A 67,893-nucleotide genomic window follows, 5' to 3' on the forward strand; every position below is an offset into this window, starting at 1 on the left:
GCTAAAATTGAACTAGATATTATCCCAGATATTATTCACTCAGCATTTAACAAATATCTATGGGGCACAACCTGGCTCCAGGCTCTGCTCTGAATCAGTAAACAAAAGAGACAGAGTATCTAAGAACACCTGTCCTCATGGAGCTTGTGTTCCCATAAAAACATGCCAGAATTTTTTTTTAAGATTTTATTTATTTATTTGAAAGAGAGAGCACACCAGGAGGGGGGAGTGGCAGGGAGGGGTGAGGGATGGGAAGGGGGAGAGGAAGAAGCAGACTTCCCGCTGAGCGAAGAGCCTCGCAGGAGGCTCAATGCCAGGACCCCGGGATCATGACCTGAGCCTAACCAACTGAGCCACCCAGGCACCCCAAAACATGACAGAATTTAAGTTCCCATCCAGTTCAAAGGTCTTTACTGTAAAATGGAAAACCATGTTTACATATCTTAAGAGATAAAGAAATGCAAAATCCATCCCCAACCTGGGTGGGAGTGCAGCCTTCTTTGAAGAAAGAGAATTAGATAATCTGAGTACCTGAAATCCAAAGAGTAGTTCCCATGAAGGTTCCCATGTTTTAAGCTACAAAGAGGCAGTCTAGAGTAGAGATTAAGCACATGGATTTTCGGTTCAAATCCCAGCTCCACCACTTATTGGCCGAGTGACAACCTTTTTTTTTAAAGATTTTATTTATTTATTTGAGAGAGAGAGAATGAGAGAGAGCACATGAGAGGGGTTAGGGTCAGAGGGAGAAGCAGACTCCCTGCTCGGCAGGGAGCCCGCTTCTCCCTCTGACCCTCCCCCCTCTCATATGCTCTCCCCCTCTCTCATTCTCTCTATCTCAAATAAATAAATAAAATCTTTTAAAAAAAAAAGAAATCAAATACATTTAAATTTATCAGCACGGTTTTACAATGTGAAGGTGTTTGAGTTTGTAAATGGGACCAAACATTTAAAGTCTCCTTAAAAATTATTCTGAAGATGAATTAGGCTTATAAATAGAATAATAAGATTTGTGAGTTGAACATAAAAATCTGAGAAGAACTAAGGTTTTTGGATTTGTAATTTTAATAAATTGACTCCATTTTTTTTTTTTTACAATTTTAAAAAATATTTTATTTATTTATTTGACAGAGAGAGAGACAGTGAGAGAGAGAACACAAGCAGGGGGAGTGGGAGAGGGAGAAGCAGGCTTCCCGCGGAGCAGGGAGCCCGATGCGGGGCTCGATCCCAGGAGCCTGGGATCATGACCTGAGCCGAAGGCAGATGGTTAACGACTGAGCCACCCAGGCGCCCCAAAATTGACTCCATTTTTTTTTTAAGATTTTATTTATTTATTTGACAGAGAGAGACACAGCGAGAGAGGGAACACAAGCAGGGGGAGTGGGAGAGGGAGAAGCAGGCTCCCCGCAGAGCAGGGAGCCCGATGCGGGACTCGATCCCAGGACCCTGGGATCATGATCTGAGCTGAAGGCAGTCGCTTAACCAACTGAGCCACCCAGGCGCCCCAAATTGACTCCATTTTTAAAGCCAAAAATAAACCTTCTTAATAGTCTTCTCTATAGACAAAAATCATCCTCAAGGGCACCAAAGAACAGCATCAACAATTTCCAGAGACAGCTGCTTCTTATGGGAGAAACAATCAGAGCCCAAAACAAGCTACCTTGCTGGGGACCCTCATGTTGGGGAATGGCGGTAGGGGGTAGGAGGGACTGGACAGAGAGAGGATATGGTCACCCAGCTTGGGTGGGAATTGAGAGTGAAGGGCTGGATCTTCAAGGCAACCGGGAAGTGTGGTTGAGACACGTGAGAGGAAAAGAAGGCAGCTTCAGATGGGAGTGCTCTTCACTGAACTCCCTTTTACCTGCTCAGGACATGCCACGGAAACTGTGAATTGCTTTTCATTTTGGTCACTGAACAGTCTTCCTTCTGACACAATTCTAGGCCAGAGGGACCACGTGGGGCCCTGGTTTAGGAGAATCCAAGGTGTCCAGGCAACTAGCTGACTCTTGAGAAGGTCCCTGCAGCTCTGTCCTGGCAAGAGTGTGAAATCTGGAAGGCACGTGGGGTGGGGATGCTAGGAAGGGGGTGCTGCTCTAGGCAGAGATAATTTCTGAGGCTTTTCCTCAGCTTGGAAGGAGCCACCCTCAGGACCGTCCTTCTCCTTTGACCTGAATCCTGGTTCACCAAGTAGCCTTTGGGTTTTGTTTTGTTCTGTTCTGTTTTTCAACTCCTGTCTACTTAGTGTCTGCTGTGTGCCAGGCATCATTCTCTCTTCCATACACAATCATCTTGTTAAATAAGAACTCTCATAAGAACTCTGGGTGGGGGTGGGTGCCCAGGGTCACTTAGCTGGTTAGTCTAACCCTAGAGCCCAAACTCAACTACAATTCTACACTGCCTTTCATTGACAGAGTTTGCTTCCCACAGACCTTGATACCGGGTTTAACAAGGGCAGTCCTAGCAGATCTCAGTCTCCTCAGGTATAACATGGGAAAAATGCAGCCTACACATTGGGTGGTTACATCAAGCAACAGGGACAACTGTTGGATAAAGAAGGAAATATTTCTGGTTTTCTTTAGGAAGACCCTGTGCCCCAAACTCAAGGATAGTGCAGAAAAGGAAAAGAATAGACCAGCCTTGCTCATTCATATTGATGCAAAACTCCTGAATAAAATCCATGGCAGAATGAGAAACGTGATATTTCTTGTACAACTGGGTTTATAGCCTGAGTTCATACACTTTAAAAAAATATTAGCAGGGCGCCTGGGTGGCTCAGATGGTTAAGCGTCTGCCTTCGGCTCAGGTCATGATCTCAGGGTCCTGGGATCGAGTCCCGCATCGGGCTCCCTGCTCCTTGGGAGCCTGCTTCTCCCTCTGCCTCTCTCTCTCTCTCTCTGTCTCTCATGAATAAATAAATAAAATCTTTTAAAAAAAAATATTAGCAAAGAGAACCTAATAGTGTATTAGGAGAGAAATATGCCATGAATAAGTGGTATTTATTATAGGAATGTTAAAATAGTTCAATATTAATAAATCTATTAATATGATTTATTGTAGAAAATAGACAATAATAATCATTTAAAAGAAAAATATACCATGACCAAGTGGTAGTCTTTACAGAAATAAAAAGATAGATCAATATGAGAAAATCTATTAATATAATTTATCTTATTAATAAGTAGAAAAGGAAAGCCATACAATATTATTAAAAGATAACAAAATTGCATTTCATCAATTTAATATCTATAACTAAGTTTTACAAATCTTAGTAAAATAAAAGTAATATTTTCTTATGATTATTGTTTTCAAAGGTCTTTAACTTTAAGCATCATGCTTCACAAAGAAACCCTAGAAATAGTTTCATTAAGTAAAGAATAATCAAGGATCCTTACCACTATGCATAATTAACAGTTCTGAACGTTCTAGCTGATTTAATTAGGGAAACACATAAAAAGGTATAAATATTAGAAAGAATCATTAGTTAAAGCTAATATGATTATATATCTGGAAACCTCCCCAAAATCCATATTAAGTGAGTCCAAGAATGTGGCCAATTACAAAATCAATTCACAAAAATCAATAGCATTCCCATCAAACAATAAAAAGCAGAGGGATCTTGTTTGGATGTTGTGTTTGCATAGAAAATATGTGGGGTTTTTGGGTTTTTTTTTTTTAAGTAGGCTCCACACCCCGCATGGAGCCCTATGCAGGGCTTGAACTCATGACCCTGAGATCAAAACCTGAGCTGAGATCAAGAGTTGGACACTTAATGGACTGAGCCACCCAGGCGCCCTAAAAATATGTGTTTTTGCTTAACCGGCTTGGAGGAGCTGATGGATATTACAGAGAAGTGTTTCAGTTGGGAACTGGTTCCAGCAGCAGGTAAGAGAGTTAACCAAGGCTTAATTGAGTCAGGGTATTTTCTTTTGGCTCCAGTGCCCTTATGGTGGCTTCTCAGGTCTCCCACTCTGCCATTCTGCTACTCCCATACCACTGAGTCACAACAAGGAAGAAGAGAGAATGCATATAGAAAATGCACCACCACCACTCCACGTGGAGTCTTCCACATGGGGGATAAAGTCACCAAGCCACACTTTGGCACCACCACTATGGAGCCTTGATTAAAAAGGGGGGGAAAAGGCCTAAGAGCTTTGAAAGTCAGCTGATTAGAGGAGAAGCAGAGGGAAGTTTTGGAGAAGCCCTATATCTTCAAGGTTCCACTCCATGTCTTCATCTACTGGGTGGGCAGTCCTTAACTTCACCCTTGGCTCCCAGACAGTATATGATATTGCAGTCTTGCAGGGACATTGGCCTTCGCAGGATGGGCGGTGGCGGTGGGCAGCATTCTCCAAGAGCCCTCACAGTGGGGCCTCAGTGGGAGAGGAGTTAATGCCATCTGGAAGCAGTAGTTTACTTATTAGTTTGGGGACCCTTGTACTGGTAAGCTGGCCCTAATTTTTTTTTTTTTTTAATTTAAAAAACCATTCTGATCTGTAACATTCACTGATTTCCATGGTATAAATACTCCCAGTGTGGCCAATTTCCAGCTACCATGGTATAACAACCAGCTCACAGAATTCCTGAATATTTAACAATCAGCTCTTAGGAGCCTGCACATGCTACCTCTAGCCTGTCACTCCCAGGAGCCCTTCTTTGGGGACCCCCAGAAATAACTGGAGGGTCCCTTGGAGGAGAGACTGAGGATTTGCCATCATGTGGATGGGTGTTAAGTTGTTATAAGTTGAGAATGAAAAGGCAACCAGGCAATTAAACCCAACTTTGTAGTAACAAGCTGATGAGGTTAGATATCTGGGCTACATTTACATTAAAATCTTTTAATGCTCATCTCATTGTAAAATTGACAACGATGCAGATCCATCCATTCAGCAGGTATTTCTGGAGAACCTCCTCTGTGCCAGGGATGGTTTGAGACACTAGGGATGAATAAAGTGAATAAAATAAAGTTCTTGTCCTCATGGAGTTTATACTCCAGTACATATGAAATGTTGTCAGGTAGTTAACAGTTGCTATGAAGAACACTAAAGCAGAGAAGGGAGTAGAGTGATAGGACTTTATTTTAGAAAAGGCACTGGGGGAAGCCCTTGCTGATTAATTAACGTTTGAGCAGAGGTGGGAGTGAAGTGAGGGAGGGAGCCAGGCTCGGTCTAGGGGGAGCACTCCAGCAGAAGCAAGAGGAAGGGCCCTGAGATGGAGCAGCAGGATCCCAGTGCAGCTTCCGGGGCTCAGTGAACAGGGGCAGCATGGTGTGGAATGAAGTTAGAGACATAGGTAGAAGCCACAGCAAGTACACTATGTATGGAGTTTGCATTTTACTCTAAGTATAATGGGCAGACATTGGAATGTTCTGAGCAGGGAAATAACAATATCTCCTTTGCATTATAAAAGGATATTGTGTCAACGTCATGTGGGTGGTAAGAGAGGAAGCAGAGGGCCCAATTAGGAAGCTATTGCTACGCTTGGGGGTGGGGGAAGACGCTGGTGGTTTGAGCGTAGAAATTAGTAGAAGTGCAGGAAGTAAGAAGTGGTTAGATTGAAGTTCATAAGACTTAACAAAGAACAGGATATGAGGGGCGCCTGGGTGGCTCAGTCGTTAAGCGTTTGCCTCTGGCTCAGGTCATGATCCCAGGGTCCTGGGATCGAGCCCCATGTCGGACTCCCTGCTCTGCGGGGAGCCTGCTTCTCCCTCTGCCACTCCCCCTGCTTGTGTTCCCTCTCTCGCTGTGACTCTCTCTGTCAAATAAATAAATAAAATCTTAAAAAAAAAAAAAAGAACAGGATATGAAATGAAGGAAAAAGAAGATGAATCTCAGATAAGTCCAATATTTTGGTGCTCCCTGTCCAAATTTGGGGGTTGCTAGGGAACAGGAGGTCTGAGGTAGGAAGAACTAAGAGTTCAGTGGATGATGATAGGTCTTTATTTTGTCTTCATTCTTGAAGGATATTTTTGATGGATGAGTTCTGAATTGACAATTTTTTTCATCATATTAGACATGCAGAAGAAAAACAACCATAAAATGACATTTTCAGACAGAGAAAAACTAAAACAGTGTGCCACGAGCAGATCTAAACACTCTAAAGACACTCTAAGTATTTTATCTCAGCCAGGTAGAAAATGATCTTGAGCAGAAAGTTTAAATGAATATTGAATGTGCATAGTAATAACAGTAATAATGTTAATAATATTAATAGTACCTTGAAGTTTCAAAACTAAACATCTCAGTCAAAAGACAAAGATTGCCAGATTGGACAATAAAAGTCCAAGTATATATTTATTGTCTACAGGAGATACATTTAAACTATAAATATACAAAAAAAGATTGAAAGCGAGAAGGTAGAAAAAGCATGTTATGCAAATACTAAACAAAAGAAAGCTGACATAGCTAGGCTAGCTACAGAAAAAAAATACACTTTAAAGCCAAAAACATTTCACAATGGGGCATGGGAGTCATTTCATAATGATAAAAATTTCATTTAAGAATATATAACAATTCTGGGGGTGCCTGGGTGGCTCAGTCGGTTAAGTGGCTACCTTCAGCTCAGGTCATGATCCTGGGGTCCTGGGATCGAGCCCCACATCTGCTCCCTGCTCGGTGAAGAGCCTGCTTCTCCCTCTCCTTCTGCCTGCCACTCTGCCTACTGTGCTATCTGTCGAATAAATAAATAAATCTTTAAAAAAAAAGAATATATAACAATTCTGAATTCATATGTACCTAATAACATGCTTTTAAAAGGTATAAAGCCAAAAAATGGCAGAAGGAAAAACAGACACATCAACCATCATAGCAGGAGATTTCAACATATCCCTTTCAGTGATCGCTAGGACAAGCAGACAAAAAACAGTAAGAATGGCGAAGATTTAATGATTAACAAGCCTGACCTAGCAGACATCTGTAGAACCCAGTATCCAACAAACTGTAGAATTCATGTTCTTTTTCAGGACACGTGGAACATTTACAGAAATTAACTATATCCTGGGCCATTAAGCAAGTCTGAACAAGTGTCAAAGTATTGAAATGATATAGAATATGTTTTCAGGCCACAGTGAATTTATGTTAGAAATTAATAAAGAAAAGGTAACCAGAAAACCCCTATGTATTTGGAAATTAAGAATTATGCTTCTAAATAATTCATGTTATTCATCGACTTACATAAAACCATAATGAAAAGTCTTCTGGGGGTTAGAAAGAAAAATAAGATTGTGGAAAAAAATGCAAGAATGGCATACAAGTTGGAGGCTAGTTATTGGAGTTAAGGTGTTTTAAGTTCTTACAAAGTTCATGGGGAGAAAAGACATTGATTAATTTTAGACTTTGGTAAGTCAGATAGCAAGGTGAAATTATGAGGGTAACTACTAAAAGAAGAGGAACAGAAAGTATTTTTTTTTTAAGATCTTATTTATTTATTTGAGAGAGAGAGTGAGAGAGGGATGAGGGACAGAGGGAGAAGCAGAACCCCCCACTATTCAGCCCCATGCGGGGCTCGATCCCAGGACTCTGGGACCATGACCTGAGCTGAAGGCAACCGCTTAACTGACTGAGCCACCCAGGTGCCCCAGAAAAGAAAGTATTTCTTCCAAACTGATGGAAGGGAGAAAAAAAGAACAAGACAAAACAATAGACCTCTCCTAATTGATAGAAGAAGTGAACAAACTATTAATAATGATACATAAGATTTGAATACATGTGGACTTCCTCGTGGATGGTGAAAATGCTGTCTCCAGCTGTATCTGGGGACTGGGTGGGAAGGTGATATGGTGTGGGAAGATTTAGTTCCCAGCAGAAGCCTGGTCCTGGGAATATTGGTATCAGAATGTAGCAGACACTGCTGATTCTCCCACTCTCACCTCTCAGTCTGATCACCTCAGTCTGCTCCAGCGAACTTCTTTCTGCCTCTCATTACCTGAAGGCTTTTCCGAAAGCTGCAAAAGACCTCTCTGTCCTGAGAGTGACTGACAGGGGAGGTATATAAATACCCCAGCTCCCTCACCCTCTGGTGAGATCACCCTATGACATTCTCCAGAGTCCTCCCACGGACTTTAGCTCCGGTTGCCCAGAGTAGTAGCTGGTGATAACATACCCTTCATTGACAGCCTTCCCTTTCCTGGGTCATTTCCCCACCCACCCCGCTGGGGTTTCCTGCACTTCCTGAAAAACTGTGTGCACTTAAATCCATGTCTCAGGGTCTGCTTCTGGAGGAAGCAGGTCCTGCATTAGAGAGAGGCTACTGGACCGAAGTGGCTATTGGACACAAAAGCCGTCCCTTAGTGGATGCTGTTCCCAAGGAAGCCATGCACCTGGACCCATGGGAGGATCCTCTCCGTTTGACAGGGAAAGGCAAGACTTAGGGTTGGGCTGGACAGCCTGGAGGCCTCAGCTGGTGAGAAAACCTGGAGCGCCCAGGGTGCTTCTCTTGGGGCAGAGAGGACAACAGGCAAATCTTGCTTCTCAAGAGCACAAGGCTTTAGGCAGTCCTGGGCCTGCTCGCTGACAGGGGCGGCCCAGATCGAAGGCTTTCTGGACAGTACCCAGGGAAGACTGGGTGTCTTTGTTGGCAAGTACATACACCTTCTTAAGGGGAAATGGATCCAGGACTTTTGGAGCTCTGTTTCTGTTTCAGAAGAGCTAGATGAGGGACCTTCCAGGCTCCTTGCCCACAAACCCCTTCCATCCTGTGGCTGCAAGAAAGGGAATTTAAGGAACCCTATTTCAGTAGTCAGGACACAGCACGACTGAGAGGAAAGAGGGTGGGCTGTAGAAGGAGCAGAGCTCCATTCTAGTCCCAGTTTTGTCCCTTGCTGGATGATGTAGATAGATGGCTTAACATCTCTGAACTGCAGTTTGCTCACCTATGAGACAGGGATTATAACTGTATTACCTTATAGGATTCTTGTGAGGATTAGCCTAAATAATGCTTATAATGTGCATGGCAAGTATCTCTGGTACATAAAAAGTAATCAATAAATTGTACATAATTATTATATTTGCCACAAGCTTGTTTATTTTTTTTTAAGATTTTATTTATTTGACAGAGAGAGAGCACAAGCAGGGGGAGCAGGAGAGGGAGAAGCAGGCTCCCCATGGAGCATGGAGCCCAATGCAGGGCTTGATCCCAGATCCCAAGACCCCAGGATCATGACCTGAGCCAAAGGCAGATGTTTAACTGACTGAGCCACCCAGGTGTCCCGCCACAAGTTTATTTATAATAACAAAAGAGAATGGAAACAACCAAATGTCTATCGGAGGGATATTGGTTAAATAAAGATGTTACATCCAAATATACAGTGGGATTCTGTGCAGCCATTAAAAATTATGATGCAGATCTATACGTGTTAGTGTGGAAAACTATTCATGTATAGCTGCTTCCCGACTTTACGATAATGGGAAAGAGATATGCATTCAGCAGAGAGTATATTCCACAATTTTAAATTTTGATCTTTGCCTGGGCTAGCTGATATGCAGTACCGTACTTTCTTGTGATGCCGGGCAGCCACAGATCCCTGTCAGCCACCACAATCAGGAGGGTAAACGATCAGTACCTTTACAACCATTCTGCACCCATACAACCATTCTGCTTTTTCACTTTCAGCACACTGTTCAATAAATGACATTTGGGTCAGATGATTTTGCCAGATTGTAGGCTAAGTATGTGTTCTGAGCACGTGTAAGGTGTAAGACTAAGCTAAGCTATGATGTTCTGTAGGTTAGGTGTATTCAATGTGTTTTCAAATTAACAGTATTTTCAACTTACAACGGGATTTGACGGATGTAACCCCATCTTTTTTTAAAAAAAGATTTTATTTGTATGTAATCTCTACACCCAACGTGGGGCTCAAACCCACAACCCTGAGATCAAGAGTCACATGCTCCACCGACTGAGCCAGCCAGGCACCCTGGGGATGTAACCCCATCTTAAGTCAAGAAAGATCTGTATTTATTATTTAGTAGAGCAAAAAAGCAGGTTACATCTCAGTATATATACACTGACCTGATTTTATGCTTAAACCCAACTTTGGATGACTGTATATACACGTATGTGGAATTCTATGTATAAGTGCTTAGAAAGATGGTTGGAATGAGATATACCAAACCTTTAACACTAGTTATCACTGTAGGGTGAGTACATGAGTAGAGTTTTTTTTCTTTCTGTTTATCTGTATTTTATTTTATTATTTATTTTTATTTTTTATTTTTTTAGAGAATGAGCAAGGTGGAAGGGGCAGAAGGAGAAGGAGAGGGAGAGAATCCTAAGCAGGCTTCACACCCCACACAGAGCCCAACACGGGGCTTGATCCCACAACCCTGAGATCATGACCTGAGCAGAAATCAGGAGTCAGATGCTTAACCGACTGAGCCACCCAGATAAGCCCCTGCTTATCTTATTTTAATCTTTTAAATAATTACTATGTGTGATATATGAAACAAAAATAATAACAAAGGAAAAGATAAAAATGTGTGGTCCAGAACAAGAGCTCCCAGTGAGGTGGACTCGACATAAAGCAGAGCAAAAAAGAAATGAGGTTTTTGGGTTTTCCAAATGAAAGGGAAGCTTGATAAAGCTTTTTTTTTTAATTGTGATAAAATATACATAACATAAAATTTGCCATTTTAGCCATTTTAAAATGTACAGTTCCGTGACATTAAGCATCTTTGCATTGTTGTACAATCAACACGGCCACCCGTGTCCAGAACTCTGTCATTTTCTCAAACTGAAACTGTCCCCACTAAATACTAACTCCCCTTTCCCCCCTCCCTTCAGCCCCTGCAGCCCCCAGTCTACTTTTTGTCTCCATGAATTTGACTGCTCTGGGTGCTCATATAAGTAGACACGTACATTCTTTGTCCTTTCGTGTCTGGCTTATTTCACGTAGCATAGGTCACAATTCCCTGCTTTTTAAAGGCTGGATAATATTCCACTGTATGTCTGTGCACTTTGTTTATCCATCTATCTGTTGGTGGACATAGGGGTTGTTTCCACATTTTGACGACTGTGAATACTGCTGTTATGGACAGCCGTGTTTTACAAGATTTTATTTTATTTATTTATTGTGGGGGGAGGCAGAGAGAGAGGGAGAGAGAATCTTAGGCAGGCTCCACGCCCAGTGCAGAGCCAACACGGGGCTCGATCCCACGACCCCCCCACGACCCTGAGATCATGACCTGAGCCGAGATCAAGAGTCGGACGCTTAACCACCTGAGCCACCCAGGCGCCCCTGTCTTACCAGATTTTAAATAAAAGTCACCATACATCAGTCTCTGTCTGGCTTCTCTCCAATTGCTGATTAGGTTGAGATTCGGCTAACATTTAACAAGCAGCCGCTGAGCTCCCGGAATTAGGTTAAGTGCTTGAAATCCATTGCATTATATAAATCCTTAAAACAGCCCTGTGAGTGAAGTAAGTCACAGTTATTCCCATTTTATAGAAAAGGATAGTCAGGCTCAGAGAGGTCAAAGTAGCATGTCCAAGGCTACCATATCAGGATGGGCTAGGTTATGCTATAAGTAACAAATGCCCCAAAATCTCAGAGACAATTTTTCTTCTTTGACAAATATTTATTTCTCACTCATGCTAGGTCAGCTTGTCCGTCCTCCAAATGACCTTCACGCCAGGGCTAACAGAACAGCCCCTCTCAGGGCCATTGCTGGATTCATGACAGAACGAAAAGAGAAAGATGGCAGCCCACAAGCTAACCCTTAGCGTGACTCAGCTTAGAAGTGGCATGGCCATTTACACCCGCATTTCACTCCCTGAATCTACTAATAATATATAATAATTATATATATATGTATTGTACATATATATAATTGCATATACACTATTTTTATATATTTAGTGCATGCATACATATAATGATCTTGCCTGCCTATATTATATATATATACATAATATATATGATATATATGTTATATTTTAAGCAGACTATATAATATTACATATTATGTATCTATAATATATGTGTGTATATAAAATGTAGGCAGACAAGATCAGAGCAAGGTCAAGAAGGTTGTTTTTCTGGTGATTTAATTATGGATATTTTGATTTTATGGATATGTAGATATTTAGAAAAAGAGATTTTCTCATCTGCATTGACAGGGCCATGTCCTCGCAGAGCTCCCGCAGTGGGAAAGAAAGACAAGGAACGAGTGGTTTCCATAAAGTGTCATGGACTCCCAAGAACCTGAGAGTGGTTAAGAGTTTTCCCAAAATTGCCCAGTGACTAAATGGTTAAGGGCACTTAAACAGAGTTTTAAGAGCAATAGCTTTAGCTTTGAATTCAAAATCCCAGTTCCCTCAACTTGGCCACGTGACCCCCCCCCACCTGCCAGCCTCCAGGCACATTACTAACCTCCCTCTCAGCCTCGGTTTTGCGCTCTGTAAAATGGGTTGGTGTAAGACTCACTGAGATAATGCTTAGAAAATCCTGAGCCCGGTGCCTGGCCCACAGAGAGTCGCTGACATTTAAGTAGACACTTGATCCAGGGCTTCCCAACCCAAGTTTGTGGCCCTTCCCCGGCCCTCGCACTGCCTCTAGCTAGGGACAAGGCCTACTTCCTCAGCCACAGTGGTGCTCCCTGCAGTGCGGTAGGGACCTCAGGTCTCTTCAAAGGTAATGACTGACAGGAAACCGTTGTCTCCAGAGAGAGAGGGAGCTGGGACGTAGGCAGGTGTGAGGAGACTACATAACCTTCTGAACTGTTTGAGAAGACCATTTACTTGTTCAGAAATTCCTTTCAGGTTTAAAAATATGGGAATGAAATTATTTTAATGATTTGAATTCATGAACTATTCAGTTACTCCTTCAGTGGAAAGCTCTATTCCCTTTGCACAGCATGGTTTTCCTCAAAGTTTAGTCTGAGGACCACTCGTGTTAGAATTCTGTGCTCCCCCTCACCGCTGGCTCCAATGAACCAGAATTTCTGGGGCGGTGGAGGAGGAGGGAGCCTGCTTAGCCTCACTTTTAATTAGCTCCCCTGGTAATTCTTAAAGACACCAAAGTTTAAGAACCACTATTTTATGAGTCCTTCAGCGTATCAAGTGCTTAGAAATGCTACCTTCCCTTCACTCTGCCTTCACTGAGATTATATTACAGTTCAGAGGGCCAAGAGACTCCACCTGCAATTCTGTTGTTACTTACTGTGCAAACTAAAATTATTCTCCATGTCATCCCATTGTCCTACCAAAACCAGTGGTCAAATGCTGCCTCAACTGGTTGAATAAGTGTAACGGAATTTTATGTAAATATTAAAAAAGAATAAGCAGGCTCTTTCCACTGTACTGTGGACTAAACCCTGAGATATGTAAAGAAGAAAAATCAAAGTGTACCAGAGTGTGTTTAGGCTGCTAGCACTTGTGTAAAAAGTGCTATGCACACACACAAAATATATACACATACGTGCTTGTATATGCAAATCTTCGTATGTGCAGATCTCTGGAAGAACATACAAGGGACTGGGGTGGAGAATTGTGGTAGCCTCTGGGGACAGGAACTCAGTGGCTAGGGACATGGGTAAGAGAAGGGCTTTTTTTTTTTAAAGATTTTATTTATTGGGGTGCCTGGGTGGCTCAGTCATTAAGTGTCTGCCTTTGGCTCAGGTCATGATCCCAGGGTCCTGGGATCGAGCCCCACATCAGGCTCTCTGCTCCACGGGAAGCCTGCTTCTCCCTCTCCCACTCCCCCTGCTTGTGTTCCTTCTCTCGCTGTGTCTCTCTCTGTCAAATAAATAAAATCTTTTTTAAAAAATTATTTATTCATTTATTTGACAGGGAAAGAGAGGGAGAAAGCACAAGCAGTGAGATACAAAGATATAAAGACTTGTCCAGGAATGTTCACAGCAGCTTTATTTGTAATAATACCAAATGAGACACAACCTGAATGCCCATCAATACATAGATAAACCAATCATGGCACATCCATCCAACAGAATACTACTTAGCAGTAAAAAAGAATGAACTATTGATACTTGCCACAACATGGATGAATCTAAAAATAATTACACTGAGAGAAAAAAAGCCAGATAGAAAAGAATGCACACTGCATAATTTCATTTATATAAATCTCTAGAAAATGCAGGCTAATCTACAGTGACAGAAAGCAGACGAGTGGTTGCTCAGGGATAGGAGCACAGAGGACTGGGAGGGAGGGATTACAAAGAGGAAACTTTTAGGGGTAAAAGGGGATTGTGGTGAGGGTTTCACGGAGGCACACATATTCAAAACTTACAAAATTACACACTTTAAATATGTGCCGTTCACCGTATATCAAATATTCCTCAACAAAGCTGTTTTTAAAAAAAGAATCTCAGGGTATCATGTGTAACTCCAGAAACAGGTTATTCTTTTTGGTTTGAAGGAAATGTTCTCTATCTTGATTGTGGTGGTAGTTACATGACTGTATATTTGCTTTTTTGTCTTGTTCTGTTTTGAATTTTATTTTTAGGTCATCTCCATACCCAACATGGGGATTGAACTTATAACCCCAAGATTAAGAGTCGCGTGCTCTACTGACTGAGCCAACCAGGAACCCCTGTTAAAGCTCATTGACTTGCATACTTAAAAATCAGGGTTTCGTTTCATATAAGTTTACCCCCATGAAATTGATTTTTAACCAACAGGACATACACGTGAGCACACACACACACACACACACACACATGAGAGGGACACAACAGGTCAGCAGCTAGACCCCAGGAACATCTGGTGGCCACCTACCACTGCTGCAAAGATGCTCATTCTCCATCTTTGTCTCTTGTCTCTGGTTCTCCATATGCCCACATTATTCCTCTCTCTCTTTCTCTAATCTTCTCACCCAGCGATTCCTTTCCAGTTCTCTGGCCTAAAAGGTAGAACCTTCAGCTGCCAATACTTTCTGAGCTTTATATGTTAAGGTCCAGGCATCCAAAAAAAGAAGGAACTTCTCTCTGAGTCAAGCTACAAAATTCATGGGGAAGGATTCAAGGTTGTGTGTGGGCTTTAATTCATTTATTCGAAAAATATGGAGCAGCTCTTGCAGGCATCGGGCCCAGTCCCAGGGTCCTGTGGAGAATGACGCTAATTGAAGTCTTTGCTTCCGTGTGGCTTATCGTCCAGGGAGGAGACAAGCAAACGACACTCCCACTGCAAATCGTGATAAGCACTTTGAAGAACAAAAATGAGAGCAACGGCATAGATTGTGATGGGGCACACGTAACTGCAGATAAGCTGGCCAAGGAAGGTCTCTAAGGAGGTGACATTTGAATAGACATGAAGGATAAGAAGTCAACTCTCCAAAGATCTGGCTGAAGAGAGGTTAGGTCCCGGCAGAAGGCAGAGCAGGTGTAAAGCCTGGAGACAAGGTGTGTGTCACTGTGGCTGGAGCTTAGTTAGGAGAATGGAAAGGGATGAGGGCAGGTCTCGGAGGGCCTTCCAGGGCTGGGAGAGGAATTCACAACTCATTCCCAGTGTCTTGGAAAGCCTCTGGAGCAGCTAAAGCAGAGGACTGGCTTGATGTGATTTTTCGGCTGCTATGAGAAGAACAGGTTGTCATGGGGCAGGGGAGGAAGCAGGGAACCAGTGGTCTCCCGTGCTGGAGGTGCAGCCCACAGGAGTGGTGACAGCTTGGGTGTTGGGGCAGAGGGAGGGAGAGCGAGAGGGGAGAAAGATGGTGTGTAGGCAAGGACAGGAATAAAGTGCCTAAATGTGGCCAGGGCGGAGTCCTGCTTACCGACAAGGCCCTTCCCACAGTGATCACGTGGCCGAAGATGGCGACGCGGTGAAGGAGCAAAGGAATATGTGCCTATTTTAAATTCCCTCTCTGAGTCCCAGTAAGGAGGTCTGGAAAAGGAGATGGTTGGAATAGCTTCAGTGGTTCTCAGTGGGGGCGGAAACACCCACTACAGAATACTGACATTTAGAGGAGGGGGCTGGGGGTTCTACACATCCAGAAATATGTAGGACCATCCCACACAGTGACGAATGGTCCCATGTCCCACTTTCAAATGCCCCACTGCACATTTATGAAGATGAAAAACCTGTAAAGTTATCTGAGCCTGGAATCTAACTCCATTTTACATACAAGTGTGGTTTTTAAAAAATATTTCCCAGGAATGCAACTCAAGTGAAAATCAAAAGATTTCATCCTTTTAACGATTTGCCTACGGGGCGCCTGGCTGGCTCAGTCAATAGGGCTTGCGACTCCTGATCTCAGGGGTCATGAGTTCGAGACCCATGTTGGGTGTAGAGATTACTTTAAAAAAATGGGGACCCTGGGTGGCACCGTCAGTTAAGCACCCGACTCTTGGTTTCAGCCTAGGTTGTGATCTCGGGATCCTGAGATCGAGCCCCGCATTGGGCTCCATGCTCAGCACGGAGTCTGCTCAAGATTCTCTCTCCCTCTCCCTCTGCCCCTCCCGCTCATGCTCTCTCTCTCAAATAAATTAATTAATTAAAAAAAAAAAAAAGATCTGCCCAAGAATTGGTTTTGGAAGCGCATGTCCCAATGGCAAGGCTCAGAGTTTTTGAAGCACAACATGCCCCTATCAGTCCGCATTTATAGCTGCGGCATCCAGAGTAATTCTATGTATAGGTGCAAACACCTATCTCAGTCTCTCCTAGGGTAATCATGCCTAGGTATTTACAGATTTAAACTGCATTTTATAAATTACTTTCCTTTTATTTCTCCTTTTTTTTACAGTTGAGATTGCAATCCCGAACATATTACATATATAAACTCATTTAATCTTCAACACAATCCTCTGAGATAGCCGCTGTCATTGCCCCCATTTTATAGATGAAGAAACTGAGGCACAGAGTCAGATCCCAGTTCACACAACTAATAAGCAGCAGAGCAAGGATTCGAACTTAGGCAGTTTATTCCAAATTTTATATCATCTAAAGCACAAGCACTACATCATATAGACTTTAGGTAGGTTTTCTGTGAATTTTACTTCAGGACAGCAAGGTCATTACTAAGTATTGGTCGGCTAAGAATGCAGCCCAGGGGCCTAGGTGCCCTCTGGGCCTCTGCCAGCTCTAAACTCTGTTAACTCTGGCTGTGTGCTTCTACAGATGTTCTCATTCCATTTGAGCTTATGCTTGGAAGCAGGAGGAACTTCCCGAAGAAGAACAATGTTACATCAAATCGGTGAAGCGGGCTGGTGGCAGGGCAATGAGCGACCCCTTCTCAAGAGAAGTTTGGTGATACACCACGTCCTTTGACTCTGGCTTCACTTCGGAGAATCTTTCCTTAGGAAATATTTTTTATCGTGATAAAATACACATTACATAAAACTTGCCATTTTAACCATTTTAAAGTGTGCGACGCGGTAGCGTTGAGTACATTCACGATGCTGTGCAACCAGCACCACTATCTTGTTCCAGAACATTTCACCACCCCAAAGGGAAACCTCATATCCATTACACAGCCACTTCCCCAGTCCCTTCTGTCCCAGCCTCTGGCAGCCCCGAATCTGCTTTCTGCCTCTATGAACTTGTCTATTCTGGGTATTTCATATAAATGGAATCATACAAGACATGACCTTCTGTGTCTGGATTTTCCACTCAGGATAATGTTTTCAGGGTTCATCTGTATTGAAGCAGGCATCAGCACTGCATTCTTTAAAAAAAAAAATTGGGGGGCGCCTGGGTGGTTCAGTCATTAGGCGTCTGCCTTCGGCTCAGGTCGTGGTCCCAGGGTCCTGGGTTCGAGCCCGTATCAGGCTCCCTGCTCGGTGGGAAGCCTGCTTCTCCCTCTCCCCACTCCCCCTGCTTGTGTTCCCTCTTTCGCTGTGTCTCTGTCAAATAAATAAAATCTTAAATAAAATAAAATAAAATAAATTTTTATTGAGGTAAAACTCACATAACATAAAATTAAACATTTTAAAGTGTACAATTCCATGTCGTTTAGTACATTCACAATGTTGTGCAACTATTACTCTACCTAGTTCCAAAACATTTCATCACCCCCAAATAAAACCTGTACCCTTAAAGTTAATTCCCATTCTCCCCTTCCCCCTAGTCCCTGGGAACCATCAATCCACATTCTGCATCTAAGGATTTATCTATTCTGGATAGTTCACATGAGTGGAATCATACATTATGTGACCGTTTGTGTCTGGCTTCTTTCACTTAACATTATGTTTTTGAGGTGCGTCCACGCTGCGGTATTAGATCAGTACTTTATACCTTTCTGTGGTTGAGCACTATTTCATTGTCTGCATAGACCCCATTTTGTTTATCTGTTCATCCACTGATGGACGTCTGGGGCATTTTCACCTTTCGGTTCCTGTGAATAGTGTTGCTACAGACACTCGTGTACACGTTTTTGTTTGAATACCTGCTTTCAACTCCTTGGGGCATATACCTAAGAGTGGGATTTCTGTGTCATGCACCAAGTCTATGTACACAGTGCTGAGGGACCGCCACCCTGGTCCACCATTTTACATGCCCAACAGCAATGTTCCAATTTCTCCATCTCTGCATCCCTCCAGCAATTAAAAAAAAAATTATTATGGTTATCCTGGTGGGTATGAGGTGGTGTCTCATTGTGGTTTTGATCTGCGTTTTCCTAATGACTTGTAACATTGAGCATCTTTTCATGTGCTTATGGGCCATTTGTTTATTTTCGTCAGAGAAATGTCTATTCAAGTCTTTTGTCCGTTTTTTAAAATTGGGTTGTTTGTCTTTTTGTTGTTGAGTTGTGCCTAAGGAAATCATTTTAAATTTGAAAAAGATATCTAAACGTAAAAATACTCACCACAGTATTATTTGCAATAGGGAAAAGATTGAAAGTGACATTAATGTCTAATAATAGGGGATACAAAAACAATCCCTATTCTCAAGGGGCACTCTGTCCTGCCAGCAAGACACAAGAAAAACAATAAATTCAGTGATTTCTATATTCAGGGTGTGCGCAGGGTGCCAAAGGAACTCGGAAGAGGGGTGGGGAGGGTGTCAGGGAAGGCTTCCCCAGGCAGGTGAAGAAATGTGAGGGCGGGCGCGCAAGGCAGAAAGCCAGCACCCACCCAGAGCTATGAAAGAGAATGATACACCTGGAGAACCACAAACAGTTTTTTGGGTTGTGGTATAAGTTTCAGCGCCGCGGGGCAGGAAGGAGCTAGAGCAGGAAGAACCTTTGGTGCTAAACCTTCACCTGAAAACTCAAGGAGCTTCTAACGGAGGTGAATTCCAAACATCAACTTTATGTTTTGGAAAGATCACTCTGACAGCCGCGTGGAGGATGCGCGATGGTGGAGCCAGACCAGGGGCTAGTCAGGAGGTGTCATAAGACAGAATGAACTAAGACAGTGGCTATAGGGAGAGAGGAGGTAAGAAGGTTGGGGATCAGATGGAATTCCTAGAGCATAGTTCCTGCCTGATATGGGTTGGACTGTCTGCCCCCAAAACAGATACGTTGAAATCCTAGCTCCCAGTACCCCAGAATGTGACCTTATTTGGAAACAGGGTCATTGCAAATGTAATCATTAAGATGAGGTCATCCTGTAGTAGGGTGGACCCCTAATCCAATATGACTCGTGCCCTGATAAGAAGACAGAGACACACAGGGAGAAGGCCATGTGATGATGAAGGCCCAGACCGGGGATGTGCAGCTGTAAGCCACGGAATGCCAAAGATTGCCAGCAAACCACCAGAAGTAGGAAAAAGCAGAGAGATTCTCCTACAGGTTTTAGAGGGAACATGACCCTGCTGACATGGCAGGAGGGGCAGAGGGAGAGGGAGAGAATCTTAAGCAGACTCCCCACTGAGTGTGAGCCTGATGCTGGGCTCAGTCCCCCGACTCTGAGATCGTGACCTGAGCCAAAACCAAGAGTCAGATGCTTAACCGACTGCACCACCCAGGCTCCTCTCTGTCAGGCTGAGTTTTAAGTGTTTTGCTTAGAGCAGCCCATTCCATCCTTTCAGCTCTCTGTGAGGAAATTCTATTATTATCCTCACTTTATAATTAAGGAAACGGAAACACAGAATGGTCAAGCAAATTTCCCAAGGTGACAAAGCTAGGTAAATGGCAGAGCCAGGATTTGATGCCTGGCAGGCTGACTACAAGCTCTCATGCTCTCCCAATACGCTACACAGCCATTTTGGATAAATCTTTGCTGTAAGTTTCAACGGATGGATGGATGGATGGATGGATGGATGGATGGATGGATGAGTAAATCTGGATATGGTACCAGTGTGAAAAATGGGGGCGATGAAAAAAGAGAGGGATGGAGGATGAGCCTGGTATCTGGCTCAGTTGACTTAGCAAATAAAGGCATCTGCATCCACAGAGGCAGGAAAAAGAGGGGCAAAGTCAGCTTTGAGGGGTGGAGGTTGAAGGCTGAAGAGGGAATGAATATAATCTTGAAATGCTGAGTTTGAGTTGCTGTAAGTAAGCAACTCAAGTAAGATGTCCAGTAGACTGCTGGACAAATGGATCTGGAGCTCCGGAGAGAGAGGTGGTTAGGAATTACAGATTTGGGAGCCTTCTTGGTGCTTAATGTCGGGGAGTTGAGTGAGATCACCCAAGCAAGATGTGTGGGAAGAGACAAGCAGACCACCCACAGCACAGCCCTGGGGAAAACTGGAATTCGGGGGGGCCAGCACAGGAAGAGGAGATTTTACCTACTAGCACAGGGTCTGTCATAGAAAGGACAGAAGTCAGCTTGTGATGGGTTGGGGGTTGAATAAAAAGTGAACCAGAGGGTAAGCAGATGAGCTGCAGGTGACAGAGTGGGACACGTAGCTTTGTGGGCTGGCGTCCAAGAGTAGGTGCAGAGATGACTCTCTGCAGTGCTGTGCTGGGGTAGCTCATACCAACTGACTGGTACATTTGAGAAATTTGCAAGCTGGTTGTTAAATACAGCCATTATTTAAAATTAAGTTGTAAAAACTTACAATCAAATAAATGATATTTAAAGACAAAGGTCATAAATTTTCAAACTCATCTCTCCCTAATTATTTACTACATTTTACTATTATCTGTGCTATTATTTGTTGTTTCTGTATGGCAGAAGTACTACAACTGCACCTCTCTTCCCAGGTCCCTGTTCAGTGACGTCTACTGATAGTTTGCAATTGGCCATGGCGGGGAGGGTATTTATACCATGGAAACTGGCAAGTGCTACAGATCAGAACTTGATTTTTTGTTGATCGTCTACACTTAAGAAAGTAATAGAGAAAATGGTAGTAGTGCATATTAAACTTAAAAGTACATAGTGTCAATAGCCATTACATTGTAAATGACGCCAAAAATTGAGGAAAGAGTCTTCCAGTATTCAAAAACTATTATCCAGTTCTGCAAAGAAGTCACTCACATCATTGATGGATGAGTGAAGTTTTAACCTAAGTCTTCATTTTTTTACTTTTGAATCTTTAACATAAGAGAAAAATTTCAACCAACATTTATGTTGGGTTTGTCAAGTGCAACCATAGACCAGTTAGGATATAAGAGTTTGGCAAAAATCAACAAAAGCATTCCATGAGAATCAACTGGGGGTGCCTGTGTGGCTCGGTTGGTTAAGCATCCGATTCTTGGTTTCAGCTCAGGTCATCATCTCAGGGTCGTGAGATACAGTCCTGCATCGGGCTCTTAACTTAGGGGAGTCTGCTTCTCTACCTCTCCCACCACTCTTCCCTGAGTGCTCTTTCTCTCTCTCAAACAAATAAATAAATCTTTTTTAAAAATTGGGGGGGGGGGTGCCTCCATCGGTTAAGCGTCTGCCTTCAGCTCAGGTCATGATCCTGGGGTCCTGGAACCAAGTCCCATATCGGGATCCCTGCTCAGCCGGGAGTCTGCTTCTCCCTCTGCTCCTCCTCCCTCCCCCTGCCATGCTCTCTCTCTCTCTCAAATAAATAAATCTATAAAAAAGAATCAATTGGCTACATGGAATTTACAATAACGAGTAATACATATTTTATTATTTTTAAATTGTATGTTATACATCCTTTGTATCAGTAAAATTTATAGTAAATTATTATGTGTGTGGGTATACACACACATACACACACACACACACACACACACACCCCTTCAACCTCCTGACTCCAGCAGAGGCAGAACAGTCTCACTCCTGGGAACGGGTCATTGGAGTGAAGGTAGCAAAAGCCTTCAGTGCTGAGGGGCTAGAAGATGCACTGAATTTGCCCAGGATGAGAATGACTAGGGGTGGCCTCCAAGGCCCAAAGAACTCCATGCACTGAATGATGGGGAGGGTGAGCAGAAGACAGCAGAATTGAGGGGTAGTGGTTGTAGCAGCCTGATGGTCACTGTCTCAAGCTGGTGTTACTCAAGCATGGAAGAGCAATGGTCTGGACTTGGCCATGGATTGCTGAGCCCTCATTCCCACTAGCCTTTGTAGTACAGGGGTCATGGAAGAACAAGTAGCCTTCATTTTTGAGGTCCCAGAGAAAGCAGTGTCCTCAGGGGACAACTTGGTTTCAGTTAATAATAACAGCTTCCTCTTATTGGGTGCAAGGGGAGCCTAGTGATATGATCAGGGTTTCTAAGTGAGACATTTCAGGTTAGAATTCTGGCTCTGCCACTTCCTAGACATGTGATACTGGGCAAGCTATGTACCCTCTGAGCCCCACACCCCTGCCTCCTTATCCAACCTAACACTCAAGGGGTGCCTGGGTGGCTCAGTTGTTAAACGTCTGCCTTTAGCTCATGATCCCAGGGTCCTCGGATAGAGCCCTGCATCGGGGTCCCTGCTCCGCAGGAAGCCTGCTTCTCCCTCTCCCACTCCCCCTACTTGTGTTCCCTCTCTCGCTGTGTCTCTCTCTATCAAATAAATAAAATCTTAAAAAAAAAAATATGACCTAACACTCAAAAGATAATACACCTAAAACACTAAGCACAGTGCCTGGCACGTGGTGAAGTTTCAATAAATCGCAAATATTACCATGGCTATGTAAGTGAAAAAAGCAAAATACATAATTATAAAATTACAATTACACATGGGGGGCGGGGAGGGAGGTAAAAGGAATACATCATAACATTAACAACAGTTTTCCCTGGATTGCAGGACCATGCAGTTTTTCTTCACTTCCTCTGTACTTCCCAAAACTTCTACAACAACCCTATTTTTATGTTCATTCTGAAAAAATATTTTTTAAAGCAAGGGAGATTAGTATAGGAAGGGAAATCTTGGGGCGCCTGGGTGGCTCAGTTGGTTAAGCGACTGCCTTCGGCTCAGGTCATGATCCTGGAGTCCCGGGATCGAGTCCCATATCGGGCTCCCTGCTCAGCAGGGGGTCTGCTTCTCCCTCTGCCCTCTTCCCTCTCGTGCTCTCTGTCTCTCATTCTCTCTCTGTCAAATAAATAAATAAAATCTTTAAAAAAAAAAAAAAAGGAAGGGAAATCTTCATTTATTTTTTAAAATAGATTTTATTTATTTGACAGAGAGCACAAGCAGCGGGGAGAGGCAGAGAGAGGGGAGAAGCAGGCTCCCCAGTGAGCAGGGAGCCCGACGCAGGGCTCGATCCCAGGACCCTGAGCCGAAGGCAGACGCTTAACGAACTTGAGACACCTAGGCACCCCGGAAAATCTTCACTTAAAAATAAAAAAAGACCAGTGTTGTCTCAGGGCATGAGTAAATTTTTAAAGTCTTCTGTGGTAAGTACACAGGCCTATCACCGGAGCAAATGACTGCAAAGGGCAGAAAAGGCATTTGCAGAGTTTAGCATTTCCAAGTCATCCTTCTTCACCAGTAAAAAAATGGATTAAGTTCAAAGGCTGTCTCCTCTTCCCTATTTTCTGTCTCATCCTGTGATTTTTACATTTCAGGAGGACTTATAATGAATAAAAGTGCTATAAATTAATCTAAACATGATTCAAATCTTTAATTTATGTATTCATTAAAATTTTACCTGTTATCAGTCTCAAGGTTCCAGGTGTTAATGGCAATTCTAAATGAAAGTCAAATATAATCATTTGCATAAAAGCATTTAGAGGATGATTAATTGGTATCTTCATACAGCTGTGATCCATTCTGCACTTCTAGAGCTGAAAACAATGTTTCCCCTAAAAATATTTACCTATGCTAATCCTCATGAAGCTGCGGAACACCTTCCAGTTTTTCATGTACTCGGCTACATTTACAGCATGTTCGTTACTGGAGTCACATTTCATATTTCCTGATTTTATTTTATTTTATTTTTTTATTTTTTAATTTTTTTAAATTTTATTTATTTGCGAGAGAGAGAATGAGAGACAGAGAGCATGAGAGGGGGGAGGGTCAGAGGGAGAAGCAGACTCCCCGCCGAGCAGGGAGCCCGATGCGGGACTCGATCCCGGGACTCCAGGATCATGACCCGAGCCGAAGGCAGTCGTTTAACCAACTGAGCCACCCAGGCGCCCTCATATTTCCTGATTTTAAAAGACATTACAATTGTGCACCCATGAAAATTAGGCTGATTTCCACACCATTCCTTGAATATTTATGTGTTCCATTCCAACAGGAAGCTAAAGATTAAATCTACCCGTGTTAACAAATTCCCATTTGTGTGTTTTAGCATGATTTGGGGAATTTATTCTAATTTCAAGGGAATATATTCCAATTTCAAGGGGCCTAAACTTGAGGTACCCTAAAAAAATAAGTCACAGGGCTTAGGTAGAAAAGTGTTTTCGGAAAAGTGCTTTATCTATGCCGAATAAAAGCTGGGCACCGGCAGCTCAGATCCAGCTACGACTGCTAAAGCATGTCCAGGCTGGTTATCTAATGCCTCCGCAGGAATTTAGGCCACGCATTAATGCACTGAAGATAAAATCAATTTGAAAATTTCTTAAATCAAATACCAATCCTGGTGTAAACTCTATGTGCAGGAGAACCAGCCAACAGTAATAGGAAGCCAATTATAAACTATAAAGCACTCTGCTCAAACGTCCTGGTTTGTTCCTGGTAGGGCCCATTACACACAGTTTGCACAAGTTAAACCCGCTGACTAGACAGAACTAGACATATGCATACATGTGCTCCCCCCGCTCCCCGCCACATACACACACTCATAAAGATGCAGCTCAATTAACAGGAACTCGCTGAGTGCAAACACTCACAGCAACATCCTGAATACAAACATCTTCCCATTCTGCTAAGGCAGAAGGAGCCAGGCATTTTAGAAATCAGGACTGAATGCATATACTAGCCTGGCCAACTCCTTGCTATTACTTCCCTTCTCAGTTTCCTCATCTATAAAATGAGGTTAGCAATGAGTGGAAGCCTATGGAGATAACATGAGACAACATAGGTGAGATTCTGAGCACAGCTGTACTCGGCAGATCTTCCTCACTGCCCTGACCCCCAGACAGCAAAGGCATGGATGGCACTGAACTCTTCTAGCGTGGTTGGCAAAGTTGTGAGCAGTGAGGAATTCTATTTGCTTTCTTTATGGGGTGTTTTTTTTTAAGATTTTATTTATTTATTTGAGAGAGAGAGCACAAGTGGAGGGGAGGGACAGAGGGAGAGGGAGAAGCAGACTCCTGGCCGAGCACAGAGCCCGATGCAGGGCTCGATCCCAGGACCCTGGGATCATGACCCGAGCTGAAGGCAGATGCTTAACCGACTGAGCCACCCAGGCGCCCCTCTATTTAGTTTCATTTGCAAGTGTGCTCTGCAGAGAAAATCAGAGGTGGGGGCCATTTTACAAATCTTTCCCAGGCCAGATATCCCAGCTGATGTAAATTAATCCCTTGAAATGTGAATGCAGATATACTGGTCATCTTTTCATGTAATCCAGGCTTTAAGGGCTGTAAAAAAGGATAGTCTTCAACCCTACTCCTCTGCTGCTCCCTCAGATGAGGCTCCAACCTCTGTCCTGACCTACCACAGGCTATCATCAACCCACTATCCACAAATGGTTTTTCAACTTCTATTCTCTGCAATTCATTTTCATTCATTCAGCTGGTATTTATTGCATGCATAATACGAATCAGGCACAGGGTTTACAGGGACGGTCTCTAAAGAGCTTCTTGAATAACCACTCTGAGCACAGATCTGACAATGTAACTGCTGTGCTTACCAACCTTCAGAGGATCCCCATTGCCCAAAGCAGAGATTCCCAACTTCGAGACCCTCATTTGGAATGACCTCGGTCATGTCTGGGCGTGGGTATTTTGAATAAACCACACGGTTGAGTCTCATGTCTCCTCCTGATTGAGAAACAGTAGAAAAACTTGCAAATTTCTTGCTCCGACTACGTAATACCCTCTGCAACATGACCACAACCTTCCCAGGCTCACTAAACACAATTTGGCCTCTGCCTAAATTTTGCCTTCCCTCCTTACTATATATACTCCAGCCATACTACCCACACGGCTGTTTTGTGAGCATACCGAGCTCACTCTTTCCTGTTTACACATACTGCTACAGGCTCTACTTGGTGTTTCTAGCATCTTCACATGGCATTTCCACATAGTAGGCTCCTTCACCTTCCTCAGAGATCTTCCCTGACCATTCCATCTAACTCCATACATAACTCCAGTCACTAACCCCTTACCTGCTTTACTTTCTTCCAACCTTCATAGCACCCATCGTTATCTGCATATATATTCCTTATTGGTGTCCCTGTTTATTCTTTCATCTCAACCAGAATGTAAGCCCTGTAAGGGCAGAGAGTTTGTGTAGTATGTGGTGGGGGCTCAAGCGCTTAGCCACTAAATCATCACTCTTCCTATCGGTGCTTCAGTCACAGCACTCAACATGCTATTTGTATAATCAAAGTCTAGGTTCTATTCGTTATTAAGAAACTGACTCGGGCGCCTGGGTGGCTCAGATGGTTAAGCATCTGCCTTCGGCTCAGGTCATGATCTCAGGGTCCTGGGATTGAGTCCCGCATCAGGCTCCCTGCTCCTTGGGAGCCTGCTTCTCCCTCTGCCTCTCTCTCTCTCTCTCTGTCTCTCATGAATAAATAAATAAAATCTTAAAAAAAAAAAAAGAAAGAAAAGAAACTGACTCAAACTCTTTCACAGAAGGGACAGGGGAAGGGGCAGAAACTACTGAAAAGGCCTCAAGGCAAAGTGGAACTTGGCTGGGCCAAGGCATTTCTCCCCAACTCCCAGGCCAGAGTCTTTTAGTTTTGCTCTCTAAGCTGCTACTCCATCCTCCTCCTTGTCCTTTGTTTACTTAGCTCACATAGGACCCAACATATATACTAGCCCTAACTGGCTTCTCAACATCTAAGAGTGTCCCTCAGTAAAAAGTAAGAACCTGCTGGCCACTGGTTAGCTTTGGGCCAACAGTCTATCTCTGACCCAATTAGTTGTAGCCTTGGGGATGGAGAGGGAGGCACAAGGGAGGAGCGTCTAGCATGCTTCATAGAGTTTGAGGATGACTGAAGCAGCCTGGCACAAATCCATACCCTCCAGAGATATCAAATCATGCCACTTTTCCCAAACATACCTTGCTCTTTCATACCTCCACTCCCTTGTACTAGTTTTTCTGCCTGAAATGTACTTTCCCCATATCAACCTTTTTTCAGTAACATTTAGTACATTCACACTGTTGTGCAACCATCACCACAAATTCCAGAACATTTCATCACTACAAAAAGAAACCCCATACCCATGAGCAGTCACTCCACATCCTCACCCCCAAGCCAACCCCAGGCAACCACTCATGCTTTCAATTCTCTCGGGTATATATCTAGAAGTGGTTATTGGATATATTGGAATTGCTGGGTTATATGGCAATTCTAAGTTTAACTCTCTGAGAAGCTGCCAAACTGTTTTCAAAAGAGGTTGCACCATTCTACATCCCCATCAGCAATGTATGATGGTTCTAATTTTTCCACGCTCTTGCCGGGACTTGTCATCATCCATCCATCTTTTTTATTTTAGCCATCCTAGTGGATGTGAAGTGATACCTTGCACATCAGCTTTTTCTATGTCACACTTCAAAGCCCAGCTCAAATATGACCACTGACCACTGTGGAACTTCCTAACATGCTCCTGGACGGTTTTAGTTACTCGTGTCTCCATAGTACCATCATTTACCTATTAGTGCCAATTCATTCATTGAATGAATTCATTGCCAAGCACCATTCTAGGTGAAGATAATAGTGTATGAAACAGACACACAAAAATCCCTGTCTTATGGGGCTTATAGTCTGGTGGAGAGAGGCAAACAATAAAAAGTTTGTGAAATGGTGGTAAGTGGTATGGGGTCAAGCAAAGCACAGCAGGGCAACAGAACATGCCAATGGTATGGGGGTGGCAATTCTAAAGTGAAGGTCATGGAAGGTCCCATTGAAATTACAGTTGAGCAGGAATTGAAATTGTTTGAACTATGGGACATCCATCAGAGATGTCAAGTAGGCTTTGGATAATGGGTCTGGAGTCCAGAGAATAGAGTCCAGGCAGATAGAGCAGTAGTGGAGATAATGAAGAACCAGAACTTCAAATTGAGGTATTGCTGCTAAACTAGGTGAAAACTCGAGTAGAGGTCTGTCCCAGAAGGCAAAAGTCTGTGTTCGTTTTCTATTGCAACTGTAACAAATTAACACAAACTTGTGGCTTAAAACACAAATTTATCATCCTACAGTTCTACACAAGTCCCACATGGGACTAAAATCAAGGTGTTGGTAGGCTGAGTTCCTTTTTGGGAGACACTAGGAGAGAATGTTTCCTTGATCTTTCCAGGTTCTATAGGCCCCCTTCCTGATCTTCCAAGCCAGCAACATTCCATCTCTCTAACCATTCTTCCTTAGTCCCATCTCCTGATCTCAGCCAAGAAAGATCCTCTGCTTCTAAGGACTCATGCAATTAAACTAGACCCATCTAGATAATCTGAGATAATCTCCCCAACTCAAGATCCTTAATCACAGCCATGAAGTCTCTTTTACCAGGTAGCGGATTTACAGGTTCCAGGGATTTCGAGTATGGACATGGGGTGGGGGTTGGGGTACTATTCCTCCTACACAGTAAATGAGGAAAGCATTTTTTGAAAGATTTTATTTATTTGTCAGAGAGAGCGAGCATGAGCAGGGGGAGCGGCAGGCAGAGGGAGAAGCAGGCTCCCCGCTGAGCAGGGAGCCTGATGCGGGACTTGATCCCAGGACCCTGAGATCATGACCTGAGCTGAAGGCAGATGCTTAACCGACTGAGCCACCCAGGCGTCCCGAGGAAAGCATTTCAAAAAGGAGTGATCAACCATGTTATATGCTAACATGTGGGGAAAAAAAAAGTTAGGGATAAAGAATTGACCACTGGATTAAGTACCATAGAGGTTCTAGAAATCTTTACATGGGCAGTTTCAATGGAATTAAAATCCTCATTGGAGTGGGTTCAAGACAACAGTGTGCAGTTGGAGAACTCTTTTGAGTTTTGCTATAAAGAGCAAAGGGGATGAGTGTGGGCCAAACAGGATTTTTTTTTTTTTTAACATGGAAGTAATAGTATGTGGTAGGCTGATGGGAATGATCCAGCAGAGTGAAGTTAACGAACAGAACGTCTAAATCTGTGCCCTCGGAATGGGGATGGGATCTAGTACACGACTACAAGATCCTGCCTTATGAAGGGCATGGACAATCTGTGTGCCTGGAGGAAAGACAGAGCATACAAGCAGAGATGCAGGTAGTAAGTAGATGTGATGGCAGGAGCCTGTGGAAATTTCCTTGTTTCTATTTTCTAAGTTTGGGCGGGGGGAAGGCCGTAAACTGAGAGAATGGGAAAAGTATTAAAATCTAAGTATTTCAAGGAGAGTCGAAGAGTAAATGAAATAAAGAAATGTAGCAGGACTGTCAGATGGTACTAAGGCCTATGTGAGGTCATGACTTGAAACACAGAGTCGGCATGTTCAGTCGCACAGGTGCAGAGAAGGTGGAAGACTGAACTTAACCAAAAATGCAGTTTAGCCAGGCAAGCATAACGAAGCAAGAGATGGGGCAGGGCAATTTGCTGTGTAGCCAAGAGTGAATTTAACAACAGTCCACTGAATCTAAGGTAGGTAATGACCGGGAGGTGGGAAATTTAAACTAGAGAAGAGGATCAATGAACTCTAAGTCACACATGTATTGTATCCGCTTACTCTGTTCTTAACATCTACAGCTCTAACTCCTCTTCCAGACTAAGATCCTCCAAAGTGGGAAGTGTCTTCTCTTCTCATTCTTAGTACCTTAGCAGATAAGCTTGTTTTCTGAATGGATGGATGGACGCTTACCCTTGGTCTAAGGGAAATTCCCCACCCCCAGTCCTATGATATATAAAGTTCCTCCTTTCTCACTGTTCTCTAAGAGTTTGAGTAAAAAGTTGCAACGCTTCATCAAAATCTATGGTATAAACAAATCCCTTGGAAAGAGACGAGATGCCTAATTCCTACAGTGTTGTGTCCAAGAACTAAACCACAAAATGTACCAGCTGTATCCCAACTCCAGTTAAGTTTACCCTTATTGAACACCTGGGTGGCATGAAATCTTTGAACTTCCCAACCTCTAATTATTTCACCTCCTTGCAGTAATTAACAGAACAGGCCTTGAGAATACCAAGTTTTCTAAGGAGACATAAATGAAATTCAACCTGGGGTGGAGAACGATACACAGACAAAGAGCATGTAAAATAAGTTTTATTGTTCTTTAAAAGGGTTCAGGGTTTGGTTTTAAATCAGGCTGCACACCTTTCATCAGTCTGACATCTCTCTCACCATGTCAAACTGGCTTCAGCTAGCAATACTTCATTAAATCCAAAAGAAAAAAAACTTTTAATTTTGAGGAAGAAAATCCAGTTCTGAGAACAATTAACATTAGTATGTAATTTAAAACAAAACGAGGGATAACGTTTCGTGTCGCTTTATACACCCTTCTCCTCATACGGAACCAGGAATGTAATTTCCCTATCTCAGGCAGGCACTGATACTGCACACACATACACACACATACACACACACTTCCCACAAACAAAAATCAGAGCATGTCAAAGGGAAAAAGTTTGTTACTGTATTGATCAAAACCCTTGAAGTCAATAGACAGTCTGAGTTTAGAGGGTATGCTGTTTCGATCTTGAACCTATGTTAAAGGAATCTATTGTCATGTTCTGAAAGAATTTTGGAGAGTACCATCATTTTTCACTTTAAATTTCTAGAAACAGTTTCAAAAAGCATTATTTTGTTTTGTTTTCTGGGATGGGAGAGGAGAGAATCTAGATATTTATTTAGTTAAAAATCAAAACAACTCCGGCATAGGAAATAGGCAGTTCACATAGCCAGCCAACGTCTGAGGTATCATCAGTGTGAGACAAGGTCCCAGTCCATTCCTACTGGCCTAGCTGATCCTAAAAAAATGGGAAGTTTATGACTCTGCATAGCAAATCCCAGCAAGACAAGATGACCCTAAGCCTTTATTCAAATCCTTAGAAGCGGAGCACTATTAATATTTAGATGTAGAGTGCAAGAGCCCCTGATGGTCTCCTTCAACTTGCTTTGTCAATGCAGCCCGGTCACAACTGCCTTCTGCGAAGGAGCAGAACAGCTTCTCTAGATCAGCACATTGAACCTGGCAGAGAATCCGCAAAAGTAACAGTACACCATTTCATTAACAACAGTCTCTTTGCTACTCATTGGGTTGCTTTATGTCTCTCTTCTACCCTGTATGGCCTGTGGACACATACTCACTAGGCATTGTTGGTTTAGAACCAGCAAATTTTTTTTTTTTTAATCTCATAAAGAACCTAGTAAGAAAATAACAAGGCAATCAGTGGTTAAACTGAACTGTACATAATGGGGCAGTTTGGAAAATACAAATCACAGGCATTTCTCAAGTCCAAAATATCCTATCTTTGCTGTTATTCCTTTCACCGTTCCTGAAAATTCATAGTACAAGTCCTAAATAAAAATTTTAAACTACCAGCATTCTCTGACATCATCAGACAGAAAATCAGAGTAATGCTACAAACCCACAATTCTAGAAAGTGTGCTAACTCTCTGCCTGGACACTTCTTTAGTGATGGCCTGGAGTGCTCCCCTTCAGAAAACAGAAGTTTCTGGGATACCCACTTAGCTTCATTGGTTGGAAAAGAGAATTCGACTCTCAGCTAAGTTCTTTGAGAAGAAAGACTATTCTTAAAATGCCATTTCCCCACTAATTTACCGAAATAAAAACCAAAACAAAAGGCTCTTGGCTACTTTGCCTAATGCTGAATAGGGTTTTCAAGAAGAAACTAACATGAACACCCCATCATCAGTAAAGACTAAAAACCACCTGGATCATATAATATATATGCCACTGCTTTTTTTTTTTTTTTTTTTTTGGGTGTTTTTTGTTTTTTTTGTTTTGTTGTTTTTTCTAAAAGTGCCCAGGTGGGCTTAAGGCTGCCAGACTGCACACACACCTACAGCAACAAGAGCTTCTCCTATTCCATCTACAACATGTATTAGGGGAAAAAAGAGGGAAGGGGGAAAGAAGAGCAGAGGGGGAAAATATCACCCACCACCACTGAAAGAAAGAAAAGAAAAGAAAAGAAAAAGAAATGAAAAGAAAAAAGAAAACAAAGGAAAGGAAAAGACAAAAGAAAACAAAGGAAAGGAAAAGAAAAGAAAAGAAATCCCACAATAGGGAGATCTATGTGCCAAGCATAATGGAAAAGTGTGCTCCCCAAACAGATGGTTCTGCACAGGCTAATGTTCTGCTGGTTTTCCTCAGAGACCTATTTTGAAAAGTTAAAAAAGACAGGAGATTTTGATATAATTCAATCCTGGCAGAAATTCAAACTCCAACAATTAGGAGCAAAATCATCCTTCACTGAATTAATCCCTTTTTTCTTTCTCTTTTTCTTTTCTTAAACATTTTATTCATGTTATAGAGGGATTTCTTTTTTGTTTGCTTTTTTCCAATCATTAGGAAAGTGGTTGAGGAGTACTGAATCCATCACTACTTTGGTGACACAGTTAAAGATTCCAGATTCACATTTCCAGGTACCAAGAGTTCCCTCTAAATGTACAATCAAGTCAGCCTTCGTTTACACTTCTTTCTACTGAACACAGCAGTGCCCATTGGTGTCTCTGACGCGCAATCGCATCTTAGGTCGGTATTTCTCCAGGTAAAGCAGCTGTTTGGAATTGAATGCTCCCCTTCTTTTTCTGAAAATACAAGAATGACAAACTTGATCATGTAAAAAAAGAGCTGTCTCACTGAAATGCATTATTTATGGCCTAAGGCATTTCTAACTCTACACAGCTGAAAAAGAGCATTATTTCCTATACCGTATCACTTAAGAGAAAGGGCTGATGGGTGAGCAAGCAGTGTGTGAAGCAGTAGGCACAGATGGCATTCCTTGAACCATGTCACCTTCCTAGAGCTGCTACCATACATTTCATGCCCTCTTATCAGTCTTTTTTTTTTTCTTAAAGAAAAGGTTGAAAGGGAAAGGACAAGATAGTGACTACCAAAGAATTCTGGACAACAAAATAACATGGCCCATTATTCCAGACTGATGCCAAGGTTGTCTGAGCAATACCATCCTGATTTTGTGCCTGAACAGGTCACTTAAGAGGCACAGGTGATTAACTCCTCTATGGATTCTTCCTTGCCTCTTGGTCATAGCTGCATTTGGAAGGTATTTTAGATATCCATTAAAAGAGTCACTAGATCACTTAGACTACTACCTAGCTATTCATTTTAAAGATTCCTAGATATTCAAGTCATATACTGGATATATTCTACAGTGTCCAAATTTGCCAGCTAAATTAGCAAATCTTTAAATCTGGGAGCCAACAGTACTATTACAAGTCTCTCCACCACTCGTTCCTTTTGATTTCTTCAATCAATCTTTTAAGCCAACAAATTATTCCATACTACAAAGGGTACTTTCCATCATTCCTTCTTCTTGTATGGTCTTGCTTTATGTGTTTCTGAACATAAAACTTTATACTCACTGTCTTATAAACTGAACTGCATCTTCATACTTCATTCCACATTCAATCAAAGCAAGTGCAACCAGCACAGGTGCCCTACAGAGAGAAACTCATGTGTAAATACCCACAAGTCTTTGGAATTAAAGGATTTTTTTTTTTTAAAGATTTTGCTTATTTATTTGAGAGACAGAGTGAGGGAGAGAGGGGTGAGGGGGAAGCAGACTCCCCGCTCAGCAGGGAGGCCGATGCGGGGCTCAATCCCAGAACTCGGGGATTATGACCTGAGCCGAAGGCAGACGCCTAACCGACTGAGCCACCCAGGCGCCCTGAAAGACTTTTTTTTAAAGCCAGGATTACATATTACCAAAGCAATGCAAAGCTTGAGCTTTCCTTTCTTCCCTTATATTAAAATATCTGTTTTCCCTATACAGTAAAAATGTCTGTATCATGATAGTGTCTATGGTGTCATCCACTTTTAGTAAAGCACTAAATTCTACATCTTCATTAAGAGATCTTTATTCTTGGGGCACCTGGGTGGCTCAGACAGTCAAGTGTCCGACTCTTGATTTCGGCTCACATCATGATCTCAGCGTTGTGAGATCAAGCCCTGTGTGGGGCTCCATACTGCATGAAGCCTGCTTAAGATTCCCTCTCCCTATCCTTCTGCCCCTCCCTGCTCCCCTGCAGGCATGCACTCACTCTCTAAAAAAAAAAGATCTTTATTCTTTAAAACATCACATTATTATCTCAAATTTACACATTATATGTCATTAAAAATTCATCCGTCTTTAACCATCATCACAGTAAGGAAAAAAAAAATGACCGAATGTGTCATCTATATTGAGTATCTCAGAAATTTCATTACAAATCCATTTTAATATCTTTTCCTCATCAAATACTAAAAAGGGGCTAGATTTCTTCAACAAAATCCTTTCTGTGAGCTAGGAGAGTGTCAGAGAATTGGTCATTAGGAACAGTTCTCTATGTAAGTATGTGGGTTTTGTTTTGTTTTGTTTTTACATCTAACAAGGGACACTGAGGCCTGAGCAGGTCTCAACCTGTCTGTGGTTTGGGAATACTATATGCTTCATAAAGCAAAGTAGAGGGTTTGTCTTCTGGGAAGACAAAGCTGTCTTCTCCTCTGAAAAAGTCTCCAACATAGTTGGATTTGGCATCTTCTAGGAATAGGAAGGCAGGGATTGAGGCCTCATGAGTCTGGGTTTACAGCTGAGGTAGAGAGAGAAGACAGTGGTTATAACCAGAAAGTCCAGGTGAGCTGTAGTTACCTCCAGGACTCGTCACTATTAACACCCACTCTGGGTTTCAGGACAGTCACAGAAATAGATTCCTTAACAATAAAATAACAGTAATACACACACAGACAAAAATCTAGCAAGGGAAATGATGTTTTAAAACGTCCACTACATGGCACCAACTTTGGACTACCTGCTAGGATAGCTACCAGTTACCAAACTGTCCAAGTCAAGTTAGAACACTACCTTCACCCTTCAGAATCAGGACTGGAACTTCTGACCCTGAAGAAGAAACTGTACCATACTAAACTGCACAAAAAGGAAAAGAGCAAACAAAAGGGCTGAGCAGGGGTAATAACCTGAGTCACCACCACCTTGAGGCAACAGCAGCCTGCACTAATGTTCTGAGTCAAAGTGCACATCATAAACTGGCATTTAATCTGCTCTTGATGAGACTGTTGCAACACCATTCCATGCAATGCTCAAGGAAAAAGGTTTTAAAATCAAAGTTACTTTTCATTCTCCATACATCTCCTTTCAGAAGTTTAAAGTTCAGCCATCTGCTCTGCACCTATTAACTTCCCATTCATCTCAATCCAAAATTAACCACATATAGATTCTTCAGAATCTAAAATTATTTTAATTTTGTTGCCCATTTCAAAGACCTAAGCCTCTGAATATGTGAAATAATAAGGATAAAAATTCATACTGAATTAACCAATTTTTAGCTCAAATATAAGATAATTACATTAAATCAGTTTCAAAACAATTTCTGAGCCATCATCCACTAAATCTATTATGGGCATCAGAATCAGACAACCCACGAAACATAAAAAGCTGTCTTAAGAAACCATTACACCAGCTTCTGCTCTCATTTTCTTTTCCTTCAGGCAATTTAATATTTGGTGTAATAAATACAAACTTCTACCAAAGTTAAATTTTTGATAATGAATTCTGGGACAAAAAGGTAAGAGCTTACCTTCCCAATCCTGCAACACAATGCACTGCAACACAGCAACCTGGCTCTTCACGAAATTTGGTTTTTAACAGGTTTAGCCAATCGTCTACTATCTGATTAGGGGGTGGTGCTCCGTCATCAAATGGCCAATCCTGGAAAGAAAAGATCTTTTACATTAAATTGTTATTTTCTGCAGGATAGTATCTAATGCAGAAGAGCTGCATAGAACACAGGGTGGATCTAACTTAACTAACCGTATTCTTTTTTTTTTTTAGGGGGTGGGTACAGAGAGGGGGGGGGAGAGAGAGAGAGAATCTTAAGCAGACTCCACGCCCAGCACCTAGCCCAATGCAGGGCTCAATCTCACAACCCTGAGATCATGACCTGAGCCAAAATCAAGAGTTGGGACACTTAACCGACTGAGCCATCCAGGTGCCCCTACATATCTATTCTTTTTTTTTTTTTAAGATTTTATTTATTTATTTGAGAGAGAAAGAGCACACAAGCAGGGGGAGGGGCAGAGGGAGAGGGAGAAGCAGACTCCCTGCTGAACAGGGAGCCCGATGCAGGACTCGATCCCAGGACCCTGAGATCATGACCTAAGCTGAAGGCAGACGCTTAACCAACTGAGCCACCCAGGCCCCCCAATATATACGTATTCTTTTTTTTTTTTTTAAGATTTTATTTATTTATCTGAGAGAGAGAGAGAGAATGAGAGAGAGAACACGAGAGGAGAGAGGTTCAGAGGCAGAAGCAGACTCCCCGCTGAGCGGGGAGCCTGATGCGGGACTCGATCCTGGGACTCCAGGATCATGACCTGAGCCGAAGGCAGTTGCTTAACCAACTGAGCCACCCAGGTGCCCCTATACCTATTCTTAGTAACACAATTCTCATCACTGCTGAAAAGTTTTTTCTAAGATCAAAATTCATGTGTGCCAAGGAACTCAGCCTTCTCAATGACATGTTGTCAGCACTGTAAGCATCTAATTTTATCTTACAGAAATCTCTTATCAGAGTGATAAGACACTAGTGTTCTTCAAATATTTTATCTGACTAAAGCAATAATTAGACATAATAGAGAAAACTCTAATTAGGGCCTCGGCAAAGTAAGAGAGAATACAACACCTGTCAATATAATTTAAAGGTCCACTCTGGCAAAGAAGCATACCAACTAGTATCTCATTGATCTCTACGAATATTTTGAGGATTATCCCCCAAACAGTTCTAAGCTATGATGCCTTTTCTTTAGAGAAAGGCTCTCTCATAAGAAATCTCCAGTAGTTAGCATATCGTAACAGAAATATACTACCATCTTTGTGCTTATCTCTTTTAAAAAAGGGGTGGGGAGCACCTGGGTGGCTCAGTCAGTTAAGCATCTGCCTTCAGCTTGGGTCATGATCCCAGGGTCCTGGGATCAAGCCCCGTGTGTCTGGCTCCCGGCTTGGTGAGGAGTCTACTTCTCCCTCTCCCTCTGCCCCCCCCCCACTTGTGCACACACTCTAATAAATAAAATCTTTAAAAATAAATAAATAAATAACCAAGTAGTAAATATTTTTAAAGCTCTGCCTAAATTATACAGATTCCATCTAACAAGCACAAGTGCCACATGATAGCGTTCTGAGCAAATGGAGACCTTTTTCTCAAATATCCCTTTCTCTTTTTATATTCATCGATTTGTATATGTTTGTGTTTTTAAGTAATCTCTACCCCCAACGTGGGGCTGAAACTCACAACTCCAAGATCGAGAGTAGCATGTTCTACTGACTGAGCCAGCCAGGCGCCCCTTGGGTTGTTTTTTAATTAAGACCAACCCCATGTGCATATAGGCAGGGTTTCTCTTCCTTTCTACCTGGCAAAAGGGCCTAAGAAACCAACATAAATCAGCTTTAAAGAACGAGGGGAAGGGAATTCACATTTTGCATTCCCTCTCTCCCATCTAGCTTCAAGGACAGAAATGCAAAACCGCTGGGAATTTTTTTTAAAACATAAGATTATTCTAATGAGATTGGATGAGGACACTTTAAGATGCTAGAGAAAGAAAAGTGACAAAGCACTAAATTGATTCTCCACTCATTATTGGCACCACTAGAACACTTCATGTAGCCCATTAGCCGTGACAACACATTATGTTTGATTTGTCAACTACACCCCATAATTAAAGGGCTGTCGGTGTTATCATTACAAATGTCACTAAGTTTAACTGTAAATAGCAGTAAAACCAGTAAGCAAGTACCTTAGTTGAGAGCTTACTTCCTCTAATACTCCCTAAAATACACCCAGTTAAGTAACAATAATATGAAACATGCTTCACTTACTCATATAAAGCAGTTTCTATCAAAAAAAAATCATTAAAGGGGCGCCTGGGTGGCTCAGTCGTTAAGCGTCTGCCTTCGGCTCAGGTCATGATCCCAGGGTCCTGGGATCGAGTCCCACATTGGGCTCCCGGCTTGGCAGGAAGCCTGCTTCTCCCTCTCCCACTCCCCCTGCTTGTGTTCCTGCTCTCGCTATCTCTCTCTCTGTCAAATAAATAAATAAAATCTTTAAAAAAAAATCATTAAAATAATTATTTAGAACTGTCTGAACTTCAAAGTGACAACTGAAACCACCGTTAGTCTTTTCCAATATGCCTCTGAGTTGCAAGAACATTAGTCAAAAGATTTGAAAGGTCTAATTTTGGGGACAACCTCTTATAAAGTATTCCAGGGGCACCTGGGTGGCTCAGTCAGGTGAGCATCTGACTCTTGGTTTCGGCTCAGGTCATGACCTCAGGGTCATGAGATCAAGCCCCTCATAAGGTTCCCCACTCAGCACAGAGTCTGCCTGAGATTCTTTCGCTCTTCTCCCTCTGCCCCTCCCCCCACACTCGCACTCTCTCTTTCTCACTCTAAAATAAATAAATAAATAAAATCTATAAAGTATTCCAAACCTTCTTCACTTAGCAAAAGTAGATTAACAATCCACTTAAAATCTCTGGAAAAAGCAAAGAAATTCCAAGCTTAATTCTAAATGTCCTTCTTGTTTAAAAGTTTAAGTTAGACCTTTAGTTTTATCTGATCACAGCTATTTAAAACGAAAGCGTAGATTTAAAGGTGTAGAATAAAGTGTAGTGTAGATTTAAAGGTGTAGAATAAATCCCAGACCTACCATTATCAAGTTAAAGCTTTAGTTCATTTCTATCTCATAAAGGTGTTTACCAACATTATTAATTCAAACAAACTACAGTCAATCCACAGTTCATTTTCTCACCCATGCCATCTGTCAAAACAAACTGATTTCTCATCTGCCCACTGGAGAACATACTCACAATACAGGAAAAAGAACTCGCAGTCAGCCTAGTTTCAGAAGTTAAAATTTTGTTTTTATATTTTTAAACACAGGGTTACGTTTTATACATGTTTATATGTATCCCCAGTGATTTCCAGCCAGGGCACCTTAAAGTCCTTTAGAAATGGGAATGAAAGCAAATTATTACCATACCATTCTATTAAAATACATTTTTAAAAAACATAATGCTTGGCTATTTAGTTTTTGTGTTTTCACCAAAATGGAGGTGAGGAAACTTTGTGGATCAGATATGAGACAACTGCCTTACCAACAGGACATTTATTTTCTTTGCATGAACTGCCTTCCCAACTACTGACCAATGCATAAAGACTACAGAACTACCTCTCAATAAAAAATAGGAACATAACCTTGTACCAATATCTTATTACTTTCTTCCTAAACAACTACTTAAAAACTCTCCAGTTCTCTTCCTACAACACTGTCTTCCCACGATTAAATCGAAGAACTCTAAGACACCTAAGACTACAAGGTCATTTCATTACATGCTCTTGCGGTTTAAACAACTATTTAGGCAAGAAGGTACAAAATTTTACCTAACCTGAGGCTCCTGTTTCCAATAAATGAAACAGTGTATTTAGGGACTAACGAGGAATTTAAAATAATTCCAATCACTTCATGTTCAAACTGAAAACCTTCTTAGAACCTACCACAAAGTATCAGAAACTATGCCTTCTCCCTCTCCCTTAACCGCTTCTCCTATAGGTTTCTGTCCCCTATAGGTTATCCACGAAATAGTAACTAATTAGTACTTGCAAAATCAGACAGAATACAGCTGACCCTCAAACAACACAGGTTTGAACTGTGTGGGTCCACTTACATGCAGATTTTTTTCCAATAAACACAGTATAGTACTATAAATGTATTTTCTCTTATTTTTAAATAAAATTTTCTTTTCTCTAGCTAACTTTATTGTAAGAATATAGTATATAATACATGTAACATACAAAATATGTGTTAATGGCCTGTTTATGCTATTGGTAAGGTTTCTGGTTAACAGTAGGCTATTAGTAGTTAAGTTTTTGGAAAGTCAAAGTTATATGTGGATTTCTGACTATGTGGGGGTTGGTGTCCCTAACCCCACATTCAAGGGCCAACTGTATTTCCATGTGACTTAAGAATTTCTGATGGAAATTACTTTCAGTTAGATTCAAACCAGTAGCCTAGATACAAAAGCTAAATATTACAATAATTTCCTAGAGAAAATAAAATACAAATTTCCATTTTCTTGAAATAAGTGTACACTCAATTTTGCTTTTCATTTGTTGAAAATACTCTGCATATATAAACTTCAAGGGCACAAATGGACAAAACTGCCAATCCAAAAATTTTTAAGATTGTTATCAACACTTTATCTCCTATTAGCTTCAAAAGCATACTACTGAGTGCCCAGTTTTAAAAATAGTTAAGTTTAAAAGGTACTAGTTGTTTGTAGTGAAAAATTAAAACACTACACACTCACTAGAACGTGGATTCCTTCTTTTTCAACTGGAGCTTTATCATATGTAGCATCACAAACTCGAACCAAAGTTGTCACTCCATACTTCTTAAGTTCCTTTAAAGAAGAATATAAGGGAACATACTTTTAGAATCTGCAACCAAAACTTTGAAAATGTACTATTATAAACTGAAGCAATGAGACATCATTCTTAGACAAAGATAAAAGTCGTTCTCATGGGGTGCCTGGGTGGCTCAGTTGGTTAAGCAACTGCCTTCGGCTCAGGTCATGATCCTGGAGTCCCGGGATCTAGTCCCGCATCGGGCTCCCTGCTCAGCAGGGAGTCTGCTTCTCCCTCTCCTGCTCCCCGCTCTTGTGATCTCTCTCTCTCAAATAAATAAATAAAATCTTTAAAAAAAATCATTCTCATGGTGGCAACATATAGAATGGACACTCAAGCTCTTAGTGGAAGCATCAACACAATTACCTTTATAAAGGACAATTTGGTAATATACCACAAAAACTATAAAAGTACATATAAACTTTGACCTAGAAATTCTACTTCTGAGAATTTATACTAACAAAGTAATTAAAGATATACCCAAAGATTTAGGTACCAGTGTGTTCAGCATGGGCTGCTTGGAATGGTAAAAAGATGGAAACATGAATGGTCCAAAAGAGGGTAACAGTTACAGAGTATGGCATATCCATACAGGATACTATGACAGCTATAAAAATAATATTAAAAAGGTTGGGGGAAGATTTTTTTAAATATAGTGTGATCCTGGGGCGCCTGGATGGTTGTCATTAAGCATCTGCCTTCGGCTCAGGTCATGATCCCAGGATCTTGGGATCGAGCCCCGCATCAGGCTCCCTGCTCCGTGGGGAGCCTGCTTCTCCCTCTCCCACTCCCCCTGCATGTGTTCCCTCTCTTGCTGTGTCTCTGTCAAATAAATAAATAAAAATCTTTAAAAAATATAGAGAGAGTGTGATCCTATCTATATGAATATAAATAAATATACACATATATGCAGAGGAAAACATCCAGAAGCCAGGTATTAAGAGTTAAGAATTTTCAAATTGTCTTTTGTTTATGGGTATCTTCTGATTTTTACACAGTTAAGTACTTATTGCTTTTTTAATTTAAAGATACAAAAGTAGGGCGCCTGGCTGTCTCAGTCAGTGGAGCATGCAACTCTTGATCTTGAGGTTTTAAAGTTCAAGCCCCACAATGGGTAGAGAGGTTACTTAAAAATCTTTAAAAAAATAAGATAAAATGAAAGAAACAAAACTAATCTTGAAATTAAGATTAAAAAGTGGTATATTACAAAGCCAACAAACATACCATTACAACAGCCAGAAGCCTTGCTCCTTTAAAAATTTTCCTACCGTAATGCCTAATCCAGTGACCACCTATCTTCAGTGGGCCACCAACATCTTTTTATAGTTGCAGGACAGTGGCCTCTGCCACTTTTGGAGTCTATGACCAAGGAATCCACAGGCTGAAAATAGTATCACATAATTCAACCAGGCTTAAAGATGACTGAACAACCTAAGGGCACATAGGCCTGGAATCAACTTGTACACTGTGTACACAAAGTTAAGAAGCTCTGGGAATTAGAAGTATAAAAAGCAGGAATAGTGACATCCTACAAGAAGTGTCCATCCATCATTTGATTATCTAAAGAGTAAAGTTATTTTAATTGCTAAAGAACTTTATTTTTCACAGAAAGGCCTTCTTCTAAAACAGACTCAGGAAAGTTGTTAGTATTACATGCAGTCAGTAATTTTAAAACATTTCAAAATACAGATAAAATCCTATTAAAATGAACTCCATAGTTGCCATTCACGGAAAGGTTATAGAAATTTTTATAGCAGGGCGCCTGGGTGGCTCAGTTGGTTAAGCAACTGCCTTCGGCTCAGGTCATGATCCTGGAGTCCCAGGATCGAGTCCCACCTCAGGCTCCCTGCTCAGCAGGGAGTCTGCTTCTCCCTCTGACCCTCCTCCCTCTCATGCTCTCTGTCTCTCATTCTCTGTCTTGCAAATAAATAAAATCTTAAAAAAAAAAATTTAAAAAAGAAAAAAAAGAAATTTTTATAGTAAATATTTGTGTCCTTAAGCAATTCAAAACCTCTTCTGAACTCAGTTTTGCCATCTGTAAAATGCGAGGGGTAGATTAATAATCCCTAGGAGTTCATTCAGCTAAGTCTACTCCATAAATATAGCAGAGAAAATGAAGGATCTGACATAAAAATGTTACCTATAAAACAATGAATCATGGAACACTACATCAAAAACTAATGATGTAATGTATGGTGATTAACATAACAATAAAAAAGTTTTAAAAAATGTTACCTATAATACCTTTCCTCCCTGTAAGGTTCTGACCCTTGTATATGATGGTTACTATTGCTAAGTAGTTCTGGAGTAGGTTTTTATCAAAACTGGCTAGAATATTTGAGGCAGACACGGGTTTTTGAGTCAAGAGACAGTTCTACCAGATGCTGTGTACCTTTAGGCAAATTACTAAATTACCAAATTGCCCTGAAACTCAGTTTCCTCATCTGTAGGAGGGAGATAATACCAGTACCTATACCGCATAGGGCTATTTTCAGTAGTAAATGATACAATGCATAAAACTGCTTATTGTAATGTTGGATACATATACTAAGAGTTCAATAAATGTTAATTATTTTTATTATTAAAAATATGAACTGCTAACTATGTAGAAAGGATATAAAAAAAAAAAAAAAAACCTACTAGATAATCTCTAAGGTCTCCCCAAATTCCATAAATGTTCTTTTAAAAATCTGTTGTAACTAATTCAACCCAATTCAAAGATTGGTAGAATGACCATCCATATTCCAAACATGAAATAAATGGCCTTGTGTTAAGAGATTGCTTCATAATACTGTTCATTTGTAACTTTACCTATAAATCAATCCAAAAAGTAGACCATACTACAATCTTACCTCTGTGAACTTGTTGAGGGTAGCATTGGTAGGGTTGTGAGTTATCAGAAAACGCATATTCTCATAGGAGATCTCCACAGGGGCTGGACGGTTCATTATGGCAAATAAAAAGTGTGAGCGTGCGTGTGTGGGTGTGATGGGGAAAATGAAAAAAAAAATCAATAAATCTTGAAATGTTTCACAGCAGAAAACATTAAAAAGACCACTAAAATGCCTAATATTGATCAGTGTTTTCTCTATTCAACTTGTTTATTCTTTAAGAAGCTTCTCTCTTCAAGGTAAGCAGAAGTATTTAGAATCCACTTGAATCCAAATTCAACTTGGGCCTCAATGTCTGCAGATGGATACCTTCAGACTCCAAAAAAATCCAACTACATACAAAACTTAAGTAGCCTTTACTACATTTAGGCACTAGTGAGACAAGTTAAAAGTGTAGGTTGCTTTCCACTTTTGTTTACTTGATGCTTAATTTTACTGGAGTCATTAAAAGAAATATGCTTGCAATAAAAAAAAAAAAAAGCCAACTATTTCTGAGGCCAGTCTCGGTGTCCAGAGTCTTCAAGGCAATGTTAATTATGGCACATAGAACCCCCAAGCTCACTTGTCAGCGAAAACGCTGTGCTGAGCCTGGCAGAAGTCTGCCCTCACGCTCAGAATCGCCATAAATGTGCAACGTATATTCCAACGAAAAACCTAGAGGAGAAAAACATAAGTAAAATGAACTGGAGATTGACAGCACAGTAAACATGATGCTCAAAGTCAAGAATACGTTCTCTGTGAGTCCAAAGACATCTGAAATGCCACCAATTCTAAATTACTGTCATCTACAAAGACTAGGATAAAAATGTATACCAAGAGTTTTAGTCAGAAAATTCAAAAATATGTCTTTCCTTTTTCAAAAGGGGGTTCAACAAAATTTGCTAGGTTATTTGTAACTCAAGTCATTTTTTTTTTAAGATTTTATTTATTCATTTGAGACACAGAGAGAGAGAGAGAGAGAGACAGCATGAGCAGGGAGAGAGGCAGAGGGAGAGGGAGAAGCAGGTTCCTCGCTGAGCCAGGAGCCGGATGTGGAGCTCGATCCCAGGACCCTGGGATCAAGCCCCGAGTCGGAGCCTGCTTCTCCCTCTCCCACTGCTGTTTCCCCTGCTTGTGTTCTCTCTCTCTCTCTGTCAAGTAAATAAAATCTTAAGAAAATAAAATAAGATACATCTGTAAGTAGATGAAGGTATTTACCAAAATTCCACTTTGAGGATGTAATTCCTTCTATCCAAAGTATATGCATTGGCCCCCAACTATAACACTAGTCCATACAGTACTTTCCAAAAAATTAATTTATTTCCCTTACAACTCTAAGTAGTTGTTACTACCTACAAGGAATGAGGAAAGAGGATCAGAAAGTGAAGCGACTTGTCTAAGGTGAATGTCTTCTGTCAGTCCAATGTTCTTTCCAATGTACCGTAATGCCTGCTGCCTCAACTAATGCATAAATCCCATCATCTCATTTCTAGTCCAGTTTACCCTTTTTTTTATTTTTTGAGAGAGAGAGACAGAAAATCTCAAGAAGGCTTTACACCCAGCACACAGCCCGATGCAGGGCTCAATCTCATGACCCCGAGATCACCAACCTGAGCCGAAATCAAGAGTCGGACCGGACACTCAACCAACTGAGCCACCCAGGTGCCCCTAGTCCAGTTTACCTTTTTACTATTTCTCACATCACATCACTATCTCAAGAGTACAAAAGCATCTAAAGGTCACTGATTCACACAACATTCTCCTACCCATACCAAAAACAAGATGAGAAAGAAAAGTGGCAGAATTTTTAATATTATTTTGGGCTTGCTGTACTGAAACACAGTAATCTTTATAGTTAGCTCAGTCAGAGTATCAACATAATCATAATTTGCTCTGGGGGCACCTAGCTGGCTCAGTCAGTACAGCAAGCGACTCTTGATCTTGTGGTCATGAGTTCAAGCCCCATGTTGGGTGCAGAGATTACATAAATAAATAAATCTTCATAAATAAATAGATAGCTCTGGAAATAGGGACAAGGTCTAAGTTCTTTCACTTGCCTCTTCTCTAATGCACCAATAAATGCTTATTTAGTAGTCTCTGAAAAGATGATTGTGACCAGATAGAAAAAGACATGAAAGATAAGTACCACAGAACCATTTCAGGAGGAAACTAAAATACAATTAAGAACGAACCAAGGCTTACAAACTTTCAAACCTATTCTATCCACAAGTCTTTTTATGATATTCTCATGGCACTGTATTTTTAAAGTTACATACTTGTGCCAATATTACCATGGACACAAGCACAAAACTCAAACGTTCCTAAAATATGAAAGAGACATAAGAAATTCAAAATTCAAAATGGCATTCTAAGAACTTCAAAACCTCAGCAGAAGTTATACACTACAGTAAAATCATGAAACTTCTAATACTCAAACTAAGAAAAATAAAAATATATACCATCACTTTCCTAAATATAACCCCAAAACAGCCACCTTAGATTACACATTTCATAGAGTACTCCCTGTGCAGTCAAGGAATTTTAAAGCTAGGAGAAACTTAGAGACCAAGGACTCTGATCTTTAAAAAGAAAAGAAAAAGAAAAAAGAAAAACAAATTGATATTTGTGAGCAAGAGAGGTTAAATGATTTAACTAAGACCACATCACTAATTAACAGCAGATCAAAGACAAGAACCCAGGTCTCCTAACTCTATTCATTTTTTCCTTCAGCTTTGACTATGGAGGTATCCACATATTTTTCAAGTCATAATCTTTTTCATGTAGCTGTAACTTTTCTTCAAATATTTGCTTGGATGTTGATCTGCAACTCTGTGACCTTAAATAAGGGGAGAAAAAATTATTAAAGTAACCACTCAAAGAACAATGGTTTGCATGCAGTGAAAAGCAGAACATAAGGAAATTCTAACCTGTTTCAATCCCTTTGGTTTAATGATGTTATCACAGCTAATATGTGTGTCAGCTGAGTAAAAGCACTGAAAGACCTGCTTTGTAGTGATGGCCAGGTTTGAAAGGTTACAGCTCTAGCATTAAGTTTTCTACCTACTCTCCAGTGTTTGTCCGCTCAGCAAACAGAACAAGTTTTATCCCATCTTTTTCCTCCAACCTCATTTTGGAAGGACCACTTTCAAGGATAAGGATAATTCATTATTAGATTTTCAATTCTAAACACCATACTGAGATCCCCAGCAAAGGAATTTCTGCCAAATGAAACAGTATGTTCTATCAATGTTAACAGATACATGATAAAAACATGCTTCTGTTCCTTCTCCCATCCCCAAGAGTTCAATTACTCATCAAAAGTTAAATGCTCTTGGGCGCCTGGGTGGCTCAGTTGGTTAAGCGACTGCCTTTGGCTCAGGTCATGATCCTGGAGTCCTGGGATCGAGTCCCACATCGGGCTCCCTGCTCAGCAGGGAGTCTGCTTCTCCCTCTGACCCTCCCCCCCCTCATGCTCTATCTCAGTCTCTCTCTCAAATAAATAAAATCTTAAAAAAAAAAGTTAAATGCTCTTGCACCTATAAATTCAGATAAACTAATGTTAATTCCTGTAACAGACATAAGAACACAAAGCAAACAGTCTGTAAAAAAATATCATAACCTACCACAGCTGGAAGGTACTCAAAAGTTAAAGCCCTGTATTTTAGCATAAACTCAGCACCTATACATCTTACAGGAAAACTTTCTTCTAAACCCGTCTCTCTGACATTAAGTAATTTTATCTTTTATAGAACCTAACTTTTAAAATGTTAAATTTTGGACATTCCCATTTCCTATGCAACATTTGCATTTTTAAGCAAAGAAGATAACTCATTGCAGGATTAGAAAGAATGGTCTGTGACAGAGAAATCCTTTTAAATTAAGAAGGAGAAGAAGGAATGGGAAAGAGGAAAAAGAATGTAAGAGGAGGAGGCTGGAAGAACAAGCGAGCAAGAAGCCAACCAAGCTAAGATGGTGTACTACCACTAAGACTAAGTCAGTAACACAACAGAGACTACTTAAAACTTTGAAGAGAGGTATGTCAGAGTTTAAATGTCCTGTGTCAATACTCTAGTGCTAACATCTAACCTAGATGAGACTCAAAAACCAAATGCATGAAATAATACATTAACCATCATTTAATCATGATATATTCTTAAAGTGGAACATTATGCCGAGGTTAAAAAGAATAAAACAGGGGCGCCTGGGTGGCTCGGTCGTTAGGCGTCTGCCTTCAGCTCAGGTCATGATCCCAGGGTCCTAGGATCGAGCCCCGCGTCAGGCTCCCTGCTCAGTGTGAAGGCTGCTTCTCCCTCTCCCACTCCCCCTGCTTATGTTCCCTCTCTCGCTGTCTCTCTCTCCGCCAAATAAATAAATAAAATCTTTAAAAAAAACAACAAAAAACCCCCACATCTATATGAAATATGGAAAGATGGCTAAGAGACACTAATAACTGCAAAGAGCACATGATAGTATGAACAGTATATATAGAAATATTTGTGAGTGTTGTATAGCTTTCATCCCCATCAACTATCTAGAAAATTACAAAGAGGTAACTGGTTGTCGGGGTCAAGGGGACTGGAGCTGGAGGCCAGAAACATGATTTACTTTATCATAATACATCCCTTTTGAAAGGTTTTGCTTTTCCCATGTACATGTATTACCTTTTTTTTTTTTTTTAAATTCTAGGGTGATAAAAAACCCTACAATGATTTACAATTTAACCACGTTCTCAAAAGTGCTATAACCATAGGATTATAAAGAGCTAAGTCATTCTTGGTCCCAGGCAGGACTACACCTACACAAATCCAGACAGTTTTCTTCTTTGTTAAAGGTATTAAATTATTGGGGCGCCTGGGTGGCTCAGTCGTTAAGCGTCTGCCTTCGGCTCAGGTCATGATCCCAGAACCCTGGGATCGAGCCCCGCATCGGGCTCCCTGTTCCGTGGGAAGCCTGCTTCTCCCTCTCCCACTCCCCCAGCTTGTTCACTCTCTCACTGTGTCTCTCTGTCAAATAAATAAATAAAATCCTAAAAAAAAAAAATATTAAATTACTGAGTAAAATTCAGGTTCTTCTATGGCAACTGTAATTCTAAGTTTAAATATATAGAGAATTTGAGGGCAACCCAAACTTATTAGGCATCCTTTTAAAAATCCTATCAATCCACTCACATCAAGTTTTCCACTCAGAAATTCTCTATTTCCAAGTTAAAGTAATTGATAGAATAAACTCTCTAATTTGATGGGTTATGCCAGGATTCACTAAATTAAAACAATACATTATAATATAAATACACAATAAAGAAGTCTAGATCTAAGAAAAAAGCCTAAAAGCAAAAGTCTGGAAAAACAAGTAAGCATACATTTTTACTGTTACTTTTCTTACCAGAAGTTCTACAGGAAGTCATGCAAATTTGAGTCAGCTTGGTTTGTACAAACAGGCAACATGAAAGCATTATACTGCATATAAGGCTAAAACCTTGCAACAATTTTTTCCTAAAACAAATTCATCTCACTTTAACAAGGACACCTGCACCTCTCTTAAAATAACTATAATAATCTACCAAGAGTAAAGAATTCATTCTCATGAAGAGTTAAGACATGTTCCTTACAATTTGGCTAATTAGGAATTTATTAATAATTCAAGTATTTATTAGACACGTACTATGCATCTTTAAAGTGCAGCAAGAGCAGTAAACAAACAAAAATTCTTGTCAGAGTGGATCTTGTATTTTAGTTAAAGGCAGAAAAAGATAAAATATGCCACTGTTACGGAGAAAAATGCAAGGCAGGGGAATCTAGTGCCAGAAAAGAGAGGGCTTCTAATTTTAAATAAGGCTATCAGGAAAGGCCTCACTGAAAAAAACGACATTTTATCCAAGACCTGAGGGTGTGAGCCAAACAGATATTTGAAGGAGCATTCTAGGCAAAGGGATTAGCTGTTGCAAAGGTTATGAGGTGGGGCCATGCTTGGAGTGTTCTAGGAACAGCCCTCTCTGACAAATAAATAAAATCTTTTAAAAAAAAGGGGGGGGGAGCGCTCCTGGGTGGCTCAGTCATTACGTGTCGGCCTTTGGCTCAGGTCATGATCCCAGGGTCCTGGGATCGAGCTCCACATGGGGCTCCCCACTCTGCGGGAAGCCTGCTTCTCTCTCTCCCACTCCCCCTGCTTGTGTTCCCTCTCTTGCTGTGTCTCTCTCTGTCAGATCAATAAATAAAATCTTTAAAAAAAAGAAAAAGATACACTTTAAAGTAGATTTGTCTACAGACTGGATGTGGGGCCTGTGAAAAGAGTCAAGGCCCTGAGTAACTGTAAGAACTGTACGAAGCCTAACTTAATACAGAGATTATTCAAACAACAGACCAATAAAATCCTCACAACTATCAAGGAAGAAAAGTAGGAAAATTCGTCTGTAAAATACTACTGTATCTACTGCATTCCATTTGAGGAAAAATGTATCTTAAAGACTTATTAAAGCGAACTTAACTTTGCTAATTAATCTTCTAGTTAACTGGTCTCAAACTGAAATCGTACTCATCTTTCATAACCTACTCCCAACTCATCAGAGCCTTGTGGAAATAACAGTTCTACTCTCTCTGCTACTTATCTTTGTTCATCCCTCTAGTTGCATTCATCAAACTAAAACTGTATACATCTGGCTCTTTGAATTTAGACAATTCAAATTCATGTTAGTTCCCCTCCCCTACCATATACAGTCCCAGGGAGCTGATAAGGAAAGAGGTATCATTAAATTCTACACAAATTAGGATCCAAAATATCTGTAAACAAGCTAAAAATAGCTTCTTCACTGCTAAAAAAAAGTTTCATAGTTACTCTCTTGGTTATTCCCACTTTTCCACTTCCTCATTTAAGGAGGGAACTTGAGAATCAAGTTCCAGTACAGAAATCAATAATCACTTATATAAAAAGAAATTATGACCTTGATGGTGGGAAAATATCGTAACATTTCAGAACCAGCATGAGATACATGGCCTGCCACTCAGAAAGGAAAGGAAAGCAATTAACCAACAATCGCACCTGCTTCTGAGAACAGTGACGGTTATTTACTGAAGTCCTGTGGGCCCTGTTCCCACTCAAATGAAAAGGGAGTGGTTTTCAAAGTTGTGTGTACCCTAGTGATTAGAAGTACCTGTCATTTTCTAGTAATTCCTACCTCTACAAATAACTATATGACAAAAATTGCATTAAATATTTTCATGCCACACTTGAAAGTATTTACTTTTCAATTCTCTACTGTTCCCCTAAAGATTAGCAATTCTCCAGTTGAATTTCTTGTCCAAAAGTGTTATTTTTCCTTCCATAAATAAAATTTAAATGAAGGTAACAGGACTATGGCCAATTTTCACTTTTTCTAAAAAATTATTCGAATACCAGTAATACCATTAAAAATCCTACCAGCACAATTCTAATATTGGGCATTAATCTTATTGAGTTCAGTGAATTTTTTTAAAAATTAAGCTAAACACTTAGCTCTATTAAATTGATTCTATTTATTCACACTTTTCATTTCCGGGCAAAGATATCGTGGCTATCCCTCTTTATGGGCTTTATGCTTAAAGATTTTAGTTTATGTGCACTTTAAGATTCCCAAGCTTCTTTATTATAAAGTTTAAGTACATTCTTCTCCTAAATAACTGTGGTAACCTCCTTTATACAATAAAAACTCTCAAATTCAGCAGCATTCCCACATAATTAAATTCTAATATTTGTTTTCTTCTTTTCTTACATCCTTCCTTTAACCTCAAAAGGCTAAGTAATTTTCCTGGAGAACAATTTAAGTCTTAATCATTTTAATTTAGTTTCCAGCACCACTATATATACATTAATCCAGAACCACTAAATTTATTATTTCATTAATAAAGAAATGTATTTGAGATTCTGAACTTCAATAGTAAAAAAGCAAATTCAGTGGTGAAAATCCAGAAAGAAAGAAGAAAGAAAAGAGGAAAGGAAAGGAAAGGAAAGGAAATCCAAAAGGACACCTGGATTCATCCTGTCAACACCACTTTGAAATACTTTCTGAGCTATATCAGGACAGTTAGAATGACTGTAACAGCTGTGAGTTCCCTGAGGTTGCAAAATAGATACTTGGGAAAAGGTTATTTGAATCACCTTTCAAAATAACCTACAGCACAGGAGCAGCATGCAAAGTAAGAACTTCCCCGCTATTGTTAGCATTATTTAAAATACATGTTTTAGAGCTGAGCAGTTTATGGGTCAGCTTAACTCTTTCATTTCCCCATTTTGTCAAATGCATTGGGCATTATTTAAAAGTCCTATTCAAATATCCACCACCACCAAGAAGGGAAGGAAGCTCTCTATGTACAGGATACAGAATAAAAACATTCCAAATTACATCTTGTCAGCATAAATTCTTTTGTTTGAGCCCCAGAAATTTTTCTGCTGTTAGGGCATTTTGGTCCAAGTTTCCCCTAAAACCTGTTAAGTTACACGTCACTTCCTCTCCTAAACTTGCTTTTTATAAATCACATTGTACTTCACAGCCATCTCTCTATGTACTGAGTATAATACAAGATAAACAGTCAAGAACCACAAATCATTCTATTTGGAGCTGCTGGTGGCCTTTTAAAATATACTGTCTACCCACTAATTGTCCAATAATGGCTTGATGTTTATTTTTGTAAAACACAACATTCGCAATCTTTAAAAAACATACAGTGAAAGCAGTTGTTTCACATTAAAACACGAAAGTGAAGTAAAAACGGTTAAATACCTCTATAATGCCATGTCAAGGGATAATTATTCTTTGCTCACCAGCTTAGTTCAACATGGATTCGCCTTCCTTCTCTTCCCACTTAAAGAATGCAAAATTTAATCTTTCTTGTCCTCTTCCTCCAAATACTGAGATGGAGGACAATATGTCACCTCTGAATGATACTAAAATGCAGCATATCCAAGCTTACAACAAGCATTGTGGAGCTCTTTGCGCATACCATACAAACACTATCCAGGATCAAGATACTAGGAGAATCTATGCGAGTGAAAAATGTTTGATGAAGGACATTAAAATTTCATACTAATGCTATATACTTTGAAGACACAAAGTATGAGCAGAAATGGAGTAGGGTTAATTAGGACTTCCGAGGAAAGGTAAAACTTTTATAACCTGACTGTAGAAACAGTGAAGGGCCGTGGTAGCCTGATAAAGGAAAGGAGTCTTTGGTTAGATAACTCTTAGGAGGCCTTGACCATGCTGAGAATTTCAAACCAATTCAAATGCAATAAAAGCTCTCAGGAATTTAAAAGTACGAGTAGTAGTCAGGGAGCAACTCTCTGCTCAATGAGAGAAAACAAATATGCCACATTGGTGGGCATCTTCTGATCTACTGAGCAGCTCCATAATTAACAACAAGCTTCACAAAAAGAGACTCTCAACTTACTAACTCCTACCTCATAGGTGAATTATTTTTCCTAGTAAACAAATATGAGTTTAACTAAATTCTACCTGCTGGTAACCTCCAAATGAAGATCTCATTTCACTAGAAAAACAATTCAGGGTATAGTCTATGACTTAAATTTGAAGTGTTCCTCATCTAGAACAATCTAAGTTATTTGAATAATTTAAACCAATCACCAAAAGGAAACTTGTTTGTAACCACACGTGTGGAATGAAGAATAATGTCACTAGAATCTATTGTTTCTCCATCATATCCTTCTCAATTTGCTGACAAATCCTGCCGATGACTCATATCCTTCTGCACTAACCAGTCACTCTGTTCCCTCATGATAGGCTTTTCACCAATAACAGAAAGTAGAAAACACATCAATTTGTTTTGCTACTAAAAACAATAAACATCAATGTATGTATATAAATCCAATTTACAGATACTGTGGTGATACAACCTAGTGAATGTCTCCTGTAAAAGACTGTAAAAAAAAAGTTATGCTCAAATCTCAACTAAAACTAAAAGACTACAAGAAAGCAGACTGAATTTGAATTCCTGTCAAACGATACATTAGTTAAGAGCCAACATTTTTGACCACTGCAGAAATAAAAACACAAAGCAATTTATCTGATCTGCTAAAGCAAATATATCATGTGTTCATTTTATGCCAAAAGAATTAACATTTTCTGAGAAGAATGAAATTTCAACCCAAAAATACTATGAAAGGAATTAAATATCCCTAAAGGTAAAGACCATTCTAATCGTCAAAATATTTTTTCAAAACAGGCTCAACTAGCAAAAAAAAGGGTCAGAGAAGAGCTTAAAATTCTCTAGAGTTTAAAAAGGCAATGTTGTGCAATGTAAATATATACTCAAATGATGAGATTTAGTTTCTAGGCCACTTACAATGGAGTTGATGCTGTGTTACAGAACCTATGGGTAAGAAATCAGTGCAGGCCAACAAAAAACGTTTGTATTCAAATCATATAAAAACTGCTGGTATAATCTGTCAACTCCTCATAGTCACTTTTCCAAGAAAGATTTTGTGCCCTGTCAGTCTATGTTGATTGAAGAGATAGTTCAGGGGAAACCACGTTAACACGTGCAGAAGGGTAATTTTCTCACCTGGGTCCTGGTAACTCCACAGGGTAACTGTGAAAATGGACAGAGCCTGCAGTGCCGTGCAGCTTCTTTCTGAGAGGTGCTAGAGTAGTGACAGTTTCTGGTTTAGCCTAGACCTCTACAACTCCAAGGAGCAAAAAACACAAAACAAAAAAACATATCTACTTGAGCTCTACACCCAGCAATCCTATAGGGCTGCAAGTCCCAAGACGGTGGCCAGTCAAAGGAACTAGAAAATGTGGTTCAGTCAATAAAACAAAACTAGAGAAAGCTACCAGACACCTCTATACATATACTACCCCTAAAGATGAAAATCGGTAAAAGGCTCTTCTAACATCCCAGATTAACAGACTCAAATCACCATTTCCCAAGAGAATTATAATTGCTGGTATCCACTCTTCACTAACAAACCCAAGGTATAAAATTATGTGAACTGCAACTTCAGACTCTCACTTTATAAATTTAGAGAATAATCATCAGTTTCTATATAACCCAACTAGTGCCTTAAGAAAAATCTCAAAGCAACATCCCCAAAAGACCAAAAAAAAGTATGCAAGTAACTGAAGTATCCTTATTAAAAAAAAAAAAAAAATACCTAAAAAATTAAAAACTAAATTTCAGACAAAAAGGCCAACTTCTTTAATGTCCACTAAACTCCTATATAATGAGCAGAGTTAACTCAAAAATAAAGTTTAGCAAGAGATTTAAGTACCTTAAGCCCCAAAGAGAAGCTTTTTTTATCTACTACCATCTATTTACTGATATCTTTAACTTCAATTTCAAAACTTGGAATTCAACAATTGATTCTATAAATCAATGTCCTTATTTGTACAACTGAAAGTGTCACTTACTCAAAAGATTATTATGAATTTTAAATAAGATGCTTTATGATTCAGCATTATAAGACTCTCAAGGAACAGAATGTTGAAACCTAAAGCATAATGCTGGAGTTCATAAGGTGTCCTAAGACCTCAAGATATCTACCACTGCCCTACTCAATAAACATAACTAAGTCTACCATGTTGAAATTTTGGATCCTGATTTCCAGTTGCTCAAAATTTTTAAAGATCCCCAACTTTTATAAGTAGTCTAGCTGATTACATAGCACTTGAAGAAACTGAGCTAACTTGGGTTTCACTCTAACTTAAGTTTTGCTCTTCTAAGAGCAACAGCTATAAATTTATGTACTGCTCTTCTGCATCTTATTTGTAAATCCTTTTTCTAGAGGCTTCACTGGTTACCAATTCCACATTCCAACAAAAAGGAACAGTACAAACCCTGTTAAGTAAACCTCTACTAAATTTAAACTTTATGTGTCAAAATTCTATAACTACTACATACAGAAATGCCACCTTTAAAAGACAAAATGTTAAATAGAATGAAGAGTTAAATCTTAAGAAAAATAAGTATTTTACCTTGCTTCACACAAATGTCTTTTCAAGGAAATATAAATATGGGGCTTTCAAACTTTTTAAGAAAGTTGTATCAAAAGCACTCAAACATTTACTCTTCCCTAGTGCCACCACAGTTCAATGATGTTGCAAATGGTTTCTGCTTATAAATTTGGCCAGTTCAAATTAAATATTACTTGACTGACTCATGGAGGGAGTGGTTTGACTTTTGCTGTTCTGAGTCAGAATAGACCCAGTTCAGCAGTTCTAAACAATTTTTCATTTGTATAGGTGTCCTAAACGCTAGCTTTTTCCAGTTACTAAATATAACAAACTGTTGCCTTACTAAGAAGAAAGGTCTTAGTAGTAATAATACTTTGAATCTGTAGTTCAATTTATAATTAACAAAGTGCTTCCACATCTATTTTCTCACTTGATCTTCACAATCTCCTAAGTATCTCATACAGCTGAACAGAAGGACTTTCACATAGGAGTGACAACTTCTAGTTGACTCTTACCCCAATAAATATACTCTTCCTCTTTCCCCCAAAATAAAAAACATAAAAGGCTGCTGGGTTTCTTTAATCAGACTTTCCTCTCCCAGACATATCCCAGGTGCCTCATAAAAATTATGTCTCAAAGCACACACCCTGGGGCCCCAAGAGTTTCAAGGCAGAATCCCCACCCACATAAAAGCCTAGCTTACGCCCCAAAGAGCCTCAAGTCAGCATCTCGTAAATGATCCCCTTGCCTCCAGCCATCTAGTCTTCTGCATTAAATTCAACATTTCTCATCTGTACGAGCTGCTAGGTCACTGTGTGGTTGAGAAACCTCAAAGTGAGACAACATATTGCGAGGGTGGTAATGGTATAGTGGAAAAATCAAGGACTTTGGAGTCAGACAGACCTGGGTTTTTAATCCATCTCCAATTCTTATTATCTTGTGACCCAGGAGAAGTTACTTAACCCCTTTTGAGTCTCTGTATCTCTTCATCTCATCACTGTAAATCACTGAGGGCTCATCACTGTATCCCAAGTGCCTAGCAAATAGAAACCACTCAATATGTGCCAAATAAATGCAAATGAGGACCCCTACCACCTTTAGAGTGTGAGAATTATATATAAAGGGAGTGTATAAAAATACCTGGTGCATAGTAGGCCCTTAATACTAATTAATTCAGTATCCCACTAAATATTAGTTAACAATACTATTCAGTATTTCTGAAAGCACAAAGCATGCTAATGATTGAGGAAAAGGACACTCTAGGAAAAACATAAATTTCTGACTTCTAATTACATATCAATGTTTTGGCCTATAATTCTATTATGTCTACTATCAGCCGTCTTTGTTTATCCCATTGAAAGACTCCCAACTTCTAAGAAGCTTCTCATCATTAAAGTGTAAAATCCATTATCAAGGTACTTTTTATCAAGAACCCCTAATTCCACAACACAAGAATCTGGCAAAGGTCCATAATAATATACATTCACTATCCAATATGAAACAACTTTTTAAATGTCAAGATTAGAATACAGGCAAACAATCTTCACCATCTTCACCAACACAATGGTATGCTGGTAAGTAATTCTGAAGCCTTAAAAACGTGTCATTCTGTAGCCTTAATTTCCTTTTGCACGCTGAACAAGGCATAACTTCATTCACTTCCTGTCTGAAACTACTCTGTAATACAGAGCATGGCAGCAAATAACTACCATATTCTAACCCAGCAGTTTGGGGATTCCAAAGAGACAAGCTTGCCTACAGTGCTGCTAGAACGGCTAGACACTTTTTTTATGTTTCTTGACAAACTCCAGGGAATAATAAACTAGCCTCTGGTTCTTCTTCATCATCAGCGTTACATTATTTTTGTTTAGAGTTCTTCTCCAGAAGGGTAGAAAAGAGCCAATACCTAATAAAAATTTTTTTCCATTTACCTAACGATAAAATACCTTTCACCTGAAAAACTAGCAGTACTTTACAAAAGAGTCTATGCTTCTGAACACTCTACAGGCAAGAGCCTAGGATCCTGGGCAATAGACAAGACTGTTTTAGTTAGCTCTCAGAGCGCCTGACGAGGATGGGATGGCGACCACGTCCTTGACAAATTTAGAAATTTATAGTCATAAACACGGGGGGAAACATTTACCCTCCCCCCCACCCCCGAAAAAGCATGACCTTTCTTTTAAAAATCCCAGAGCCAGAAGACTCTAGTGCCACTGGCATAGACTCCTATACCGTTTCCTCATACTGGAACCCAAGAATCCAGGGACAAGACGCTCTTGGAAAGAACTCCCTCACCGAGGACACCACCGTACACAGCGATCACGATCAACGCGGAGCCTCCAGGATGCCCGCTCACACACTGGACAATCGCAGGCACACCCTTTCCACGCTCCCTCATCTGCCATTCACCCTCTCCCCAGCCTCCCTCTCTCACACTGCACTCATATTCCCCCCACACACTCCCCCACTCTACCCCATACACTCAATGCTCTCCCCTTCCCACCTCCTCACTCTCCCCCATTTACCCTCTCGCCCACGCGCACTCCTCCCCACACCCCCACTGTCCTCTCCACTCTGCCAGCACTCACACACACACACACTGCCCCCGGACACGGCCCCCAACTATCTCATCCACACTCCCCCCCCAAACTCCGTCCTCCCTCACCCCACATGCACACCCAGCCCTCTCCCCAACTCACACTGTCCCCCTCAGGCACGCACATTCCCCCCACACACAATCCACATTCTTCCACACGCACGGCCCCCCCCCTTCCTCACCCCCCCTCGTTCTCCACGCTTCCCGGCCGCGCTCCCCCCGCCCCCGGCCCGGCCCGGCCCTCCTTCCGGGGACGTGTCTCGGGCCTGCACTAATGGCTGCGGCGCCTCCCGCCCTCCCCTTCCCCGAGGCCCCGGGAGCCGGCGCGGGGGCCGCCCCGGAGGAGCGCACTCACGCTGGCGAGCTGGGGACTGGGCATTGAAGTCTGGCGGCGGCGGGAGCGAGGAGGCGCCTCTCTCCTCAGTCACCTCGGCGGCGGCGGCGGCGGCGGTAGCGGTGGCGGCGGCGGCGACGACTCCCCCCCAGCCTCGGCGCGCGACACCCGGCCCGGCCCGGCGGCGGCGGCGGCGCGTGTCCACGAGTCCGTCTTGCTGCTGCTGCGGCCGCCGCTGCGTCTCCTGCTGCCGCCGATGGCCCCGCTGCCGCCGCTGCCCTGTGGCGTCGCCTCGCGCCGTGCCCGGCCGCCGCTGCCGCTCCAGCTGCTACCGGACGGACGACGGTTACAGCCCGGCCGATCGCGCCGCCGCCACCACCGCTGCGCGCGCAGCCGGAACCAGCTCCCGCCACCGCCCCTCAGGGGGCGCTGCGGGGCGCGGCGCGCGCGCCCACTGGCCCGCCCCCCGCGCCCGCTGACTGGCTGGCGTGCCGGCTCGCGGGGCGGTTGGGCCCGCCCACCTGCCCCGCGGGGCGCTGACCCACTGCCCTCGGCGCCTCCCCCTTCTCCTCCTCGTGGTTCGTTCCTTTCCGCACTCCCGGCTGCGGAAGGCGCGTCCATGTGACCGGGGAAGGGGGCGGAACGTGGCCAGGGGAGTCGTTCGCCCACGCCGCGGCCCCCCCATCCCATCCGCACCTGGGCAGAGGCGAGGGCCAGCGGCCGCGGTGTGACCTGCAAGGTCGAAGGGCTTTTTCCGGCATCCCGAGCCGTGAGGCCTCGGGCCAGATCCTGATGGGACGGGGCGGCGACCGAGCCCTTTGCTCGGGGATTTCCAACTCAGAAGTGACAAGCAGGGCAGCTCAGTTCTTGGCTGCCCTTCCTCGAGGCCCCAAATAAATAGCGTGCGTGCGTCTGCAATTCTGCAATTGCGAAGGATGTTTCTGCGCCTCTCCCGGTCCCATCCCCGCGCGACACACACACACACACAATTCAAACTTTGGGGACCTAGCTTCTTGGGCAAGTTACTTCCTCTCTCTGAGTATTCTAAACTATTAAATGGAAATAGAGTTCAGCTACCTCATGGGGCTCTTTTCACGTATCAATGACATAATGTATGAGAAATGCCTGATAAAGAGAAAATCCTGAATTTAAAGGTTTCCAACCAAATGTCCCCCTTAACGACAGAGATTATCCTAGAGATTCCAGTATTCTCTCTTGCATTTGGAAGGTGACCAGAAATTCTTTAATTCTTTGTCAGACCACGAGTTCTGAGTTTTGGTTTGGAAAATGTGGTCACCGGTGAGTTGGGACACTGGTCTGGGCCACTGGCGGGTCTGACGGCAGCCAGAAAGAGGCACTGGAGACTGGCTTGGGAGGAGGAGGGGAGGCTCACCCATGAGAGTTGGGGGTAGGGGGCTCTGTCTTCCCTATCCACCCTAGGAAGTCTTACCTGCCCAGAACCCGCACCTATCTAGAAGGGACTCCTGCCCCTTGGGCTGCTTCCCCTCCGCCATGACCACACACATGTCCATCTGGCCCTGTGGGGAGAAGCAATGGTCAGTAGGCATCATTAGGCTGTCCCCATAAGGTAGACCTGGGGCATTGCTCCTGACCAGAAGGCTTCTATTAGAGCTTAGCAGTAAAAGGAAAGGTCTTATGACTCAGCCACATCAAGCCACAGAACAGAACCCAAGATGTTCACCACCAGCAGGTGGCCCAGGAGAGGGTATTCCAGGGCAAGGCTGGCTGGCAGGACTGCGTGGGAGTTAACAGGCCCTGAAAGGAGGGGCTGCAGATCAGAATCAAGGCCCTTGGATGAGGAGCAGAGGCTCAGCTGCTGCTTGCATTCTGCCTGCCTCCAGCAGGCAGCATTTTCCACTTCCTGGAAGCACAGACTTGAAACAGAGAACTACCTCCGCAAAACTTTTGTTGACTCTCCCGGTCACTGATTCTTCCACTAAAGTCTCAAAACACCTTCCGCAATCCCCTATCATAGCACTCATTACAGTGTATTGTAAATGCCTATTTTCATGATTCTCCCCTCCTTAGACTGACCTACTTGGGGCAATCTGGTACATGGTTGAACAAATGAATGAGTCTTCCCTCATCTAGCTCTCAGCCGGGCCCTAAAATGTCAGTAAATAATACAATAACAACATAAGGAAAACAATAATGGCCATGATAGTGGCTACCAATTATTAAGCATCTACTCTATTCTAGGCCCGGGGCGTGCTGTTTTTAAATGTATTATCAAGTTTACTCTTCAAAATAACCTTCCAAATCAGGAAGGTATTATTACCTTCATTTTAAAGGGGATGGGAAATTCAGAGAGATCAAGTGGCAGGCCCAGGATTCAGCACAGGTGTCTGCCTCTGAAGCCCAAATAATCGTAATGTTAATCTCTGACTGCAATCAATAACTGGTGTCTCTCAGAGTAGGCTGGAACCCTTTCTGAGATGTTGGGAACACCCCCCCCCCCACTGAGAGCGAAAGACCTGAGACCATGATACCACCATACCTCCAGGTCAGCAGGGAAATGCTCTAACCCCTGACATGAATGACCTCACCCAAGTGGTTTCCCAGGGAAGGCTGCACACCTCAAAACAGATCAGGAACTGGGCTGCAGGCACGGTGCGAACCAGCCCTTGCCAGTGAGTTTCACACCTAATGAGTGCCCCGAGTCTATCCAGTGCCTTTGCTGAAACCTTCCAATTGCCATTAGCTTATTAATCTTCCCAGTGCCCCTGTGAGGCAAAGCTGGCGGTATTCTGGGCCGATTTTATAGGTTTTATAGAGCGTTAGCTTCCAGAGAGCGGGAGCTATGTGGGCCGGCCAGGAGTTAGAAAAAGAAGTAATTAATGGTGGTGTGGCAAAGAAACGGAGACCTCTGAAGACGTGGTTTTAGACAGAGGTGGGGACACAAACCAGGTGCCTGGCTCCCACCCTGGGACTCTAGACTGTTTCATCTGGCATCCTTGCCAGATCCTTTGCCATTAAGTTCCTGGTTAGCCTTGGGAAGTTACAGCCTCTAGTCTCAATTTCCCCATCTGTAAAATGGCAAAGGTAACAGTATGCCTCCAAAGGTTGTTCTGAGCATCACAGGAAGTAGTATATATAACTCAGGTCGAACCACACTGGACACATAGTAAGTGTTCAATAAATGTTAGCTATTATTACAGTTATTAGAATGGTACTTGGCACTGTGGAATGCTTCAATGGAATAAGCTTTGCTACTACTGGTTCTACAGAATTTCTTTTTCTTTTTTTTTTTTAAAGATTGTATTTATTTATTTGACACAGAGAGAGCCAGAGAGCAAGCACAAGCAGGGGGAAAGGCAGGCAGGGGAGAAGCAGGCTCCCTGCTGAGTAAGGAGCCCAACATGGGGCTCGATCCCAGGACTCTGGGATCATGACCTGAGCCGGAGGCAGCCGCTTAACCTACTGAGCCACCCAGGTGCCGCTACAGAGTTTATCTCAAAGTCGCAGGCTCGGCTACTTACTACTGGCATTGTGACCTTAACTTCATGAATGAACCTGTCTTCGTCTGTGAAATGGGATAGCTCTGAAATGAAGATAATGAAGATCTTGAAAGTGCTTTATAAACTGTGGAGCACTATGTAAACATTAACCCTTGTTTTGTACTATGACTGTACACGAATCCTAGCTCTGCCCCTTAAATTCCTGACCTCTAAAGTTTCTTCATGTGTAATATGGTCATGGTGATCACATCTATCTCAGGGGGTTGTTGTGAAAAAAATTTAAATGATTAATGACAATATAACTGCAGTGCCCAGCAGGGTGCAAGTGGACCATGCGTTACTTCCCTACCCCCTGACAAGTGCTGCTTTCCAATGTCCTGAGCTAAAGGAAGCTGCAGGATGTGGTGGGAAATGCATGAAACCAATAGAGCTGGGATTATTCCTGGCTCCGCCACTGTGAGGCCCTGGTCAAGTTACCTAACCTCTCTGAGCTTTCAGATTCTTTGCCTCTCACAAGAGATAAGGTATGGCTACTTTGCAGTTTTGGGAAGACGAGACTGACCCGGCACAGACCTTTCCTCAGAGTAAATGGGAGTTACTAACAAATGTACCGACAGACCTACGAGCTACTCTTACGGAAAGGACCCAGTTGGAAGCAAGGACCAAAATTCCCCAGCCCAATACCAGATGGGGTCATGAGCTGCAAAATAAGCGATCCAGGCTCTACAAAGTTCAGCTGAGCTTGGGAGGTTCCCGCCCAGCACTGCCTCGCTCGTCCTGACCCTGTGGACCGGTCAGGAGAAGGCCTAGAGGACCCAACCCCTCCCAAAGTGATAACCGGGGAGGAGGAGGCAGGGGGAGGAAAGAATGTACTGATTCACCGCCCCACCCATCCCCTGCCTCTAATCTCTCTTCCGGAATTTTACAGCCCTCTTGTACTGGGGCGGAGACGGAGGGGGCAGGGCGCCGGTTACCGCCCGCTGCTGGACCCTCCACCCCCACCCCTTGCCAATCAGCTGCTGCGGGAAGCCCCGGGGAGTAGTGCACAGACCCCGGCAGTTTGCTCCCAGGCGTGCGTGCTGTTGGGGGGAGCCCTGCGGGGAGGGTGAGGAGCTGGGAATTCCGACAGGCGGCCAGGCTCGCCCCCGGGTGGGTCCCTCTCCTCTAGCCGGTAGGAGCTGGAGAGCTGGGGCTGAATCCCGGCTCGGGCCTGAGTGGCCTGGAAGGCCGTGGCCTCCTTGGGGAACCTTCCCGCGGCCAACGGGATCCCCATCTCCACCGCAGTCAGGTGTAGCTGGATTTCAGCCAGAAATCCAGTGAGAAAACGACTTCAGGAACTGGCCGCGAGGGAGAGGGAAAGGTTTAGAAACATAGCTCAGCCACCTTATTTTATCTTCCTAAAGATGGGGCAAGTGCAGCAGGACAAGGTTGGGATCGGCTCCAGGTGTTAGGTACCGAGAACCGGCGGTGGACTCCCCAGTACTCTAACCTGCCCTGCCCGCTGGGTTCAGTTCACCGCATTCTCTCATAACCTCGAGACTTAGTTTCCCCGTTTGGCAGTTGGGAAATATAAATTTGTTAATAATTGAAACAAGAGCTGTTGGAGCTGTAACTCCCAACAACGGGATTAGGAGGTAACGATGTTCACAGCTAACATTTATTGAGCACTCACTATGTGCCAAGGACTGTTGTTTTAAGCATTTTATGCGAATTAACTAATTTAATTTTCACAATAATGGCAGGACATGGAAATTTTTATTATCATTGTATGGAAACTGTGATAACAGCAAAGCCACTTGACCGAAGTCACCCAGCCAGTATATGATAGAGGCAGGATCTGAACCCAGGGAGTATTTTTCCAGAGCCCCACACCCTCAACCACTATGCCATCTGCCTCTCCTAATGAGAATGTGGTTACAATCTACCCACCTGGACACTGGTTTAACAGTGTAAGCTCTTTTCATTATGGCAACCTCTTTCAGAGTGACTTAGATTATCTGTGTGTGTATAAATGTTTAATATGTGCTCTCTGACTGTGATAATGTTTCTACACACTGAGACATCAAAGCACCAGGTTAAATGGGACACTCAAGGTCACTTTCTGAAATCGAGAAGATTCCTTCCCCAATGGTAGACAGTTGTCTTAATTCTGTCAAGTGCTATGGCCAGAATCTTGACTTTCCCTCCATAGTGGGTCCCATTTTACCTAGTGGTAACCTGGAGTACCCATCTCCACACCAGTGATCCTAATTTGACTACTGCTATGTTTTTCAAAAATGTTGCCCTGCCCCCAAAACATATCCCCTACCCTATCCTCAGCTGTCTGCATAAAAACTGCACAATTGGAGGTTTCTTACTTGGTTTCAAGTCAAAATGGTAGTTCATCTTTTGTTAAAATGCAAACATTACAAGAGAGAAAAATAAACTGGATTTCACCAGCCATTTTCGTGTAATGAGAACAAGATTACGAGAGCCTCCCTAAAAATGAGTTTTGGCGGAAGAGAGAGAGGAGGACTATGAACCTCCCTGAATTAATGTTTGAAAGATCAGCAGAAATCATCTAGTGCAATGCCTCCTTTTATAAGCCCAGCTAAAGAAAAGGGATGTCCGAAGCCACTTAGAGATACTGAGATCCTGAGAAGGGGTAGGGGGAACCATTGTGAGGAAGGGAACAGAAATACAGGCAAAGGGACAAAAGACTAGATATTAGCCTCAATGTCAGAAGCCTCTCCTTCCAGGGGTGGTTTCTTTTTTTTTTGCCAAGCAAGCTCTACGCCCAGTGTGAGGCTTGAACTCAGGACCAAGAGATCAAGAGTGGCATGCTCCATCACCTTGCCAGCCAGCTGCCCCTCCAGTGGTGTTTTAAAAAAATCTGTTCTCGGGGTGCCTGGGTGGCTCAGTCGGTTAAACGGCTGACTTGGCTCAGGTCATGATCTCAGGGTTCTGGGATCAAACCCCACGTAGGGCTCCCTGCTAGTTCAGTAGAGATTCTGCTTCTCCCTCTCTCTCTGCCCCTTCCCCGCCCCGCCGCTCCTGCTCTCTCTCAAATAGATAAATAAATAAATAGAATCTTTAAAATTTTTAAAAATAATCTGTTCTCCCCACAGCCTTAAAAATAATATATGCATTTTATGGTATGTAAGTTATACTTTAATAAAGCTGTTAAAAAATAAGACATGCTTCTTATAAAAAGTTTTTAATTATAGAGATGAATATTTAATAAAGTCCCCCACAATCATACCCAGAGAGGGAACCACTTTTTTTTTTAAAGATTTTATTTATTTATTTGACAGAGAGAGACACAGCGAGAGAGGGAACACAAGCAGGCGGATTGGGAGAGGGAGAAGCAGGCTTCCTGCAGGATCCCAGGACCCTGGGATCATGACCTGAGCCGAAGGCAGACGCTTAACGACTGAGCCACCCAGGCGCCCCGTGAGAGGGAACCACTTTTAACAATTTGTATTATATGGTTCCTTTAGATTTTTCTCTGCACGTTCATATTTTTTTCAGTGTATTCATTTACACAAGCATGCACACACCCGTGCGCATGTGTATGTTTCACAAAAATGGGATAGTTTCTCTTAACAATATCTCTTGGACAGTTTTCCATGTCAGTGCATTTAGATCTACTCTATTCTTTGAAAGGCTGCCTACATAGTATGGACAAACTATAATTTACTTAGCAGGTTCCCTAGTGAGAGATATTTGGGTTGTTTCCAATATTTTGCTATTACAAGCAGTATTGCCATGGACATTTTTGTACATGCATCTCGGAGCCCTTATAGGGGAATTCTGTATGATAAATTCCCAGAGAAACCGTTCCTTTTACAACAGCAGGCTTTATAAATTACCATTTTCGTCTTCTTCCAAGGGCCTTGACATAACAGCCTGTTCCTGATCAAAATCTCATAAAAGTCCTTAGGAAATATTGTACATTATTTTTTTTAAGATTTTATTTATTTATTTGACAGAGAGATAGAGAGCTCAAGCAGGGGAGTGGCAGGCAGAGGGAGAGGGAGAAGCAGGCTCCCCGCTGAGCAGGGAGCCCGGAATCGGGGCTCGATCCCGGGACTCTGGGATCATGACCTGAGCGGAAGGCAGACACTTAACCAGCTGAGCCACCCAGGCGCCCCAGAAATAGTGTACATTAAATAACTGTTGGTTATTTTCATGATTATTATTTCCTTTGTTTCACAAAATCACTGGTCTCATGAGGAGAAATCCATTCCTTCAGTCAACAGTTCCTGATGAGCTCTGCCCTCAAGACGTTGACAGTCTCATTGTGGAGGGATGTGTCAGCTGGCCATTAAAACCCCATGAGGTAAACACTCCAGGGGTGGTAACCACAGGGGAGATAAGGGAGCCTGGAGGAGGGACATTAACCAGTCTTAAGAAGGGAAAGGGATGATGAGAAAGAAGTAACAGCTTCAATTATCCAAAGACTTCAGGTAGCTCAGTCGTTAGGCGTCTGCCTTCGGCTCAGGTCATGATCCCAGGGTCCTGGGATCGAGCCCCACATCGGGCTCTCTGCTCAGCGGGAAGCCTGCTTCTCCCTCTCCCACTCCCCCTGATTGTGTTCCCTCTCTCGCTGTATCTCTCTCTGACAAATAAATAAATAAAATCTTAAAAAAAAAAAAAAAAGACATCTTTCGTTCTGAGAGTACACCCTTCCTTTTTTTTTGGTATTAAAATGTCTTTTCTTTTATGAAGCAGTGGTTGTAGTACATGATAGTTGTTTTTCTTTAATATTCTTGTCTGACTGAACTAAAAGCTGGCAACCACAGCTGGGACACCGTCCTCATTTTTCAAACTTTTGACTATTGATGACATCTAAAAGTCTGGGGACCTCTGAGCCAAGGGACTTCTTTTATCATTATTATTGAGGTATAATTAACATATAGTGTTATAGCTGAGCCAAGTGACTTCTAAGGTTCTTTCCATCCCTGTGGTTAAAAGATCCTCTGCTTGGGGCACCTGGGTGGCTCAGTCGTTAAGCGTCTGCCTTCGGCTCAGGTCATGATCCCAGGGTCCTGGGTTCGAGCCCGCATCGGGCTCCCTGCTCAGTGGGGGGCCTGCTTCTCCCTCTCCCACTCCCCCTGCTTGTATTCCCTCTCTCGCTGTGTCTCTCTCTGTCAAATAAATAAATAAAATCTTTAGGGCGCCTGGGTGGCTCAGTTGGTTGAGCGACTGCCTTCGGCTCAGGTCATGATCCCGGAGTCCTGGGATCGAGTCCCACATCGGGCTCCTGGCTCAGCGGGGATCCTGCTTCTCCCTCTGACCCTATCCCCTCTCATGCTGTTTCTCTCTCTCTCTCTCAAATAAATAAATAAAATCTTTAAAAAAATAAAATAAAAAAATAAATAAAATCTTTAAAAAAAAAAAAGATCCTCTGCTCAACAGTGATTAAGTCCCAAAGTTAAATTAAGTTTGGAATCTGTGAACCAAATCTTTTTCAACAGACCCAAGGTAAAAAATAAATACATAAATACCTGAATAAATAAAAGAAAGAAAAACGATTTGGTACCCCCTCAAACATTTTCATTTTTTGGTTCCCAAAGCACATAAGAGTGCCTCAAGTTTTCATCTAGACTTGCTCTCCTATTCCCAGGAAATGCAGCACGAAGAAGAGAAACCACAGAAATAACAGAAGTGATATGGGAAAAATCAATTTGATGCCGTTTTCACAAGCCTTTAAAATAAAGCAATTTAGGTGATGATGGGGTTTCTTTTTTTTTTT

The 67,893-nt window shown here is 41.9% G+C and overlaps 1 protein-coding gene across 3 annotated transcripts; it reads right to left on the reverse strand.

Moving 5' to 3' along the window:
* Window positions 1-30,532: 30,532 nt before the first annotated feature.
* Window positions 30,533-59,056, reverse strand: PTP4A2 (protein tyrosine phosphatase 4A2). Of its 3 annotated transcripts, none has more exons than XM_044914464.1 (6): window positions 58,699-59,056; window positions 43,789-44,481; window positions 40,840-40,932; window positions 36,057-36,148; window positions 33,846-33,920; window positions 30,533-33,050 (listed from the first exon to the last, which is right to left on the reverse strand). In XM_044914464.1, the coding sequence occupies exons 2-6, from the start codon at window positions 43,882-43,884 to the stop codon at window positions 32,942-32,944; spliced, it is 465 nt and encodes a 154-aa protein (XP_044770399.1). In that variant the 5' UTR covers window positions 43,885-44,481; window positions 58,699-59,056; the 3' UTR covers window positions 30,533-32,941. The 3 variants fall into 3 exon arrangements, with proteins under 3 accessions (XP_044770399.1, XP_021539855.1, XP_044770400.1); XM_021684180.2 differs by having other exon boundaries at window positions 36,057-36,187; window positions 58,699-59,046; XM_044914465.1 differs by lacking the exon at window positions 58,699-59,056 and adding an exon at window positions 54,357-54,677 and having other exon boundaries at window positions 32,753-33,050; window positions 33,863-33,920; window positions 36,057-36,187.
* Between the last annotated feature and the right edge of the window lie 8,837 nt (window positions 59,057-67,893).

Source organism: Neomonachus schauinslandi, chromosome 4 (genome assembly GCF_002201575.2).
Source record: "Neomonachus schauinslandi chromosome 4, ASM220157v2, whole genome shotgun sequence".
Taxonomy (NCBI): Eukaryota; Metazoa; Chordata; class Mammalia; order Carnivora; family Phocidae; genus Neomonachus; species Neomonachus schauinslandi.

Bases quoted from the DNA above. Each gene is read 5' to 3' on its own strand.
- PTP4A2 (XM_021684180.2), bottom strand. From the start codon at position 43,884: ATGAACCGTCCAGCCCCTGTGGAGATCTCCTATGAGAATATGCGTTTT. The intron at 36,188-40,839 runs GTGAGTGTGTAG...TTTTCTTTCCAG, and splicing joins AAGAAGGAATCCACGTTCTA to GATTGGCCATTTGATGACGG. The intron at 33,051-33,845 runs GTGAGTATAAAG...TTGTATTTTCAG, and splicing joins GCAGTTCAGTTTATAAGACA to AAAAAGAAGGGGAGCATTCA.